The sequence below is a fragment of the Ambystoma mexicanum genome, chromosome 8 (assembly GCF_040938575.1).
Source record: "Ambystoma mexicanum isolate Mex_15411 chromosome 8, UKY_AmexF1_1, whole genome shotgun sequence".
NCBI lineage: Eukaryota > Metazoa > Chordata > Amphibia > Caudata > Ambystomatidae > Ambystoma > Ambystoma mexicanum.
Window position 1 is genome coordinate 766,883,091 of NC_090929.1, and position 72,089 is coordinate 766,955,179.

Genomic DNA, 72,089 nt, shown 5'->3' on the forward strand with positions numbered 1-72,089 from the left:
ATTTGACTGGGGAAGACAGACCTTTGTATGTAGGCGAACCTGTCTACTTTGTTTGCGGTAATGTAGCCTTTCCATGGTTACCCAGGGACTAGCAGGGAACTTGTTATTTAGGGATCCTGTTACTCGGGGTATTCATAGCCAGTACTCTAGAGGTGTCAAAGGCTCGTCCACGGCGGGACGAGGATGGTGACACCTCAGCACAAGTTCTGGGAGATGTAGCGAAATCCTTTGTGCCATTTTTTGGACAAATAATGAACTCTGAAGATATCAGGAAACTAGCGAGAGTACTGGAGAGAACCATCAATCGGACCACGGATATACTCAATAATATAACATTAGAACAGAAAGCAATAAGATTAGTAGCACTTCAGAACCGGATGGCATTAGATGTCATTCTGGCTGAACGTGGTGGAGTGTGTAAATTAGTGGGGTCCGCTTGCTGTGTTTTCGTGCCAGATTCCTCCCCAACTATCTTCAAGACAATACAAAATCTGCACATTCTAAGTTCAGAAGTGCACGTTCCCGAGGGAAAGTGGGATTTTAGCGCTTGGTTCTGGGACTTCTTGCGATCTTGGGGTTGGAAGGTACTTTCGGTCTTGCTGATCATTTTGGGAATTTTGTTGTTTCTTTGTTGCTGTATACAGTGTCTTCCTAGTATATGTTCGATGTTAGGGGATGTTGCGCACAGGCGATGGGTACATTAGGACGCAAGGTATACGCCCCAGACAAGAACTCCAATGATTATGTGCTGAAAGAAATTTTTATAACTGATCTAATGGCAATAGATATTTCCGATAGTGATTCAGGGTGTATGGACGTTGGGATGTAGAGTTGTTCGTAAAGTGATCAGAAGTAGTTTTAGAGCTTGGCATAGGCCAAAAGGAGGGTTTGTCGAACGGAAAATCATATTGTGCCTCCTATACAGTATGAATATATGTATATTGGCCTAAGCCAAGCCGCTTTTCGAAGAAATCCGCGTAACAAGGTCTTGACCTTAGATCAGTGTAAGCCGCCATTTTAGGTTCACTCGCCATTTTAGATTTTCTCTCTAAAGTCACTCTGTGTTCTAAAATGGTGGACAGTGTCATTCTGAATGTAACATGGCCGTCTTGACCTCTGTGTACAAACTAATATGTAACTTGCCTGCAGGCCACATGTTGGGGTCATGAACTGAGACCTTGTCCTTCGTTGACCTGTGTATAGAGGGTTACCTGCGCCAACAAAATTAATCCGTGAGCACATGTTAAACATAATATATTCTAATACTGAAATGTGAACACTTGTTTAACTGCATTGAATAAAGATGTATGAGAAGGCTCAACGAGAAATCCGAAGACACACTGTTGCCATTGTAACTTGTTGGTGAATGTATTAATGGTAAACCCTAAATGTATAGATGTATGAACTCGGCATGAACCCGTGATGTGTTAACTTGTAGGTGGGCTGGAGATCATGTTTAAAACTGTATAAAAGGTGTGACTATTCTAATGTACAGACCCACTCACTGAGCACACCGAACAGGGCTAGAGTTTGCTGTGCTGTACTAAGGGCCCGATAGCTATCTCTTGCTTTGTCCATTGAAACTGTTCAGTATAGAATAAAGATCTCTGTATCTTTCTTTGTAACCCACGTTTGGTCTATTTCCTTTTGGGGTACTCAGACTCGATATCTTCTTTTTGATTTCACAAAAGGATGACACATTGATTCAGTACTGTCACACATTGATTAAAACTGTCAGATCTCTCCATGCACAGGTCCATGAAGCCCTGCCCAAACCAGCCGTGGGACTGTGCTACCCTCTGCAGTCAGGATTCTGGGTCCCGATGAAGATTCATCTTTGAAAATAATAGGTCCAGCTGAGGAGGCGCAGCCCCGACCAATTCTGGATCACCACTAACCTTGCTGTGTAGTGTGACAAAATCCCAGCATGGATCCATGCTTCCCATTGTTGCAATGTTCCCATGCCACCCAATGACATCACCACCAAGAGCACCGATCTTCCCTTGGCAAGCTCTGGCATTTCCAAGACCACCAACACCACAATCTGCCATGTCTCTAGCCCAGTGCCAGTGCCAGACCTGACCTGTATTTCTGGACCACAACAATCTATATGGAAGGGCGAGGGCCTGACCCTCCTTCAGCCAAGTTATTAACATGCTGAGGCAGAACCCACAACTGCTGAGCCTTTTCACCACTGTGAGGGCACTGTGGGATCTGCTACTAAGGCTCCTTCTGTAGAGGGTCACAGTCCTAGAGAGAACCACACTGATCCAAGTTCCCCTGCTGGCCCATCATCTGTGGAGTCTGACACCTTTGGATCTCACAATGCAACCAGCCAGAGATACACCCTGCAATTCCAAAGAAGAATATGAAAGGCACCAAAGCTTTGAGTAAAATGGTGACTCGTCCAGTTAGTCACCACTGGATTTTATGTACCAACCACAATGAATCCGCCTAGTGAGTTGGTCCCCGAAAAAAGAGTAACTGTCATTGCTGCTATGTCCCCGGCATCAATGAGTTGTTGCCCTTCCTGCTATCACTTGTTGGTTTTCATCTTCATAAAACTCACATAGATTCTCACACAACCACCTCTCTGCACAGCAATCTTCATTTACTTCACCACACTGCAACAACAGACTAACACATAACCAGCAAAAAAGAACATGGCAAGTGACACCGACCCGAAAACAGCACTTAAGCTCAGCGAACAGTGCAAACCGAACTGAAGATGCCAATAGGACATCACAACTCTCACTCTCGTATTCCCACTGAAGGTGTTGGACCAGTTAAGATTTGTAACATATTTTTTAAAAGAAAATCTGGGATTTTCTCCTAATCATAAAGTGAATCCACTGCCGTGACAGGGGCTCCCGCAGCGCCCGCAGTGCATGGGGCCCCGCCATCACATGTCCTGGGAGGGGGCCCTACTGGAGAAAAAAAAGATACCTTTTTTTCCAATATTTTTTCTTTTCTTTTTGAATTCACTCTGCATTCATAAAGACATTCTTTCTCTAACAGAAATAATATATTTATAAAGGCAGAGTGACTACAAAAAGACATTTTCTTTTTGAAGTCTGAGGGCTCTGCCCTCCCCATGGCATGGAAGATTCTAGGGAGGAGGCCTCCATGTCATGGGCTGGGGAGCCCTATGACTTCAAAAAGAAATAGTTTATTTTTGAAGTCATTCTGCCTTCATGAAGGAAAGATTTCCGTTATGGTTCGGCCCTTAACGGAAAAAATGTCTTTATGAAGTCAGTGTGACTTCAAAAAGAAACAATGGGCCTCATTACGGGTTTGGAGGTAACCGTGCCAGTGCTACCGGCAGGTTGCTGCCAGACCCGTAATGATTTACTGGTGCCCAACCTCCCGGTAACAAGGGGGGATTACAACCCCGGCGGTTTGGGAAGTCAGGCGCCGGCAAATGGTAAGTCCCCATTTCCATAGAGTCCTATCAGACTCTATGGGAATGGGGACCACGGAAGCACTGGCACTGTTAATAATTGTGCCAGTGCTTCCGTGAAAACTCTGCGGGTGGGTGCCGTTCTGCCCGGCAAGTCTGACCTGCCGGGCAGGATGGCAACCGCCCGCACAGCTGTAATATGCCGGTCCGGAAACAATGGTGCCAGTAAGCTTACCGGGACCGTTCTTTCCGGACCGGCATAGTTGTAATGAGGCCCAATTTATTTTTCAAGTATTAGGGCTCCCCTCAACCCTATGACATGTGCATGTGTGAGTTTATGGTGAAAGGGAGCACAATTAAATGTATAGGTGGCTGCCTGTGTGAGTGTATGGTGAAAGGGTGTACACTTAAATGTATGGATGGCTGGGTGTGTGTGTGTGTATATGGTGAATGGTGTGTGTGCTTGCGTTCAAGGGCGCAACAAAACCGATATTTTGGGGGGCTAACCCTTCAAATTTTGGGAGAGGCGCTAACTTCATGGGCGGTGGGGGAGGGGCAAACTTATTTGTTTGCGGGCATCTAATTTTTTACGCATTTTAATGAGACTATTCCAGTGCAGCTTCAATGTTACAAGCAGTTAACTCTCTCCTTTAAGGTTGAAAGCACCCACTTATGGACTGCTGTGAGAATGAGTGGTCTCCTGTTCCCTCTCTACACTTCCAATCACTTCATTGGCATGCAAGTATTAAACCCACATCACGATTTCAATTGCCCAAAATGTTTGGCATTTGAATGCAGGTACTAACAGTGAAATGTTTTATGTTAGTAATTACTGGGCTCTTATTAACAGTGAAACCCAGGTGCCACTTAACATCTGTGTCCTGTTCTGTCTGGCAACTTCTCTGAAGGTCAGCCAGGTCGAGTCAACGTAGCCCACAATTTCAGGGGGGGAGAGTGCTGAATCCCAGTCAACTCAATGGTGTTGCACCAATACTTGTGTTTAATGCCTTGATTGCCCATTACTCCCAGCCCTATTCTTCCTCGTTCCAGTGTGTATGAGACAGTACTTGTGTATAAGGCACTCTGCCTTATGCACAAGTACTGGGATGAGGTAGAGGTACATAAAGGCAATGTCTGATTTAGCTACCTGTAATCTTCATTACTCCTAGTCCTACTCTTCCTCATCCTAGTACTTACATATGAGGCAAAGAGCCTCATACGTAAGCTCTGGGACAAGGAAGAGGGACATGGAGGTAATTCTGGGCCAAGGAGCTGATTTTGGAGGTTGGGGTAGGGGTGGGAGGGAGAGGGTATGTGTGGGGGGGCAGGATTGTGCAACACATCATAATGGCTGTCCTTGTCCAGGCTAAGCAGGCATGATATGTGGTATTAGTGTCTAGAGAGGCATTTTGGTGCAGCCAGTCTAGTCATTCCTCAGTTTGGTATGACTTTTTTTTTAACTGGGCATTTTTGATAAAGCAGTCCTGCTAAGTGAATTACCTGGCTAGACTGCCATTTCGGTGCTGCCAGTCTATCCATTTCTTACTGCGGCATTGTATATTTTTCTGGGCATCTGTGATCAAATGATATGATATAAGTCATTTATAATGCGCCTGCACACAAGTGTTTCTAGGCGCGACAAGTCAAGGAAGGGAAGATAGAGGCAAGACAAGACAAACAATCTTAATAGGCCTTGTGTCATTCAGATCGTGCAAGTGTGAGAACGAGAAGTGCAAGGTGAAAGGGAGGGGGGAAGTGCAAGGGAGAGGCGAGGGAAAAACAGGGCAGCAATGCTCTGAGTAAGTGCAGCCAGGGCAGCGCGGCTCTGGGTAGTGCAAGGAGAACAAGGGATTGTAGGGTTACAGTTAAAGCCCCTAAGGACATGGTAGGTCCAGAGGCAGTGCAAGGGTAACTGATCACGAAAGAGTCTGGACTCAGTGAGACTCTGAGGGTAGCCAAGCAACCAGATGGTACAGCAGACAGGTAGGTCAGGTAGGTCAGCAGGGGAGGGAGAGAGAGAGAGTAAGCAGAGGAGATGAGAAACATTTTGAGCTGCTTCCGGAACTTCAGGTGGTCCGGCTCAAGTTTGAGAGGGGCAGTGAGGCTATTCCAGAGGGAGGCACCTGCAGAGGAGAGAGATCTACCCCCACTCTCTGCCTGGAGAAGTGTCTAACCCCTAGAGAGTTGTAGATAGCTGAGCAAACGTCTCAAGAAGCAAGATATTTTGGAAGAGAGCATTGGGTGTAGTGTGGGCCACGGGCCCAGAAAGCCTTGTGGACAATGCAAAGGGTCTTGAACTTGATCCTTGCAGCAAGTGGGAGTCAGTGGAGAGATTTCAGGGCTGGAGAGATACAATCCCTGGGCTTGAGGCTGTTGCAGTAGTCCAGTCTAGAGAGAACCAGGGCTCTGGAGACAGTGAGCTTCTGGGGTAAGGAGGGAAAGGGAAGAGTCCCTTTGAGGAGCAGCAGCTTGTAGTGGGACTTCTTGGGGACGTGCGAGATGTGAGAAGAGAAAGAGAGAGTGGAGTCAACGATGACACCAAGGTTGTTTGCCTCACAGAAAGGCGAAGGTAGAGGGCCCAAGGTGGGCGACCAACGTGAGAGAGGGAAAGCAGGGGTAGGAATCGAAATGAGAAGGATCTCCATCTTACTGACATTAAGGGAGAGATTGTTGGAGGCACACCAATCCTCAATCGTGGTAGACAGTCAGGAATGAGCGAGAGAGGAGAGGAGTCTGAGGGAGTCTGAAGGAAAGCGGAGTGTCATCCACATAACACAGAAAGTTAGAGGAGAAGGTACAGATCACGTGGGCCAAAGGGGCCAAGTAGAGGTTGAAAAACCAGGGTGAGAGGATGGAGAGCAGAGAAAGGGACCAAGTTGGACCTGGGAGGGGCTGTCCAAGAGGAAGAAGGTCAGCCACTCAAGGGCCTGATCCGTGATGCCCAGGTTCTCATGGAGTTGATTCATCAGGATTGATCAGGATTCATCAGGATGGCATGGTTGACCATGTCGAAAGCAGAGGAATGACCACGGAGGATGAGGACAGAAGGAATGCTGGAATCAAAGTTAAAGAGCAGATCTTCACAGGTGTTCAGGAGAGCAGTTTCTTTGCCTCTGGCAACTCTGAAGTCAGACTGAAGGTCATGGAGACAACCAACAGATTCTGTGGGGAGATTAAGCTGGGAGATGGCCAGATTTTCCAACAGTTTGCCCAGGAAAGGGGTGATGGAGATTGAGTGATAGTTTGCAGGGCAGGCAGGATCAGCAGACGGCTTCTTGAGGAGTAGGTGCATAAGGGAGTGCTTAAGGGGAGAGGGGAACGTTCCAGTGGTGAAAGAGTGATTACAGAAATCGGCCAAGCCTGGAGCGAGGGTGTCAATATGGTCCTTGATGGTTCTGGAGGAGCAGGGAAACACCTGTTTGGATGACACTTTCATAGATCTGAGTTGTCTAGAAACCTCGTCAGGTGTTGTCAGAGAGAAAGAGGAGAAAGTAGGAAGAGAGGTAGAGATGGCCAAAGGGGGGCCAAGAGAGGAAGATGGAGAGGAAGAGGAGATGGAGGACAGGATGTCCTGAGTTTTAGCTGAGAAAATAGATGACAGAGCCACACACAGGGCCTGGAAGGGAACAGGATAGGTATAGAACGCAACAGGATTGACCAGTTCCTTGCAGATTGTAAAGAGTTTGGTGTGTTGTTAGAGGCCACAGAGACTTAGGCTTGAATGTGTGCTCTCTTCTTGATGAGTGTTATTGCTTCGACTGGCATTTTGGTGCAACCAGTCTAGGTATGTCTAAATGTGGCCTGGCATGCTTTACTGTAACATTATTACGTGTCTGCACTGGTCTACATTGTGCAGGCAGTTGGACATGTTTTCATTGTGGCATGGCATTTTTAATAGCAAAGCATTAATGTTCCTGTGCACTGTTGGTGACTTGCATCTATTGGATTGGTTTTACCCTACAAAATATTTGCAAACTCTCTGGCTTTTTAGCCAATTTTTCTTAGAAAGTGTGCTGTATATCGTATTAAAACACATATTTATATTTTTCTCCTAGTGCAGTGTGCAGCATATCCCTTCAGCAGCACGTTTGTGCGTATTGCGCAAGCGTGATAATCTATGCTGGCCCGAGTGTGGCGCAACCCGTGATTTCTTGCCGAGTTGGGGGGCCCCCTCAGCATGGCTTGCAGGGGGGTCCCCACATTTTGTGTTACGCCACTAGGTGAATCAGTGTAAGTGTGATTGCAGCCTCCCCTGGTAAAGAAATATACTTGTGGCATTGGGGGGTGCTGTCCATTTGGAAAGGGGAGGGGTTGCAATGTAACTAAATTTGGCACATAAAGTGAACTCAGAATAACTCTTAAAACAGAATCTTGTCTGATGGGGAGAGACTGATGTCCAAATTATACATAAACTGTCCTCTTTAGCTTTATATGCAGGCGTATGTACGCATATAAAATGACATGGACAAATCTGTGAAATAGGATCCACAGAATGAAGGAGGCTGATGCTAATGGTACGTTTAAATGTACCCATACCTCAATAAATGAAGGTTTGCAGGAGGAAGCACCAAGTATGCCTTTGAAATGGGTGTCAATGAAAATGTGGTTTATTTTCTGTTCATTTATCATTGTTTCTCTGTTTTGCGTAAGCGTGAACATGCTTGGAAGCTATGTTTTATATAGTTAATTTTAATGATCAGGATTTTATATAAAGCTTGTTGAATATGTAAAATATGATACATGTTTTTAAATTTTGCAAACTTAATGGAGAAATATGATTACATTAATATTGAATAATACAGGTCATTACATTACATGGTAGTTTTTAAAGACTACTTGACTGAGGCTTTGAAGGTTATCTTCTAAAAATGTGCTTGCCATGCAATTGCAAATAGTGCATTTCAAAGCACCTGAGGCATGTTACATTGGTGGAAAAATGGTTATGACTAAAAAATATATTTTACTAAAGGATTTGGAGCCTCTTTTCTTTGTCCAAAAGGGGTTTTAAACAAAACCTAGCAGCAAACATTGGCCAAAAGGTTGTGCATTTGACGACCACTTCATAGAGGGGTGTGGTGGTGTTGACTAGGTGTATAGATCAATTAATTGGCTTTTTAATTTAAACTTATTAACAGTAACTTAATTGGATTTGAATATAGCACAGATTTGTTATGTAAAATGTGGAATGCATTTGCCTTATCTGCCAGTTATTTACATGATGACAATGTTTACATTAGGACACTGCAATAATAAATATAGGTGACACTAAAAGTAATATTTCCAATAAATGTAATGTGTGGTTGCATCAAACACAAACCTTACTTGTACAAAAACTAGGGCATGCACATTTTTTACAAAAGGAAATTTGGGTATGCATGCCACTTAGTTGTTCATTATGCTCCTACTAGCTGTACAATTATTTTGCTCATTAATACATTTGTCAGATGGACAATGTTGGCCAGTAAGGCCATGTAAGAAAGAACATTTACTTCAAAATGATTATCACAGTGGCAACACACTCAAATCGTGCATGTACACAAATAATCCAACTGGAACTAGAGCAGGCTCACTTGCAAACATTCCTGCACAGTCCAGGACTCTGTCCTGGCTTTACTGTTACTGAGGTCTCACCCCTGCAGTATCTCTTTCTAGGCCTTCACACCATGGGCCAGAGCAACCTGCAAGCAACAATTTAGTGTGCTATAAGCAACATGTTGCTCCTGAGCTGCACGTTGGGGATCACTGATTTAGATCGTCAAGATGTGAAACATTCATGTCAATGTGAAAGATGCAGTGTGTCATTTAATAGTTGGATCCTTCCTCCTCCCATATGCAATTAGGAGTGTATAATTCAGGCACAGCAGTGCAATTTCCAACAAATCCCATTCTACAATTCTGTCTTTGCTGGTGGCATTGTTTTTTTTAATGTTTTTATCAATTCATGCTTTTGTGTTCAGTTAATAATAAGCACGGTTTTGCATTTGCCTTTTTCATAATATGATTGTATACATGTTTACATATTTTATACTTTTGAGAGGTAATATATTTGAAGTTCAACATTTAATTTAGTGGAGTAGGTCCTTCACTAGAAAAATAAAATAGATATGTAGTCCAGGGGATTTACCTCTAAATGGTAAATGGCCATTGCCACCGAGTTAGGGAGGATCCCATGAACCAGCTGCAAGGACAATTCATGTTGGGCAACCTGTCAAATTAACAGACGATATTTGATTGGACTAGATGTAATGGGTCAAAGTGCTATAATTAGCATACAGAAATTGTCCTAAAATAAGTAACATTAAGAGGATCACCCCTTACCACAACCATTCAGGAACGTATGACCATTGTATTGGAGGCTGCCTGGGAAGACAGCTGTTGACATAATGCATTGCATACCCTGTAATGAACCATCCTGTCTGGGCTTAGCTCAACATGATACATATGATACTTTAAGCCTTTCCATCCCCGGAGGAGAACTCTATTGAAATTCTGAACAATAAAAACGACAGCATTACCACATTAACTCCAGAGTCATGGAACGCCACAAACCGCTTTATTCATCTACAACCAATAATATGGGCGTTTGGCCCCTGAACTGTTTATTCCATTCTCACCCATCTCACAAGTAGTGCTATAAGACAGCAGCAAAAGGAGGACTAACCGCCCACCACTTCAACTGCTGCCAATCCGCCAATTACAACATGCCAGGACAGCTGCCCATTCCCCCTATCATTTAACACAAATGAGGCCCTAACATAAATACAGCAACTATTTACTGCAGGTTGCTGTCCTGTTCTGCTCCTCTGGCCTGCTGTGTGAAACATTGCAGCATATATGCAAGCAATCCTGCTCTGCTGTGGTTGGCTGGGATGGCCAATTTCTTCATGCTTGAGTGCTCCTTCTTCCATCACAAACAACCATCCAGCTGCTTACAATAAGAGCTTGGGGTGCACTCCCTATAATTGAGAACTGTGACAATGATATGTCTGGGAGGGATGGGGGTGAAGAACCCCTGACTGAGCTCTCTGTTTCCTCAGTTATAATTCACAACACTTGACACTTGGCCCAAAGGGGGCCTCATTCCACTATGAAATGAACAGCACAGCACAGTAGATCAACAGCACATAGGGTAGCTCCATTAATGAACAAGTGCCACTATAGTCCTGCTCTCTCTCCATTACATCCCTTCCAGGCCAAAACGCCTTGCCAACATGGATGGATTTCCTCCTATGTGATCATGCAGCAACATGCCCGCCAAAGAGGCTGGTTTCTTCATATCCTTGAATCAACATGCTTTGGATCTTCCTGTCTTCCCTGGGATGAGAAAAGTGAACTATCTTTCTCCTTGAAAGGAGTGGGTGCAACTCTACAGCATTGCACTGCTCCTCACCAATCAGGGCCATAGGATGGCCTGTGTAAGAAGACCCTAAGATGAGGTATGTTCCACAACTTCAGTGGAGCAAGGGTACCAATGCCATTCCTAGTGAAGGCCTTCTATCCCCCACATTGGTTCAGGTGCGGCTACTGACCCCCGAGGGGCTTCCTTTCACCATCTCCTCTCACACACTCTTTTTTTCAACAGCCTCCTCTGTTCCAACCACCCGAGCTGCAGGGTCCATTCCTGCAGAACCCGGGGGGAGGGATATCTCATAAGTGCCATTTTAGGGTTAAAAGTAGGAAACCGACAAAGGGAGCATTTGGAATCATGCATTTTCTATAAAGCAATCATTTAGAATCATACATTCCCCCAAATTGTAACTGAGAGATTAACCAAAATGTGTGTCTGTATGTCCTCAGATATTTTTCATCACATTATTGGTTTACATAGCTGTTTGTTGTTAGTTCTTCTGAGGGTTGACTTGATCATGAAGGAGGTAAACTGTACAGCCCCGAGGAGGGTAGCAAGATCATGACCATGTGCTGCGTGTTGCCAATATTAATGCACGGTTTGCTTAAATTATAGTCCATCTTGTAATTCCTGAAATTCTCATTTACAAAGTAGCACCTCAGTGGGGGGGTCAGGCGGAATACCAGCCAATCAGAAAGATCAGCCAATCAGAAAGATCAGAATGGTGACTTTACCTCATGGTAAAATCTGCATCCCAACACTCCTCTGATACAGTAGGCCTCTAGATGCATGTAATTGATCCCTCACGCCCCTTCCGAACAACAGATTTCCACTTCCCTCCACCCCCCCACCCTCACTCCAGCCCCACTTAGCAGCAGCTTCCTCGTCCCTCCATTGAGTGTTCCTTGCGCTTCCCCTGTCACAGCAAGGGCCACCACAGAAATCAAAAGTGACTATGAGTAGTTTCCGTCTCCCTTGTCCATGGCTGCCATCTTGTATTGTATTTTATTTATTTTATTTGAGAAAGGGCATCCACACCCTTTCTAACATAAACAAATACAACTATTAGAATCCTGGAAAAGTATTGTGGGATGCTACTAGCAATAAACACCTGCCAGCTGGGGCAGTACCAGGTCTGGTAATGCCCCATGGCTAATATGAAGGCCCTTGAGACTGGGCACCAGGGCAGTACCTGATCCGGTAATGCCAGCGCCCATCAAGGTTTAATGCTTAAATAATATGCAGTTATATGCGTTCCATTCATGATGGAGCTTGCGTTATGTGAGGTGCTTTGATTCAGGTGCAAAAGATTCTATACACATCCCATATTTTACTTAACACTATTTTATGAAGCCTGCAACTATCACACAACGATTTATGTCATCGACTGCTAGCATCTTTCAACTGATTTGTTTAACATTCTAGCTGCTGAAATGTAATGCCAACTATAGTAGCTCTTTAGTAATTAAGAAAACCTCTGTCTGTCCGCCATTAACGGAGTCCAATAATGGCTCTAAATGTATTGGATTTCTGGCGCACACATATCTCGGTGGACGTGCTAAGTGACATGGTACCATTCTGATTAAATCTGAATTTGTGCTGCCTTCTTGATCCAAATGCATAAATTAAGTTTCATTGAAGCCTAATCAGCTTAATGCCTGTCATACTTTGCAAATTAGTAGCATATTTCAGTTGCTGAAGAAAGGTTACAGTGAAAGCAAGTAGCTGGTTAGGGAAATGAAACTGAATGTTAGATGCAAACTGGCAGAGGTACACAGGGGACAAGGACTGCATTCCTTTTGATTCCAGGCAAGTAACATCCCTTTGCAACTTTGCTCTGTAAATAGCCCAGCTTCTAGCATATAATAATATACAAGACATAATTGCGCCTCCCAGTTGAGGAGTATTTTCAATATGAACAGTGATGTAACTGAAAGGTGACACATCGATTGTACATATATGAAGCCTAATGTTGTCTTCGATCTTTTTATAGATGTAATGGGAAAAAAACAACATCTTGTTTCACAATTTCTGTCACTACAATATTTAGCGAGAATGAAGATGAATGCTCTGGGGTTGAACCACTGAGAAAGCTGCATGGAATCTCCTCACCATAACATATCAGTGAATTTCACAGTCACTTTGGTATTTAATGACTCACGTGACCGCAAAGCCGATGGAACAAATAACTGAGGCCGATATGCAATATTGGCTGAGAAAAAAAGTGTAAAGTCCATCAAGTCTCCATTAACGAGAGCAGGTTTGGGGATGGAGCCTGCCTTCATCTGTGCGATATTGCACTGCCACAATGGATGATCTTGCCCTTATTGGCCTAAGGTTGATATGAAATAGCCTTATGCAGGAGTTACTGAGTGTAGCGAGGTAGCACAAGCCAAACAAGGGATGTTTTTAAATATTGGTTAAAATCATGTATTTACAACACATTTTCTGAAAATAATTGGGTCCAAATCCACACAGTTTGCAATGGGAATTGTAGGGTAGCACATGAACAGGTCCACTACATGCAAGTTACCAACAGTGCACAGGTACCTTTTCCAAATAATTTTCATGATATCTTTGCCCACAACAAATGGCAGTAAAAAACATGTTCATGTTGGCTGTGCACATACATATCGATATGAAAATAAATGATATATAGGTGCACTCCTAAAATATGGATGGAAACACTGTTGTATATTTAGGACTGTAGTAAGGTGCAGCGGAGAGGTAAACAGCCCTGGCACTAGGTAGGCTGCAAGTACATAAGACAGACGAAACCGGTGTCCACAGTCTGTGGAACACTCGCATCCCATGCACACCAAATGTGTTTGTAGAGACAAACAATAGTTACAGTAAGTTTAGGTAAGTTTCAAAGTGAACAATTTCTTGGAAAAAAGTAATTCAAGCATAGACTTCTCAAATCCAAGATAGATATAGCTGCTGCTTCCCCGCTCTGAAGGAGCCCCGTCCGCTTCTCTAAACATCACGGCACCATTAAGGTGCAAAACTCTTTATATGGACTTCCACATGTTCATTATCAAACAAATAGTAGATCACTACAAACCTGTCCTTCAATTACAGAGGACCAGTACTCACTCCAAGCTACACGTGTGATACACCTGACAACCTCATCCAATAGGCTATCGAGGTAGGGATTTCTCTGCTTTCAACCTTTATCTTTTATGCAGATTTAGCAGGGCAATTTTAATCAATGTGTTCACAATCTTGCATTAGGTTGTTTTAAACAAGAAAGACTTCTATTGAATGTTAACCCATCCAGATACGTAACCTGTTCATCAACTGCCAGATCTCTGAAAGGTGAATAGCCAAGATGTACACATGAGTGTTAACATAATAAGTTCTAACATAATGTGTACAAAGGTGTATAGTTTAGCTAATGCCCCTTTTCCTTACTTTGAAATACAGATCAGATTGAAAGTTGACTTAAGAAAACCCTATGGAACATATGCTCATGATGAAGGGACCCCTGTCCCTAAATGCGTAGAGCCAATTGTTGTACACATTATACACTGTGTAATAATAGTATATGTTCTTTTGATTAAGAAACCCTCCTCCGACCCCTCCTACCCAGCTAACTATCGCCCAATCTCTACTCCCTTCCTGGGCAAGCTCCTTGAGAAACTGGCCATCTCCCGACTTAATCTCCATGCTGAATCTGTTGGTAGTCTTCATGACCACCAGTCTGGCTTCAGAGCTGCCAGAAGCACGGAAACTGCTCTCCTGAACATCCGTGAGGACCTGCTCTCTAACCTTGACTCTAACACCCCTTGTGTTCTCATTCTGCTCGACCTCTCTTCTGCCTTTGACACTGTCAACCACACCATCCTGCTCAACCGTCTCAGTGATAACCTGCGTATCACTGGTCTGGCTCTGGCGTGGCTGACCTCCTTCCTCTCCAATCGACCCTCCCAGGTCCAACTGGGTTCCTTCCTCTCTGACATCTTTTTCTCTACCTGTGGTGTCCCCCAGGGTTCTAACCTCTCCCCCTGGCTGTTCAACCAATATCTGGCACTTCTTGCTCACCGCATAGCCGCGCTATGTCCCTACTTTCAGTGCTACGCGGATGATACCCAGCTAATTTTCAGGCTACCCTCGGCCTCCTCTTCCCCTTCCCTCATCGCTGACTGTCTCTCTGCTATCCAGGAATGGTGTGCCGCCAACAACCTTTGCCTTAATGCCAGTAAGACTGAGATTCTACTCATCGGCACACCCACTCCCTCCTTCCCTGCAGCTCTCTGGCCGGCCTCCCTTGGCCCTCTTCCTGTGCCTACCTGCAAGGCAAAAAACCTTGGGGTCATCTTTGACTCCACACTCTCTTTCTCGCCACACATATCTGACGTCTCTAAGAAGTCACACTACCAGCTACACCTCCTCAGAGGGATCCTTCCTTTCTTCTCCTTCCCCCAGAAGCTCACTGTCTCCAGAGCCCTGGTTCCCTCAAAGCTGGACTACTGTAACAGCCTCTATCTAAATCTTCCTGCCTCTACTCTTCGCCCTTTGCAACTCATCCAGAACAGGACTGTGAGACTTGTCCTTGGCCTCAAGCCCAAGGACCGTATCTCTTCAGGACTGAAATCACTGCACTGGCTCCCAGTGGCTGCGAGGATTAAGTTCAAAACCCTCTGTATTGTCCACAAGGCCTTCTGGGGCCTTGGGCCAAAATACCTTCAACTCTATCTTCCTAAATATCTTCCTTCTCGAGCTCTTCGCTCATCCACCTCCAACTACCTCAACGGTCAGCCGCTTCTCGAAGCAATGAGCTGGGGGTAGATCTCTCTCCGCAGCAGGGGCCTCCCTCTGGAACAGCCTTCCTGCCTCCCTGAAAGTTGAGGAGAACCATCTCCGGTTCCGGAAGCACCTCAAAACCTTCCTCTTTGCCTCCGCTTCCTCTCCCTCTCTCCCCTGCTAAAACCACTGAACCTGCACTGAATCTGCTACTGGATCACTCACCGATCTCGGTCCTTGGCCCAGCCACTCTTCCCTTGCACTGCCTACCTGCACCACGGGACTGTCTCTGTATCCCACAGCCCTTCTCCCGGCACTTACCTTGCACTTGCCACCAGCTGGCCCTATTATTTATCTTGTATTCTACTAACCATGTACAGCACTTTCCCACTCTCCCCTTCCCCCTGCACCTTCCCAGTCCTCTCTACCCTTGCACTTGCGCGGTCTGAATGACACCTGGCCTAGTAGGATCGTTGTCTGTCTCCCCGTGTTCCCCCCCCCGCCTCGTTGCACCTTGAAACACTTGTGTATAGGCGCGTTACAAATGCCATATAATATCATATCAATTGATGAATCATTTGTTATGATTGAAAGAGTACACATAATCAATTATATGTTGTGCTGATCCAAATAATAACACTATCTTGGATTTCAAAAGTCTAAGCTTGAATTACTTTTTGCTTAATTATTTTTCTCAGAAATTGTTCGCTTTGAAACTTATCTAAACTTGCTGTAAAGTTCAGCAACATTACACAATCAACGTGCCCTTGGTGTGGCAATACAGGGGCGGACTTAATTCATATGTTTTGGGGCTGCCCTAAAGTACAGAGCTTCTGGGCTTGCATCGAGCAGGCATGCAGGAGGGCTGGGGTCAATAGATACACCTGGAACCCAAAGGAGTGCTTGTGAGGAGCATACCCTTGGAATAGCAAATCTAAACATGTCATAAAATTCATGGACATGGCGTGCATCCTAGCTAAGAGGTGCATTGTCATGGCATGGAAGTCACCTGCGGACCTGCAATACGTACGCTGGCACAAGGATTGTGAGAACTGGGCTGAGGCAGAAACCAGAGTGTGGGTAGGTGTGGTGCACAGTCTAGAGGAGTGCACCCGCGTAACCTATGAGTCTTGGAAAATGCTAGTCTGTGACATGTTTCAAGGCACTGACCCCATACACTACTACAGTGATGCTCTGAATGTACATAAAGTTGGGCCCAAATAGACACCTAAGACTATGCCTGTGAAGGCGCCTTTTTGAATGCCACACCCCAATGATTGAAAGTGCTGCCTGTAGAGTGTCCGCACACACCCGGCCTGACTATGGGAGCAAATTAAGAGGCAAACAGTTCAAATACCTGATGAAAGTTGTAACTTTGTTGTTATATTCAATTGTTCTTGTAAACCTGTGACAAGCTACCATGTAAGTGTATTATGTTTGCAACAATAGATGGGACTGAACTCTGAGATTGTAAGTTAATAAATGCTAATAAAACGATTTTAAAATAACAACAAAAAATGTTTTTCTTTACAAACACATTTGGGTTGCAGGGGACGCGAGTATTTCACAGACTGTGGACACCGGTTTTGTCTGTCTCACATACATATCGATGCAGGCTGCACCAATATATACCAATATGACCATTTTAGAGCATTCTCCTGTTGCCTTTGTCAGTAGAAAAATGCAATCTTAAAGTATGAAAATATGTCCAAGTTGGCAGCACCAATGTTGGCCATGTAAGAACATTCATCATGCTGGCTTCATTTATTTATTTTATTTTTATTTATTTGCATTTATAAAGCGCACAGAACTGCCCTGGGGCATCGTGGCGCTGTTACAGCAGACTTAGTCATGAACACAAGCATAGGAATGTGTTTACAGATGTAACCGATTTACATAGTACATTTCACATTGGTAATAAACATTGAGCTTAAAGGTTATGCTATGCTGTGGATACAATGCAAGCATGAGAGTGAATGTGGCAGACTTTAGCGGAATAGGAGGGTTTTGAGGTTTTTACGGAAGGTATGGTATGATTTTTCGTTCCTTAGTGAGGTAGGTAGGGAGTTCCAGTTTTTTGGTGCGAGGTGTTGGAAGCTGGTTCCTCCCGCCCTGGATCTTTGAAACGTGGGGACATCAATCATGTTGGTGCGGTGAGCTCTGGTGGGTCTGATGGAGGCTTTCGGTGTGATTCTTTCTGCGAGATAGGGTGGGGCATCCAGGGATAGGCATCTGTGTGTGATGGTCATGGCTTTGAACAGTATGCGTTCCTTCACAGGTAGCCAGTGGGCATCTCTCCTTGCTTGCGAGATGTGTTCTCTTTTTGGAATGGACAGTGCTGCCCGGAGCGCATTGTTTTGCGTGATTTGGAGTTTTTTTAGGTTGTGGGCGGAGGTGCCTAGGAACAGTGCATTGCAGTAGTCTAGTTTTGTACCTATAGTGGCTCTGGCGATGGACAGGCAGTTTTTGGCGGAGAGAAACGGCTTGACAGCATTTATCATCTTGGTGGTAAGTGCTGAGGAAGAGGCAATGGCGTTGACTTGGCGAGACATAGATAGTGAGGCATCTAGGTGAACGCCTAAGGTTTTAACAGACTTGGAGACTGAGATGGTGGAGTTGTCAATGTTGAAGGATTTGTATTGGGGGGGGAGTTTGTTGAGAATTTCATTGGTCCCTACTATGAGGATTTCGGTTTTGTCCCCGTTTAGGCAGAGGCCGTTGGCCGCCATCCAGGTTTGGATGGCTGTGTAGATTTTGGTTAATGCAGTAGCATCTTCTTCGTAGGTCCCAGTTAGAGGGAGTAGTACCTGCGTATCGTCTGCGTAGTTGGTGTACGCTATGTTACGACAGTCGAGGTCCTTGAAGAGAGGAAGGGTGAATATATTGTAGAGAGTGGGGGCGGTGCAGGAGCCTTGTGGGACGCCGCAGTGGATGGTGGTAGGGGTTGCCGAGGCAGTGTCTGAGAAGACTTTCATGAGTCTGCCATTTAGGAATGAGGCAACCCATGCAATGGCTTCCGGGGAGAAGTGTGCTTCATTTTTTAGGTGCATGCCTAGGATATCGTGGTTGACAAGGTCAAAGGCGGCAGATAGATCCAGTAGGAGAAGGAGTGCCGGTTTGCCTTTATCCATAGTGTCTGCAAGCTGTATTTTCAGATCAAGTAGGGCTGACTCTGTTCCGTGACCTGGTCGGAAGCCTGACTGTCTTTTTCCTAGGATATGGTTGGTTTCGAGATAATCCTGGATTTGTGTGTAGGCCATTTTATCCAGAATCTTGAGCAGGAAAGGCACAGTGGTGATGGGCCTGTAGTTGGTAGCTACTTCAGGGTCGAGGGTGGTTTTTTTTAGAAGCGGGCGCACCCAGGCTTCTTTTAGACTGTCAGGGACAGTGTTGGCTTTGAAAGAGGCATTGATGAATGATTTAAGGAAAGGGGCGAGTGTTTCAGTGCAGTCTTTGATCAGGCTGGCGGGGCAGGGGTCTCCTTTACAATTGGATGGTTTGATCTTGTTCATTATCTCAATAACTTCGTGTTCTGTGACTTCCCTGAATTTGAACGGGGTAGTGGGGGCTTTGGTGGATGTGGTTCCCGAGCTAGGGGTGGGCATGTGGCTCGTGGTGGTGTGAGATTTGAGGTGCAGTGATAGGTTTTTGTGGTGCTCCTTAATTTTTGTTTGTAGGAGTTCAATTTTATTTAACAAGGCAGATTGTATGGAATTGCACCAGATTTGGTCTTTAACAATGTCTTGTGATTTGGTGGCCGGTGTGGTGAGTTCGTTGAAAATGGCGAAGAGTTCTTTGGATTCGGAGCTTGCATTAGCAATTCTATCATTATAAGAGACTGATTTAGCTGTGATTATGGCTTTTTTGTATTGGGCAGTGATTTTTTTGTAGGAGGATAGGGTGGCTGGGGAAGGCGATTTCTGCCAGGAGTTTAGAGCTTTTCTTTTCTGTGAGCGGAGTTCTTTGAGTTCAGTGGAGAACCAGGTGTTTGAGTGTTTGATAGCTTTGGCTTTTTTGGTCTGCAAGGGGGCAATGGCGTCAATGGCGGTGCTTATGGTGCTCTTGTAGATATCTGCTAATTCTGACGGGTCAGATGACTTGAGGTCTGTGGAGAGGATGTGAAGGTGGGGAGTAATTTTATCTTTAGTGAGATTTTTTACACATCTTGCCAGTGCTGGGGGAATGGGGTTAGGTTTGTTTGTGTTAGATACAGCGGGAATAAAGAAGTGAATGAGGTGGTGATCTGACCAAGGAGTCGGGGTGATGGAGCTAATGTCGACGTGACAGTTGTGGTCAGCTATCCAGTCCAGGATACGGCCTTTGTTGTGTGTGGGTGAGGTTATTTTTTGGTCGAAGCCTAGTTCTTTTAGGGCTAGTGCAAGAGATTTAGCAGGCTTGTCCTTTTTGTCGTTATACCCCAGGTTAAGGTCACCTAGAAAGATGCTTTTGGAGGTGGGTTTTAGGTTTTCTGTTAGGCGGTGTACAAGGTTCTCATGGAACTCTGTTAGTGGGCCGGGCGGGCGGTAGACTAGGTTGAAAGTGATGGTGGAGTTAGGGGAGAGGGCAATTTTTATAGCTAGAGAGTCTATGTTGTCACCTAGATTGGAGGTGATTTGTCTGGCCTCGAGGTGATCTTTCAGGATGAATGCTACCCCACCACCTACTGAGGAGAGGCGGTCTTGCCGGATAATGGCGTACCCCTGTGGGATAGTAAGGTTGAGGGCTGGCCCTGCAGCGCTGTGCAGCCATGTCTCGGTGATGGCTAGGATGTCGAGGTCCAAGCTAGTTAGGAGTTCGTGAATTTCAATGGCATGGGCAGGGATGGATCTGGCGTTTATGAGGGCACACTGTAGGTTGTGTGTGCGTTGGGCCGAGGTAGGGGTGGTGTTGAGTGGTGTTGCCGGGATGGGGTGCGGCATGGTGGGTTTAGGTAAGGGTGTTTTGACTGTAGGGGGTGGCGTGTTAGTCGTGTTGAGAGTGGTGGGAGGTGCTTGGTGGGTGAGTCTAGGGTATCTAGAACGGAGACCTAGGAGTTGGTTCCTGGTGTGGATGGGTCTAGTGTAGGAAGTTATGCTGGGTGGAGGATGACGTGCTGTGGGGATGCTTTCAGTGAAGAATGATGGTAGGAAGTAGGTGGGAGGAATGTTGGAGAGGAATGCCAGTGGGGCAGCTGGTGAGCTGGTGGATTGTTGAGGCATGGCGATGGTATCGTTCAACATGGCACAACTAGAATCAGAATGCAATGTGGGCAGCAAAATTAGGGCACAGTATGCGACCATAGGGCACAACACAATAGTGTGGTCTAGATACGACCATAAGGCACAACACAATAGCGTGGTCACTATGCGACCATAAGGCACAACACAATAGCGTGGTCTAGATACGACCATAAGGCACAACACAATAGCGTGGTCACTATGCGACCATAAGGCACAACACAATAGCGTGGTCACTATGCGACCATAAGGCACAACACAGTAGTGTGGTCACTATGCGACCATAAGGCACAACACAGTAGTGTGGTCACTATGCGACCATAAGGCACAACACAATAGCGTGGTCACTATGCGACCATAAGGCACAACACAGTAGTGTGGTCACTATGCGACCATAAGGCACAACACAATAGCGTGGTCACTATGCGACCATAAGGCACAACACAGTAGTGTGGTCTAGATACGACCATAAGGCACAACACAGTATCACAGTGGCCGCTGGGCGACCGTGGTAACGGTACTATTGTCATATGGCAGCATATTACAGAGTAAGGCAAGAGCATGGTTGGTTGGCTATGGATTGTGCATTAAATATTTTGTTGCATTATTGATGACAGTAAAAAATACCATCAGAAAGCAGAACTAGAATGAAATCTAGTTCAAGATATGCTCACGTGTTGCTCTCCTATGGAGCTGCAAAAGTATTCAAATGATGTTTATATTTTAATTCTTTACATAATTCTTATTCATTCCCGGATCAACAAAAAAGAATGATGTACCTACAGTCCAGCGTAGGGCGAGCAGACGTGCATCTGTAACACGTGACCCAACGTTGCTTGGCAATAGCTAGATTGACTTGCTGGATTACTGGTTTACAGCCTTAATGTTAGAATGAAATTCTCATATACCGGTATTTATAAGCATTGCATACATCAAGACTCCAATCCCCACTGTGCCTGCTCTCAGGAACAGTGGGGTATGAGAAGATTCCAAAACCGTTGTGTTTTCGGACGCACGTTGACGTGTGGCTAGGCAAGAGCTTGAGGAAACACTTTTCAGTATTACTGTCAGAACATGCCGGCTTGCTGAACTAGTGGCTGCGTGGTTCTGTTGGAAGAATCCATATGGTAAGCACGTGGTAGATGGTGTTCGAGCAATTTCAGAATTGGCTCCATTGGATACTGATGGTTCCTATTGTTCTATCATCTACATTTAGCAACAGCATCTTTCAAAATTCAACAACATCACCAGGTAGGCTTCATTTATAGCGTTCAGTTTCAAATAAACGCATGATTCATGTAGCGTACAGTGACATGAACCCCTGTGACATGAACCCCTTTAATATTGGCATTTAGTTTTCAGATTCACTTTAGCTTCATAGCTATGACAAGCAGGTAAACATGTTTTAACCATAATGGAGCTGTTATAACATGCAGAATGCAAATATATACCAGAGCATTTATAAAACTAAATGTCATTCTTTTTTCTAACACTTGAACCTGCTGATAACACTACAATCTTGTGGCATGATTTAAAATGATTGTTTCAACCATGTGACTACTCTGTTATTCTTATGTTTGTGTTCTTACAATAATGTTGTGCTTTACGTACATATGGAATGTTTGTTTTACTATGAACTCTTGTTCTGTGTATCCAATGTTGGTTCTACCAACAAATCTGAATCATGGTATGGTGATGAACTGTATCGGTGTGTACCTCTAATTTGGACTCTATTATTGCTTTGCTTTGGATATGACTACACTTTGGATATTATACTGCTAATGTGACATGTGATATTTGAACATTACTATAAGCAGTGCCCCAGCCCAGAAGACAGACTAGTTCCGAAATGCATAGGCAAATCACACACAGTGGCACTGTCTTTGTTGGATTCAATGTTAGCCTCCAAGCAAAATAAATAATTGATAAACATGATACAGGAGAGGTCTGGCCTTTTTTGTGGATACTGGAAACAATAAGAATGATGTAAACAATTAAAATATAACCATCAATTGAATACTTTTGCAGCTCCATAGGAGAGCAAGGTGTGAGCATACCTTGAATTAGATTTCATTCTATTTCTGCTTTCTGTTGGTTTTGGTAACCTTGTGCCAAGGTCTTAAGAAATGCTCCAATGTTCGCAATAACAATAGTTAAATATCACGCAATTGCAAGTGGTGCCCACCCTCCATCTTCTTGAGTAGCAAAATATCATGCCATTGTTAAAAAATATATCGAGACTGTCAGCACCAATTCCGGACAGTCCAGCCACATAATAACACTGATCATTTGCTTTACCTGTGATGCTTGGTAATTAATGTCAGGCCACATTAAGAAAATATATCCAGACTGGTGCCACCAATGAAGGTAATTCTAGCCATATAAAAGATCTCATCATGTTGGATTAACCCTTGACACCCATTAAAAAAATGCCATGCAACAGTAAGAAAAGATGTGTCGATGCTTGTACCAATGTAGGCTGGTACTACCACTAAAGAACACTCATCTTTCACCCTTCATGGCCAATAAAAATATCCTGCCACAGTAAATAATTGATCAAGACTGGCGCCGCCAATTTAGGTTAGTACCATGTAAGAAGACTCATTATGCTGCCTTCACCCTGGATGCCATGTAAAATATCCAAGCCAAAGCAAATAAACATGTGCAGACTGGTCCTACAAATGCAGGTGAGTACCACGGAAGACCACTTATGCCGCCTTCCTCCTTGATACCCTTTAACATAATGACATGCCACAGCATAAAATATGTCTAGATTTGCTGCACCAATCTATGCCACTACCACCTAAGAATACTTGTCACATAGACTTGATCCTTGTTGCACAGGAAACCACGAAAAATGACATGTTACCATAACAATTTTAAAAACATGCCCTCATGGCTGTCCTCTCACCCGAATTCATAGTCCTGCTCCCCGCCCAGCCCACATGCATTCATATGGAATTCATACTTCATTCACCCTCACATTCACACGCCTCAGAAGCCATACAACATTCATTCTTCATCCACTCCCACATTCACCTTTGCTTGTCATATTGTAGTGTGCTCAAAGTGCTTTGGCACTTAATTATTTTACATGATCCTTTGGCTGTATGTAATTACCTTAGGACCTCAGCTGTACCGTCACAAATGTAGAAAAATAAAAAGAGAAAGGAAATATGTTTACGCTTTAAAGATCTATAATTATTCTGAATGTATTTACAGATTTCTCATTAATTCAGAAAGATCCACTCAATTGCTTTTCCAGATTGGAAAATCTTTCAATCCACATTTTATGAGAATGTATAAAGTACTGTGTAATATTTTAGTCTAGTTAGTGTATCCTTTCCTCCATAGTATATTTTTCATCCACTCACTATTAAATATTCTTATAAGTTATCTCTTACGTATGTTTTGCCTTTTTTAATTTCATCAGGAGGATCCTTAATGTATGTTTCATCAAAATGTCCTGAAAATCGGACTTACATAGTAAATAAATAAAATATATATTCCCACTCATAATAACAACCAGGCTCGCTAATTTAGTCAGGCGGGTTTGTAGTATAGATCCTCAAGTAATGATGTGCTTCTTAATTTCCTTCTTACAGAATACGTAGTTAAAAGTTTGAATCATTCAGTTTAATGGGATGCTAGATTGAATCATGATTTCAATTTAGAAACATGTATCTAATCTGGAGAAGCTATTGAGTGGATCATGCATATGCTCTCTCAGTCACACACACCCACAACATATACTCTCTCATTCACACACACTTGCAAATTAAAAACTTTGAATGCACACATGTACACATAAAAAACATTTTTTTTAAATCTTCTCACCTGCAGCCCTCTCTGGATTCCAGTCAATTTACCCTCATGCTATCTGTAGCAATCTGTGGCGCTAGCACACCTCCATTATGTCACCCCTCAGGCTCTAAATGTGATGGTAGAAACAAGAGCACCCACTGTGAACATTGAGCTCTGTAGAACCCCACTCTGCATCCCCCATGGACCATGCAAGCTGGAGTTGCTATCTCATTGATCATGAGCCATGGGGTTCCGGAAACTGTCAAAAGGATGCCAGGTTTCCCTTTGACAGTTAAAGCAAACATATTACTATTCCCCCAGCTGATTGCTGCAGCTTGGGGCGTGCACAGTGTTTTGCCTGGTTTGGTTCATCCATAACAAGTGGCATATTAACACTCCATTGTCCAATATGCATGAGCCGACAGTGGTGAAAAAACCATGCCGCTAATCATCCTTTTCCTTAATCTCATCCATTAGGAGAGGCTAGCAAAAGGGAGGCTAACGAGTGTTCCGGAATTACACATTGTGCTCTGGGGTTATACCGGAACTATGCCTCAGAAACAGTACATTTTCTGAAACTTAGTAAATACTTTGCTTGTGCCTCGGTTAGACCAGTTTTGTTTGCCTTCTGCTAAAATAAGAGGTGGGGAAGTTAAGAGGTATTTTTATATGACTGGGTAGATGTATTGGGTAGGATGTGCCATGCACGTTGAGACAGAAAGGGATGGGATTTGTGCAAACATTCAGATGTCAATTCCATTAATCTGATCCAGTCAAATATAATTAAATATGACTGGATGGTTGGACAGACAGAGGAAGCATGGATGAATTTATGAATGAATGGATAGATAAAAGGATGGATGTACTGATTGATGGATGGATACAAGTATAAGAGATGGATGAACGAACAGAAGGACAGATAGACAACTAGGCAGACAGATATATACAGATTTACAGACATTCAACTATCGCTTGATAGACTGATAGAAAAATAAATAAATATATTGTTAGCTAACTCCTTGAATAAGAGGGTATCCCAAACAAAATGTCTCCTCCTCAAAAACACTTTCAAAAAAGTGATTAATTTTTCAACTTTGTCACACTCACTTTGCATACATATCAAGTCTAGTTTATAAGAATATTAGTTCAATATACTCCTAATGTGTGCCAGACAATTTGTGGATTAGTATATTCCTTAATTTATTCTCATCATGTTAACCCCTTCGAGGTTGACACACATTTCGGTGCCATGGCCTTTATCAAAACCAATCCTTAATTCATTTTATGATATCTTAATCTGCTTCTGATCTCAATATTCTTGTTATTTATGGGATAATAACATTATGGGAATTAATTAAATAATATGTTTAGTTAACTGTGCTAAGGGTATACACGATTTCACCCCCCTCCCACTAATTGAGAGCACCCACCAATGCAAAGGTAAGCGTTAAACAGACAGATTCCAACACGATTCAAGGTAACTGTATAGGGTGTTCCGCTATGGAGGATTCATTGAGTTAACTTTTTAGTTCAATATGGACAGGGTCTACCCAGTTTTGCCCCCCTCTTCATCCACTCAGGGAAAGGTATTAAGGCAGGTAGCTTCCCACACAATTGATAGCTTTGGGATATATCTACTTACATGGGTGGTCTCTGTTCTTAGCTCAGGAGGCCCGCCAGATCTTAGGACCCTCTTTCAGGCAGGCAGCTCACACCTCAATCCTCTATCCACCAGTCAGGTCTCTCCAGCCACAGGCCACCCTAAAATATGGCTCCCAGGATTCGAAGCAAAGCCCATGGTCTCCTTTTCTCCCGCCTTCTAGGTAGGCCTTGGTTTAGCTTTGTTCCCCTGGCAAGGCGTTGCCCCGATGGATTAGGCAGCTCACCTGGTCTCTCTCCCCAGTTGTTGTCTTGCAAGTCCCTTCATAGATTGGAAATTGCCAAGATATAGTGTTGATGACACCTACATAGTGTCATACATCCCATGATACAGATTGGATATCTCTCTTCCTTCACTTCCCACCAAGACACCCACTGGCTGCTTATAGGACCAGAAGTGGGGAGGCATTGGTTATGGAAGCTGAGGGAGAAGGAAAAATACATCATTCCAAGTTGACTGGTAGTTTTACACTTTTGGGTTCTGAAAATCTGCCAACATGGCAACCACCTTAATATTTTGGATAACTACATGAACCTATATCATTTTGAATTCTACATTTTATGGCAAATCCGAAAATTACTAATCATATCTCGACACGCCTTTCCTGAGAGGAGCAATCATTTTAATTGATTTACTCCTGAGACGGGATAGTCACAACTCTGACCGTTCATGTTTCAAATCTTACTTCCATAACCTATAACCACACCGAATTTCCATTCCCTCAGAATTATTTGAAGGCTAGAATCATAATTGTCTCCATAACCTCAACTTCTATCCATCACCCAAATTTCACTTTTACATGATCCCGATGGGCCTCTGATCCCCTTTAATATGAACTGAGGACACCCGCTGTCTGCACTTACCTGTGCACTTGCCACCTGCTGGCCGCATTTCTTGCCACTGTTGTGATCCCATGTACAACACTTGGTACCCACTAGCTGCACTTCTTGTTATTCACCCCATCCCTGGTCCCCCGTTATGTTTGTATGCCCCCCACCACCTCCCTGGCTCCCCTTGGTGTTTGTATGCCCACCCCTGTTCTCTCTTACCCCTCCATTTCCCCCTTCCTGGCTTATCACGATGGCCCTCCCCTCTCCCTGCTTCCCGCTCTCTTCTTCCTCTCCCCTCCATTTTTACTCCTCATCACTGTAGCAGGTGTTGTCTTGATTCACCTTTGGTTTTCACCATCAACGAACTTGATGCGAAGCTTGGATTTGTCTCTTGACACCTTCTTTATGCTCACCTTCTAACGCGTATGCATGGTGAACTGACCTGTCTTCATCGACGTCTAGACACTTGACTTAAGTTCTTAGCATTCTCAACTAAGTACGCACGGTGGGACCAAGTTCATGTTTGTTCCATCTGTGCCATCCGGATCCCTTGCTTACTTTTGCTCTCTGTAACATTGTGATTACTTTCCTCTGTGACTATTTTTCTCTCTGCCCTCCGCTTCACCCCTTCATTGCCTACTCTCTGCTCCCCCTCCTCCCTTACCCTCCTTTTTCTTTTTTTCTTTTTGCACTTATGCTATCAGAATTGTCCCTGGTCTCCGTACGATAGCATAAACTGGCTGTCTCCCCTTCCTCCCTTGTTCCACCCCCACCACTCCCTCCAGCACTATCTTAAATGTCATCAGGCCTAGTACGTTAGTTGATTGTTTTGTTCTTCTCCCCTCTCCCCTCCACTTTTGTACTCTCCGCTCTACTGGAAATGTCATCAGGCCTAATACATTATTTGTCTATCTGTTCCCTTTTTCCCCTCCAACCCTATTTACTAACTTCATTATTTGTTTTATCACTTGCACTATCGGAAATGTTTCCAAACTCAGTACAATAGTTAATTTTTCATTCTTATTGTCCACTGACACTTAAGAATGTATCTTTATTTTTTGTCTTGTACCCTCTCTTGCTGTGAAGAGCTTTGAAACACATTGGGCCTCATTACGACCTTTGCGCTGACGGAATGAAGGGAGCCGGTCCTGTACCGGCCCCCTTCATTTCGTCAGGGGTGATTACAAGGTTCCCTTTGTGGACCCGGATCAGACGTCTGGTAAAACCAGACGTCTTTTCCAGGTCCCGCGAGGGGAAGCGGGAGGTAACAACGCGACACTTGTAATGTGCCCGTTGTTACCTCCCTCCCCATTCCCATTGAGCCCTATGGGGGCTCAAATGGGAATGGGAATGGATCCTGCAAGGAGGACATACTGGGTCCTCCTATGTCGGAATGACCCGGTGAGTCCCCATTGCAGGATCCCGGTAATGGAGCCCAGTTTGGAGGCAGCCATGGAGCTATTAGCTCCATGGCTGCCTCCAAAATCATAATGAGGCTCAATATCATAACTCTCATATCCCATGTACAGCACTGCCCCCCTCTCCAGGCACTTTTCCCCTCCCCTTTCCCATGCACTTGTGCGATCTCAATGTCACTTGTCCTAGTAAGATCGCTGTCTCTGTCCTCCCTCTGTTCCCCCTCCCTTGCCTTGTCGCACCTTAAAACACTTGTGTATAGGCGCGTTATAAATCCCATATCATATACATAGGAAACCAGTGTTCACTTTTACAAAAATGAAATAGGCCTTTCTCTTTACATTCTGTGATTTTATATGATGAAAATGAAGTCTCACTATTCCTGATAATGCAATCGGTCACTTAACTCTATTTTTTAAATGTCAGGCATCATTCCTTCTTTTTATCTTCCAAATGCGCTGTATTTCAAATGTTTATTTTCTTTCCACGTACACTGCTGTGGTTTTAAATCTGTCAGTGGTGCCTGTTCCCAATTTACACAAAGTCAAAATTTGCAGGGCCACATGATATGTCTCTTTCATTGGGCATATTCATCATTTTTAAGCTCTCTGTTAGATTCTCCTTCACTTCCGCACCTGTCCAATTTAGTGGAGTTGAAATATCTCGCACAGAAATGGATATTTACCCATTTCTGTGCGAGATATTTTATTCATTGTTACACATGTTCAGTTGGAAGGTTGTAATGTGGTCTCTGATGTTACCCAGATGGATGGGCGAACAGTGGCCACACTCCAAAAAACCTCTGAACATGGAGAAATGAATAAAATATCTCGCACAGAAATGGGTAAAAAGGAGGGAAAAATGTCTTTTCATTTACCAATGTGCTTAGCCAAAAGTGAAAAAGACCTGAGAAAGGTGAGCCCTGAAATCAGTAAGAATTCACATTTCTTATGTGTATTAGAGGAAGTTGAGGACAGATATTATGCACCCATCACTGTAGAAGAAAAATGCCACACCTTCGCTATGATTGACACTGGCGCACAGGCCACAATTATGTCCAAGGAGCTGGTAAAGAGTATCAATGAAGGGAGGCCTCCACAGAGTCAGATCACAGTGAAGGCAAATCAAGGCCCAGTGCATAACTTTAATGGGGAGGAGGTGCCCATCATAGGTGTAACTGAGGTTGACATAAAAATAGGAAAGCACAGAATGAAACAAGAGGTATTGATCACATCTATTTGTGAAATTCCATTTCTGATGGGGACAGATTGCCTGAAAAGATTGTCTCCTCTCATAGATGGGGTGAATGGAGTGCTGTGGTCCTTAACCAAAAAACCATTGAGGCCTAAGAAACTAAAATCACAAAACAGCAATATAAATGAATGTCACACCGTTGCCAAAACAAATGATGCTGTGGAGGTATATCTCCAGAATAGCTGCATACCTAGTGTCACTGTTATATTAATGTGTCAAGACAAAATGCAGAGCGACAATGAAAAACTACCTGTACAAATATACTTGGACCCAAGGAAAGATTGGCAGACTGCCATAGATGAGCACACATTACGTTTCTATTTAAAAGAGAAAACATGCAAACAGAATATTGCTCCTAAAACAGATTCAGAAAAACACATTACCACTCTGGCAGAAATACACATGGAAGATGAGCAACCATGGGTTCATGTTGGTATAAATGATTATCTTAAAACAATAGAAGCCACTTTAGCACTTGAACATGAAAGGAGTTTCATTAATGAGAAATTGTTGCAAAAAATTATGGAGAGGGAAGAAATCCCGAAATTTAGGATTAAAAACCAATATGTTTCTGGGTTGGACAGTCCAGACTTTGAAAACCGAATTGCAGGCAGATGCATGCTTAAAATTAGCATTGGGCAGAAAATAATTTACCATAATGTATGGATAGTGAGTGGAGCACAAAATGAATTTTACATGGGCAATGACATCATGCACAGAATGTGTATGGTGTTAGATTTCCTTAATCAAAAAATATGGTCACGCCTAGGTGGTCCGGAATTACAAATGAGGAAAAATACTATTATTCCTGCATTTACAAAACAGTTTGCAATAACACTGAAATGCAAAAATGGACAGCAGATGAAAGGCTCTGATGCATTTGTATGCCTGAATGAATCCATAAAACAGCAAGGCCTGGATTATGAATACATTCCATTGGTAGACATTGGTGAGGGATCTGTAAAAATCATGGTAAATAATAAAGGTTGTCAGGATATTCATTTAGAGGAAAACTCCCCATTAGGAATGGCCATACAAAAATCACATTATACGGCAGATTTAAATAACATGGTGATTGGGAATATTCCTGAAAAATATGTAGATGCCAAGGGCGAGTTGCCAGAACACCTGGACTCTCAGCCCAAAGGAATACTTAAAATTCATTCTGTGTATCCTTATGATTCAAATGAGACAGTGTGTTGCCATCAAGAGGATTGCATAATATTTAATTTAAATGAAAATGAAACAGGAAATCAGCCCATTGAAGTGGAAGCTGATATGCCAAAATATTTAAAAGTGGCAGCTCTACAAAAAGATACAGCCACACAGTTAGAGGAAAGTGCTGAGATTCCTTTACCAGAAGAGTTTCCAGAATTTTCCAGAATGGTAGAAGAGCAGATCTCTTTAGCGGATGCATGTGACAGCGATGAGGATCGAAACAATCTGAGGGAAATATTTATGGAGTTTAAGGATGTATTTGCAAAAAATGCTTATGATTGTGGTTTAACTGATTTACATGTGGCCACACTACCAGAAGGTTGTAGCAGAAATCCAGTGTTTGTACGCCAGTATAGACTACCGCTGGCATGTTTAGAATCATTGGCAGAGATTATTAAAAATTTGGAATCACGGGGAATAATCAGGTCCATTCATAGCACATCCAATACGCCTATTTTAGGTGTGTTAAAGCCAAATGGTCAATGGCGGCTGTGTGCAGACTTAAGAGAGTTAAATAAAAGAGTACCAGTATCTAGATGGCCACTACCATTCATTGATCAGGGCCTAGCTCAGATACATGGTTCAAAGGTATTTACCACATTAGATCTCACCTCTGGATATTGGTGTGTGCCATTGGCAGAGGAGATACAACACTTATTTTCCTTTACATTTGACAGGACTCAATATGCCTGGCTTAGAGCTCCGTTCGGGTACATCAATAGTGGGAGTGAATTTGGCATATTTTTGAGAAAGGCCATGCCGGATGCAGCGGAAAGAGGGACAATAGTTTATGTGGATGATGTCCTGATAAAAAATGAAAGCCTGAAAAGCCATTTTGATGAAATAAGACATGTACTTGGCCAATTGCAGAAAGCAGGCGCCAAAGTATCTTTGCAAAAAGCACAATGGTGCAAGAAAAAAGTGAACTTTCTAGGGCATGAAGTGACTGAACGTGGGCTAAATCCACAAAGCAAGAAAATAGAGGCCATACAAAGATTAAAAGATCCTAAAAATGTGAAAGGATTAAAAAGTTTATTAGGGATGACAGGCTATAACAGAAAGTTCATTGAGAATTATGCAGAGATCACCCAACCATTGACTAAACTGCTTAAACTAAATACTCCCTGGAGATGGGAAAGAGAGCAGTCTGATGCAGTGGCTAGATTGAAGGAATGTCTTGTAAAGGCACCATGTTTAGCCTACCCCATAAAGGACAGGGATTTCTTTATAGAAATAGGTTTTTCTGAACATTGTATGTCAGCAGTATTATCACAAAAACACGATTTGAATCACAATACCATTGCATATGCAAGTAAGGCATTTTCCCAAGTTGAAATGAAATTTAATGAATGTGAAAAGGCCCTATTAACCACTGTGTGGGCGCTACAACATTTCCGCCCCATTGTTCAGGGAGAAAAGGTGATTATTGAAACAAATCATCAACCTTTGCAATTTTTAGAGAGTAAAAGGATTAGATCAGGCAATCTAGCGCAATCCAGAATCACTTCATGGACGCTGGCATTACAAGGTTTTCCCGTAGAAGTGAGATATGGACAAAATAAAAAGAGCCCAATTGCTCAAGGGTTAGCTGACTTACATGACTGTGCAGCTGAACAAATACCAAATGAAATGGAAGTGGAAACTAGTTTGCAGGAATTTGAACAATCATCACACAAAGCTTTTGATGAAAAAACATGCAAGGATTTGCCAACTGTATATGTGGATGGTTGTGCTTTTCACATTGAAAATGACAGTAATAAACAATTAGTGGCAGGAATAGGAAATGTCTGGTTGAAATGTGAAGGCGTCCCCAGTATAGGGATGAGGATTGGGAATAGGAGCAGTCAGGTGGCGGAATTGGCAGCCATCTATAAAGCAATTGCTACTGCAGTTGATAAAAAGTTCAGTGAAATTGTCCTGGTGACTGATTCTGACTATGCACGGAATAGCTTTGTGGAGTATTTGCCTGGTTGGAAAGCAAGAGGCATGGTTACATACAACAAAAAGCCACTTAAACATGGAAAAATGATACAAGCCATAGACAAATTGGTGTCAGAAAATAATTTAACAATATACTGGAGAAAAATTTGTGGGCATTTAAAAACACCAGGAGAGGATAAGGAGGGAAATGATAAGGCAGACCATCTGGCTAAGATTGGGGCTGTGATGGGAGAATTGCTACATATTGATTATTTAATGGGTGAAATACAAATTGATGCAGTGACACGTTCTAAAGCACCAAAGGAGGTAGATCAACCGGTGGTGCAGTGGAGTCATGACACGCCAGACCAAGATTTGATTGAGGCACAAAAGAATGATCAAATTTTGGGAATCTATTATAATCATTTGATGGATCCTGAACAAAATCCTTTAACAGAAAAAGATTGTATGGGAAAAGAAGAGTTGAGGGTGTTATTAAAGAACAAAACACGAATTAGATTACAGGATGGACTCATGATTAGAGAGTCCATAACAGGGCAAATACAGTGGGTAGTACCCCTTTCATTCAGAGGACTAATGCTACACCATGCACATGATGCCATAACTGCAGGCCATAGAGGTTCACAAAAAACATTAGAAATACTAAAAGATTATGCTTACTGGCCACATATGTCCAAAGATGTGGAATTATATACTAGAGGATGTCTAGTATGCGCCCAATTTAAACCTGCTTCACCAATGCATAGAGCACCATTGATGAAAAGAGGCCTAACTCTCCCATGGTCAGATTTGCAAATAGACTATGTAGGTCCTTTAAAAAGGTCGAGCAGGGGACACCGTTATATTTTGAGTGTGGTATGTTTGATGTCAAAGTGGATTGAATGCATTCCTGCACCAGATTGTAGTGCGCACACAGCAGCCACATTGCTGGTGAACCATGTGTTCTCAAGGTTTGGGTTGCCACAAAGAATTGAGTCAGACAGAGGAAGTCATTTCACAAGTACTCTAATGAGTAAGGTATGGCAAATACTAGGTGTAAAAAGGAAACTACATATCGCATATCGGGCGGCGTCTTCAGGTACAGTTGAAAGAAGCAATAGGTCTGTTGTGGATATTTTAAAGAAGTTTGTGGCAGAAGCAGGTTCCAGCTGGGATTTACGTTTACCGTTGGTTCTGATGGCAATCAGTTCGACTCCTGCCAAAGCAACAGGTGTTAGCCCCCATGAGGTCTTGACAGGTAGGAAAATGGTGTTACCACAACACCTACTATACAGAACACATGAGCAAACTCTAGTGAGTGCATCCACAGTTCATGAATATATTGATGAACTGAGGAGGCATTTGCAACATGCATTTGCTTTTGTGCAGAGAAATCTGGAAAGAGCTGCTGACAGTGCAAAGTCATATTATGATAAAAAGACATCAGCAAAGGAATACAGTGTAGGGGATCAGGTGTACAAGTTTCATTTTGGAAAAAGTAAACAGAAAAATTCTAAATTTCTAGCAGCCTGGCAGGGGCCATTTCGGATTATAGATAAGATCTCTCCTGTAGTGTATAAAATTTTGAAAAATGAAGGTGAAACAGCAATAGAGCAGTTTGTCCATGTAAATCAAATCAAACCATGCCATCCCAGACATGAGATCAGGCAGCTTGAGCATGTAGAGACAGATAAAGTTCCTTGAACAAAAAAGGAGAAAATAAGTGGGTGTAGTCAGGAGGCAGTGACAAAGAAGTTAAAAAAAAGTTGATTGTTATGATGGCACATAAACACCGTAATATATGTAAAAATATATAATATAAATAAATAAATAAATAAATAAATGCACATATAATGGAAGCTCATGGTTGGTGTGCAGAGAGAAAGTGTGTTAAATATTGAATATCTGCTTGTTTTCTTTTAACTTGTGTTTAATTTCAGAAAAAAAAAATGAAATATTTTTACCAAGCATGTTTTATTTTTGGCAAAAGGATGAAGTTAGTATTATGCTATGTACTTAATTTGTTTATTTTCTATTTTGATTTAGACAATTAACATTATTTGATCGGAGGTTCCGAGATCAGAGCCCACGGGAGAGACGATGGAGTCCTGGAGTCCCCTGGATGAAGACCAAAAGATGCCTGCCTCCAGGTGGAGGTGAAGACAAAATAACCGGAATGCCAAAAGAGATGACTGCTGTGGATTCAAGATTGCCAAGATGAAAGAATACTCGAATGAACCGAATAACATCGCTGGTCGGGACATACCAAAAGAGACAAAACAGAAGTTCCGGCATATGAAGTTCCACATATTTATTATTTTAATTATTTGTTTTAATTTGTTATATTAATTATTTGTTTTAGTTGTTTTATTTCGTTGTTTTTAATTGACTTGGAAAATTTAAACTTAAAGTAATGCCACTTCCACTGAGAAGGCAAATGTGGAACATTTTATGAACTGATGGACTCAGATGAAATGTTGATTGCAAATTTTCATTGAAGCACATGAATATTCCTTTTGTTGGATTGCTATATTGTAAAAAAAAAAAAAAGAACAAGTTGTTTTTAGGAATTGGCTTGGATTATAGCCAAGTTCTAAAAACAAAAGGAGGGTATATGTAAGGATATTTGGCGTGTTACAGTACAGAGTACAGCACTACTGCACAGGTAGCAAATAGCCCAGAGTACAGCACTACTGCACAGGTAGCAATTTTTTTCGCAGCACCACCACAAGGGTGCAGTGCATTGCTATATGGGTTACCAGATTAACAAGGAAAGACAGGCTATTCAGTCAAAAATGATTTTAACATATAAGATGCAAATCTATTTTTACAGTTAAAAGCACACGTGCTCATTTAAAAATGCACACTATTTTTCACCTGAAATGCCTATGGTGCGAGAGACACATTTGAAAATTAACAGCTAACCTATTAACCATTAACCTGACTAATAAAACCTTATTTAACATAACCCACTAATAAAATGTGTTCTCCACTGCAGAATTAGGCATACTCTGAAAGCCATTTAAATGTGTGTGCAGATTTTTTTTTTCTTCTCTGCCTGCTTCTCCGTGTTTTTGTGCACAGTAACTGCAGGAAGAAGGAAGTCAGATTTGCAACAATTGCAAATGTATAAGCGAAGCTATTGTTGAGAGTAGGAGGATGAGAGATGATGGATTTCATTGGGACACGTCATACAGAGGGCTGAGATGAAAGTTTTAGTGGGCAGTATCGGGGAAAAAGACAGGCAGACATTTTTCTGCACTACTGGGGAGAAGACCTGGCTGTGGGACTCCTGACTGAATGCAGATCCCTGCGTCCTGCTACAGTCAAGATTTGGCAGTCGAGATTGGGGAGAGCTGAAAGAAGGACCTTTCCACTGGCTGAGGCGTTCCTATCTGAAAAAGCTGAGAATTCCAGGCAATGAACCCGGTTTGAGAAGGCAAGCGTTCCTTTTTGCTGGAGTTAATCCAAGGGAGCCACATTCACAAAGAGAACAGCCAAAGAGAACAACTAAAAAGATAAGGTAATGAGAAGTGTGGGAGCTGAGTGTGTACGGTAATATGCAGTCAGTGTAGGATTCCTGTGCATGCCTTAATCAAATGCTAATGTTGCAATTTGAGTTCTGTTCTCCGCCACGCTCTTTGCAGTGTGTCATAGACAATGCTTTTACTGTACCATTTTATTTATTTCTGTAAAGAGTGAGATCGTGTTTAAATGCAACTTTTATAATACAGAAAAATATTTGAAAACAGACGGGTGGTGTATTTAATATTTACCATTACAATGCCGATGAAGTGGGGAGATTTTTAAACAGTGCAATGGTCATTTTAAGACAGAGGTGTGCATGTCAGATTCAGTATGAACAGTTGTGAGTGATTGTAGCATAGCTTGTTGGAGGTACATGAGCCAACGGGAAGAGAGACTCTCTGAACATAGCTCCCTACCATATATAAGGTAGTGGAAATTACCACAAGATTACCATATATAGCTCTCTGTCGTAAATAAGTCAGTGAGATCGCCCATGGTGGCATACTATCACTGAAAAATGTGGTTTTCCTAAAATGTAGGTCTGGGGTCTCTCTAGTGATTACACGAAAAATCTAAGCAAAGATAAGGGATTTTGGACATTGGGGCCACAAATAAAACAAGGGAATTATGCTCACCAAAATACCACCAACCGCGCCTATCACCCACGCATACCAAATATGCATGCCTGGGTGCTGAAATAATGCATGTTCACTGTATTATTGTTGTACGTGGCCCAATCTGAATACAAGGAGTGATTGTTGCTAAGTTATATTTCGGCGGTAAGAAAATACCGTCAGGCCCCAAATCTCCACAAAATACCCTACAGCTGAAATCACTGTTTTGTACTGGCTTTTATATTTCAATGGAACTCCACATTAGCCAGCTTCACTCAAACAACTGGGCCTAGCATGGACTCTCCAACTCTGTCACTCAGTGGCTGTATTTTCACACCATAAATTCTAGTTTCTTGGGAATCTTTATTTGTTTTGTTTTTTTTAGATTATACAACAAACCTAGCTCGAGAGTAGTGGGTGCTGGGGCCACACAAATAAACAAATTGAATTAGATGATTAGCCTGTTATTCTTGCAATGGAAATTCATTGACTATTCCATGGTGTTAAGAGCACATAAGAGAATGCCTGAATTAACATACAGACAAGCCATCACCTTGTGGAAGAATGCAAATCTTAGTAGACTCTGTGAAATAAAGCCCAGGATGTGAAAAGGTTGATTCATAGGAAAGGTGTTAAATGAATGCCCATAACTAAAGGCCTTCATTTTACACCAACATGCCATCTTTGCTCCTGAGGGTTTGAACAATGTCATACTAATAACTTTGACTAACAAGTCTAATGGCCTCATTAGGACCCTGGCTGTCCAGTAATGAATGGTGCCGGTACGGGACCTGCACCGTTCTTTACGGGCTGCCCTATTACGAGGACTGTTGCGGGACCCACTAAGGAACGCCTGGTCAGACCAGGCGTCCTTAGCGGGTCCTGCTAGCAGTCCAGGATGATAACAACGGGTCATTAAGGGGCCCATTGTTAGCATACTCCCCATTCCCATTGAGCCCTATGGCCCCTATGGGGCTCAAATGGGAATGGGGATACATTTTTACCAGTTCCCAGAAAAGCGCAATTACCGGATCCGCCAAGGTCAGCATGACCCGGTTGTTGCCCTTTTCTGGGACCCGGTAAAACATCATTACCTGCGGCAGCCGGCTACCACCAGGGTCATAAGGAGGCCCTAAGTCTTTGTAAACCTGAAGCATATGCGCACATCAAATCTTGGAACACCCCCAACCTCAAAACCATGTGCAGTACCAAAAGATCCCCTGAGACCAACTGGAAGAATTCTCCCACTGACCTGAACAAAGACATGTTCACTTCTGCATCAAAACATTACAAAAAGGCTATCCTATTAACCAAATGTTCTAGCTACAATGACAGAATTACCAAAGCTAACTCTGGTATCAAAGAACTATTTAGTATTTTACCCGAGCTTGAGTCACCAGTGCATCCACAAGACTCATGAACCAAAGACACTGCCTGGTGTACAAATATTCAGAAAGCTCTGCCAGACAAAATTGCCCTGCTTCAATCGAAAATCAAACAAAAAGTCTAAACTTCACTCTGAATCAACCTATGCAGATCCCTATATCCTCCACCCAGATCCCTATCACCACTTTGATTTTGCTGCTGTCTCAACAGTTGAAGTTTGGAAAATCATTACTAGCCTTAACCTTCTTGTTGCCAAGGAGACGTATGCCCTCTCTCCCTCATCAAAGACTGTGCGGCTGAATTCACCCTCTTCATCACAACTCTACGGCCTCAACCAACTTAAAAGATGCCTGGGTCCTCCCACTTCTTAAGAAGCCCACCTTAGATGCCAACATACCCACAACCTACCGCTCTATAACAATAGTGCCTTTCCGCCTTAAAATACTCAACTGTCCAGCCTACCAGCAAATTCAAAATCATATTGAAACTCACAACCTCTTAGGCCTCCATCAATCAGGCTTCCGACCAGCACACAATACTGAAACAGCCTTACTTGACCTCAAAATACAAATGGACGAGATACAAGACAATTACAAACTAGCACTCCTCCTCTTGCTTGACCTCTCAGCTGCCTTCGATTTAGTGAACCACAGCATCCTATGCAACCACCTTGCCTCGGCAGCCAAATTCTCTTCTAATGCCATTCACTGGAGATAGTCCTTCCTCTGTAATAGAACTATGAGAGTCTTCTCAGCTAAAGCAGCAGCACTGCCAGCCCCTGTCACCTGTGGCATACAGCAAGGATCTTGTGTATCACTGACCCTATTCATTATTTTTACAAAACGTTTATTCAATCCTCTTGATGACCTGGGTGTCACCTACACTAACTATGCGGATGACACCCAAATACTCATACCTATAACAGGTACTCATGACCAAGACACCAAATCTCTAAATGAAATGTACCAAACAAACCAGGAGTGCATGGCTCAACACAGCCTGTACCTCAATGATGAAAAGAACAAACTGCTCATCATAGGATCTCAACATCAACTAAAAAAACTAGATGACCCATTTAACTCTTTCACAATTTACAGCATTTCCATCAAAGTCTCTAAGGAAGTAAAAACCTTGGTTGTTTACCTCGACTCTGCCCTTTCACTAAATCGACAAGTAAATGCCACAGCCTCAGCGGCAGCTTAGATATCTAAGCTGATCGATGCCTGCAGACCGTTTTTTCCATCAGACAGTTGCATCACATTAGCAGAGCGCTTATCTTATCCAGATTGGACTACTGCAATGCACCAACAAACACAACCTAAAAAAACTTCATGTGATCCAAACAGCGCTCTTAGAGCAGCACTAAATGTACCCAACAACACAGATATTTCTGTGGAGAGACGCAAAGCCCAATGGCTGCCTGTACACGATCGAATTGTCTTCAAAACTCTCTCACTGACACAAATGCATCTCACTGTCAGCTCCCAAATACCTATTCAATAAATTCTCAAAGCACAAATCCAACAGACCCACCCGCACAGCCTACACAAACCTTCTCACCGTTCACAAATACAAACGTCAGAAAGCAGGGGGCAACAGCTTCCCAGTGGTAGCTGCTAAACATTGGAATACAGTACCACCAGCCCTGAGATCTGAATCCTCCTTCTGGGTCTTCAGCAGAAGTCTGAAAACATGGCTCTGTTCACAAGAGTAATCTCACCCGCTCTAAGCCTCACATATCACTGACCCACTCATGCTTACACCTGCTTGACCCTCCTGGCCTACCTGCACAGATAATGTACCCATACACTTGTATGGTAACTACCAATGAAAAATGCCTCGACTATTCAGTGATTTAATAGGTGTTGTACCTTCAAATGTATGATACATTGCCTCGTGTTGACTACCATTTCACCACCTATTGCTTGGTGATTTGTACTAAGGTATGCAATGTTCACAAGAAATGTAGTGCCCTGATGCCCCAGTGTTGAGTGCGCTCTACAAATGACAAAATAAATAAATAAATAAACATGAAAAAAGTATTATCACACTTCAATTACCAATATAGCCAGTCCATTTATCTAGATGTTAATCGTTCAAAATTACTGTGAATTACTGTAGATCCTAAATCCCCTTCACCCAGGAAGACCCCTGTTCCTCACTATTAGCTAAGCAAGCCACCTCTTACATTTATTTGCAATATATTCTGTGGAGAAAAAGGGCAGTTGAGCTTGTGGCACAGTTCATGTGGGTTGATCTTTTTATCCTAAACTACTTGCTTCACATGAGGAATTGCATGATACCTTGGTTGAACTACACCTAACCTCAACCAGATGACTTCAGATAGAGTAGGATTAACATTCAATGTATGGTTAAACAAGGAGAGATTTAAATGGGAAATTAAAGGCCTCATTATGAGTTTGGTGCCAAAATCATTTAACATTACTGCCACTCGGTCCTTGTGGTATGGCAGTATGGTGCTGTTAGTCATGTGTAAATGACTCCTAGAACAAGTATAAGTGTTGTTTTTCTGTTGCAAATTGGCTTCACTAAGATCCTAGGTAAATCATGTCATTGTCCCACGCTTCAAATTGAAAATGCATGTGAACAGCACCTCTAGGTGTGACTTAGGCTTTCCCAGCCAAAGTAATGATCCCTCCTGACACAAAGGGCATCATTAAGACCCTGGCGTTACGGGGTTAACAGCGCCGTAAAAGGTGCCGGCACCGTTTACCTCATACCTCCTCATTACGAGGTCCCCTCACAGGACCCAGGAAGTAACCAGGCATGCTTACCGGGTCCCGCGAAGGGAAGAGGGAGCAAACAACGGGCCAACTCGTAATGGCCCGTTGTTTGCTCCCTCTCCCATTCCCATTCAGCCCTATGGGGGCTTAAATGGGAATGGGGAAGGACCGGGTCCAGGTCCTTGGAGGGAGTAATTACTGGGCCTTCCAAACTCTAAATGGCCTGGTAATTCCTCATTCTGTGGACCCGGACGCGATTTCGGTAGTAGCCATGCCGCCAATAGCGGCATGGCTACCGCCGAAGTCGTAATGAGGGCCAAAGTGTTTTCTTAGGGAAGCTTAGAGGTAATTGGAAATAGACTTTGGGAATGATGAATGTGGGGATTTCAGAGTTTTCTTGTCACAGAAAGTGCCTGATGTTGACACCCCTGTCCTGTGTTCTCTCTGGCTCAATGTAAGCCACACAACTGAAGTCACAGAATTATGACTATAGATACCAATCCCTCTCATTTAAAAGTCTGATTAATAGAGTACATTGTAAACCCAAGTTCTGTCACTTGAGGTCTATCAGCCATCGAATCACATGTCTAGAAATCGCCACAGACTATGATACATCTCGTTCTGACTGTTTCCCATGTTTGATCAGGAACTTGTTCACACTTTAACATTAAAGAACTCATTTTATTGGCATTTAATATGTATATGATCCACTAAACGGGTGGACTCGAAAGGACATCCCTGGCAATCCCACTTTATAATTAGGGACCAAAAGAGCAATATTGGATTATAATTGTGGGAATGGTACATTGCTGGAACTAGTGTGTAACTTGGATATAACATTTAATAAATTCAGTGTCCATATTTAGGGCCTCATTACGACCCAGGCGGTAAGTTACCGCCTGGGCCGTGACTTTACCACCATGGCGTAAACTACGTTTACGCCATGGTGGTTGGCGGACTTACCGCCCCATTCCGACCTTGGCGGGGCGGTAAGTCCCCAATCCCCATTTACCCTTCCCCATTCCCATTTTTGCCCCATAGGGCATAATGGGAGTGGGGAAGGCGTTAATTACGCCACCGTAAATTACGGTGGCGTAATTAACTCCATGGTCCCTTAGCGCCATGGATTTTAACACCTGCTAAAAGCAGGTGTTAAAAGCGCCATGGCGCTAAGGGACCTCGTAATTGGCGGTAAGGGGTCGGCGCAGCTAACGCTGGCGTAAACCCCTTACCGCCAGGGTCGTAATGAGGCCCTTAGTCTACAATTAAATTGGACTGAGGGAATAGTAAGAGAATGGGCGTGGGTGCACTGGAGATAAATCATGAAGGGAATTGCATATGTTGCACTTTGCTGAATATTCATAAAGCATGTAGGGTGCTTGAGGGAACACTTGTTGATGCCCCTGGGCACCTATTTGTGCTCACTGCCAAAAGAATTGAAAGATGGATATATGATGTTACACACAGAGTAGGATTAGTAAAATGCGGGGGGGGGGGTTCTTTTCTGGAAAAGAAGAGCACTATCCTGTTTCACCCAGAGGTGCAGGCAGTTAAACGTAAACTCTGTAGTGAGCAACAAAGAATCAGGAGTCAAACTTGAGCTAAACATAATGGTTTAGTAAAGATCAAGGAAAGCCAAGAACAACTATCATAACTGGTGCAAAATATGTAAATATGATGGTCTAACCATGAAATGGTATCAACTCATTAATGTATTGCAGAGTCGAAATTCAAAAACACTGTGGCAAACACTTTCTGTGGCTAGGGACTCTAGTAGCACTAAAAAACGTTGAACCCTATTGCTGAGAAAAGTTGGCAAATGTTCATTGAGTCTAAAATGTTCACTCTGAAGATTATAAAGACCATTGGGACAGAGTGTGAGCATCCTTGGCCATTGAGATTTAATGAAGAAAGTGACCATGAAATGATAGGTAAAGCTAAGAACTCTAGGTCCCCTGACCCGAATGGACTAGCCAGGGCAGACATAAAGGCTGAAATTGTTAGATGGGCTAACCTACTGTGTGTCCTTTTGACAAAGGTGCGCTCCTTAAGAACAATTTCATTGACCTGGACAAAGTCCATCTTGGTCCCCATATTTAAGGTGGGGGACCGTTTGTCTCGAGAGAACTATAGGCTGTAGTCACTATTGGATTCTTCCGTTAAGGTGTTCGCCTTTTGTGTTCTAAAGCATCTCCAAGTTTAATACGATGAGCAAAATATCTTGCACCCTTTACAGACGGACATTCGGGCAGGATCAGGCACTATTTATAATATCACACTATTAGATATTTTGATAGCCCGAGCTTGTAACAAACAGGGCTCAGCCTTATATATCGCTTATGTGGACTTTAGTACCGCATTTGATTTGGTAATATGTGAAACTTTATGGGGTAAATTGAGGCGATTGGGCTGCCCACCCTGGTTGTTACAAATTATCATAGCGCTGCATTCTAACAACACTGCAAAAATACGACTTGGGAATGGTTGATTACTATCTGACCCTATCAACATCAACAAGGGTGTCAAGCAAGGTTTTATAGTGGCCCCTTTCCTTTTCAATATATACCTAGCAGATTTAATAGGGCGCCTTGAATCGCATGCTAAATGTCCAACTAATGTTGAGTCAACTTTGATGACAGCAATGTTATATGCGGATGACCGTGTCCTATTTGGTATCAAAGTGTTATTGAATGAATTGGAGAGATATGCTGGGGAAAATTAATTGGTAGTAAATTTGAGCAAGACAAAAGCCATACTAGAAGCTCCAGTTAATAAGCTTTTATTGAATACTGTATTGGGAACGATTAGTTACTCCGAGTCATATAAATATTTAGGCCTGGAAATATCAACCTTTGCCAATTATGGAAACCTTGTTAAAATTAAAATTGGGAAAGTTAGGAAATTAACATATATGGTGCGCAAATTTGCCAGCGATTACTCTGGATACTGTATGGGAGGGATTTTATCAATTTATAAACAGTGGTACAGCCCTGTGATATTGTACAGTCTGGAAGCCTTGGCAATGGGAGACCTAAATTGGTTAAATAGAGGTGAATTTTTTTGGCATAGTATACTAGGCCTCCCTTAGTATACTCCTACGTTGAATCTGCGCCTGAAGCTAGGGCTACTTTCTTTAAAATTCCTGGTCTTGACGTGTAGAGGAGAGCTGTATCGTAAGTCAAACTTCATCTTGAAATGTAACATGTTAACATTAATGGCTGCCTCCCACAGCAATTAGGTTTTAAAGTAGGGCCATTTCTTTTTGAGGTTGAATAATGACCTGTTTGAGGTTCTGAAATGCACACAAGAGGATCAACCTTAAAATCCATGAAAGGTGCACTGCCAGAAGGATCATGACCACATAGACACACTTCATAGTTTTACCTTGGGGTCTTCGGTAGTGCACCATTATTTGAGACCCCAACCCTATATTATGCAGTGTGCTCACCATGAAATGCCAGGGTTACGTCTTTTGATACTGACAAATCAATTGCCTGTGCGAGCTACCCATTGTTTTAGATGGAATTTGGCTGAAGAGGCTAGATTTTGTAAAATGTGTAAACTTTACGATCAGAAGGAAACTGTTAAACATATTTTTACTGAGTGTCCTAAATTGGGCTCCCTGCATATGACACATTTGGGTTATTTGCTTCATAATTATGCTGATATTTTAAACCATTAACGTTGGTGTTATTGTCTTAATACAGACTTGATGTCTACACATATTGCACTATATCAAGTATGGATTTACATCAAGAAAAACGACCTCCCGAAAACCACAGACAAAAGAAGAAACACGTGTAATGGAAGCACACGTGTAATGGATTCATCTTTCGTACAATTTATGGAAATCACCTTTTAGTTGTTTTATTTTTTCACAGGTGTTGTGTTTCGTATTGTTGACTTGTATGTCTTAATAGTAGTCGGAATTATTTGAATGTATGAATTATTTGTTGCGATGAGTTTTGTGTAATGTATTTGTTGTGATTAGTATAATATACGTGTAAAGTTCATTTGGACTAAACCACGTAAATCAATACATATAAATAAATAAAATAATATGTATATGTCCTGTTTTCATTACCTTTTATGTAGGTCGGTTATTGCCCGGATGACTTCATATGAAAGTAATCTTCATTATTGTAAATCGTAAGGATAGTGTCCTATTTCTATTTACCTATCCAGTGACCCCCTACCTGGTTTGACTTGGATACTACTGAGTGGGGGTCTAGGCAACTTCTTCCTCATACCAAAAGGGAAACTATTCTGCAACAAGTAAGGAAAGGCTGCATCGTTGTAAAGAAATGTAGTCCTTTCATTTTTGATTAATGGGTTTCAATAGGTGCTATGTGCCCATGTTGGGAGCACGCACTCTCGTTTTGTAAATATAGGGGTGAGACAGATGGATGAGGTGGTATTGCAGGTATTTTACTGTTGGTTCTGGTGTACAAGCAGCTCGAAGTGTGAAAATGTAGTTAAACCTAAACTTCAAATGTCAAAGTTATATATTACGACCCACTCCCAATCACATCTCAGTTTCTGTTAAAAATAAAAGAAAAAAACTGCACCACGGGGGTAACGCAGCACCTGCTCATGCATTGATGCAGATCGCGTGAATGTTGGCTAAAACCCTTTTTGTAGCACCAATCATTTTGTGGAATAGAGCGGACCTGTCAATTTTGGGTAGAGATTTGTTGAATTATGCTTTTAACGTTTTGTTTCAATGCTGGGTGTACAATGATTGTGTATGTTCGCGATTAAGCTTCATTGTAATGTGGTTTTTCTTTAAAGCAGCCAGAATGCCAATTCATAGTATTCAATTTAAGCAGTATTTTCCATCTGTTCCAACTTGAAATGGTAGCACAGTCTTTAACAATGTTATTAGCTGACTTATGCAACGAAGACAACTGAAACACGAGGCTTAATTAGACGTTGAACACTGCAGGTAATCAAACAGCTATTAGAGGCCCTCAAAATATAGAGCGTTGAGCTGATTGAGCTAGTTAAATGTTTATGTGGGAGGCATTTCATCAATCATCAAACCGATTTCCGTTCAATTGATCAAATTGAGCCACGTGATATAGGTAAACTGTGACATAGGCTGCAGTATGTTCACTTTTATTATGAATTATAGCTGCTTATTAAAATAGCTAGGCTACCAATCCATCACATTGAATAAAACACGTTTAATGGGTGCCATTTTATTATGGTAGCACATCCACTAGAGCCCTTATATCTGGGAACTGAAACCTGCAGACAAGTTAAAGGTGCTCACAAGCATTACACATATCTGAAGGATACAATTTGAAAAGACTGCTGATAGATTTCCTCAAAATAAATGACATTAAAACAAGTGATCCAGTTAAATAGTGAGGTAAGCTGCAGTTCATCAAGCAGCCTATATATGTCCTCCCAATGGAAAACATTGAGCAGAAGTGAACGAGTCAAATGTACTTCACTATTTCTTTTGTGCATGTATTGCCAGGAAAGTACATTGCTAAAAATGCCATGTGACTGGAGATTGTTAGTATACAGATCAATCATCTCAAATGTGCAAAGATTAGAATATGAATACAGTGTTGCAGAATAAGGCACAATGAGCTCCAAATTATGATGTGTGTTTTGAAGACAAAAAGGAGGTCAAAGAACTCAAAAAACATAACTGAATTTGAATAAAGTTGCATTTATTACAAGTTCAAGGCTATCAGCGTGCAGAGACAGAAACATGCACCTAGGATTCGTTTGTCAGTCTGTTGTCAGTCTGTAACTTTATTTCGGCCATAGGGCCGTAAGAGTACATACAAACACATACAATTACATTTACACATCCTTCCATGTGATGATTTAACAGTTACAAACTCAAAGCCTCGCAGCCCAGCTTTCAGCCAACAAGTGTGTAACACATTTAAGACCTCCTCTAGTCTTCTGTGGACCCACAACCCCTGGCCAACAGAGCCTGCCCCCCAGCCTTTTTCCCAGCAGCACTGTATTGACACTGGAAGCTTGTGCCTATTTACAGAAGCGTGATCATTGTTGCACTGGGTAAAGGCACTCATTTCAATCACACTGTTTGGTCCTAGGTGACATCTCTTATCAGCACCTAAAATGCCGTTGACCACTCGCTAGTTCAAACATTTTATGTGCAGAAAATCAAAAACACTCCCCCTCTGGTAGAGCAGACTGGTGCAATTTTGAATGTCTTCAAGAATGACAAATTGCAAACACATACTACACGGAACCAGTGCGTACATTTATTAGTACATGCTTCCCTGCTTTCACTGTGATTTGGGGCCAGTTTGGGTACCTTGTGGAGAAATAAAGTGCTCCCTTATAACCTCCTCTCACCTTGTTGGTTACAAAACATAGCGCAGGGTGTGATTTACATCCCCTGGGACATGCGTTATTCAGGGGAGGGTTTCAAGCTACATGGCCAGTCCTTGGAGCTGGATTCCCAGCCATTGAATTGGTACTGGTTACTTGATCAGGGCACCATTTTTACCTGCGCTTAACTACAGCTTCCTGGACTCAACCATTAGGCCAACGTACAATGTACCTAAATTAAGTTTGCTCCAGAACACTCAAAATGTAGGCCTGCTGAGTGGTGAGATTCATGCTTTATCCATACCTACTCTGCACCCTAATGGATCATTTATCAAGCCCATTCCCACAAGTCAGCCTTGCCTGACTGTAGACAGAAATCTCAGACTAGGCTCCAGGCTTCAGTCACTACCCAAAACGTACCATGATAATGTAGTACATATCAAATCTGCGCTCTCAGATCTCCCTGGCCTAACCATAGACAGAAATCTCAGACTTGGCACTAGACTTCAGACATTGCTGGACACCCATCATGTTCATCTATTGCCAAATATCCCCACAAACCTCTCAGGACCTAGGAAAGTCGCAAATAAAACTTAACCAACCAGAATAAGTTACCAAAACAGAATAAACAAAGTACCTTCCCTAATAAAGGCTCTACACAGACTGTCAAGGGGGTGCTAATTAACGCTAGATCGCTGGAAGTGCACACGACGGACATTGCTGATCTAATAATTGCCGGCAATCTAGACTTCCTGGCCATTACAGAATCCTGGCTGCATGTGGCAGCAGGACCTTCACTCCTACTGGCTGTACCAGATAATTACACTATTGTAAGAGCTGATAGAGTTGATGCCACAGGAGGCAGAATCGCCATCATATTGAAATCAACCTAGACGTCAGATTAGCCAAAACTCCCAAACTCTCATCTTGCGAACTGCTGACAGCCAAAATACCAATTGACAACTCCCATACCATAACTATCCAACTAGTATACAGACCCCTTGGGCCCATCAGCACCTTTGAGGAAGATCTGATGATACTAATGACGGAGAATATCAAAACATTCTCACAAATGTTATTATTAGGTGACTTTAATCTAGGACTGAATGACCCGAATGATCAGCAAGCACTAGCAATCACCAATTCTATTACAGAACAAGGCTTCATCCTAAAGGTCATCCAACCTACCCACAGCAAAGGTAGAACCCTTGACAGGGTGCCTGACCTCAACTGTGACACTAAAGTTACTGCCATCACTCCCCAATCTTTGACAGATCATTATCTATTGCCACTTAGCCTCCCAATGATTACTAAAGAAAAACTAAACAAAACCCTCTAGCACCTCCATGTCTAAGGAACAAACGTAACATCACAGTGGATGTTATCTTGCCACTTGTGATCCCTATGCTGAACTCCTTAGAGGAAATTAAGGACATGACCAAAGCCCTCAACATAATTGCTCCCCTGAAATTGCGTAAAGGCAAACAAAAAGCTCACTTGGACTTCTGGTTCACTCCAGAATTGAAAACCCTAGGTGCTGAAAAAAGAAAATTTGAATCTATATAGAAACTCCTCCCTTCCATGGAGAACAAAACCAATCTAATTAATTCATCTGCAAAATACAAAGAAGAAATACTTCGCACTAAACGAGACTCATTTAAAAATAGAAGAAATCAAGCTGGTTCTAGCACCAAAGAGTTATTCGTCGTCCTCAAAGAGATGGAGATGCCTATTATCCCTATAGATCCTTGTGTTAAGGACAAACTCTGGTGCACAAACATTCAGAGTGCTCTACAAACAAAATAGCCACTGTACAAACTAAAATTGATGAACAATGTCTAAACCTTCAAAACTCAGGAAACCACCACAACATCTCAAGGCCCACCACTAAACCACCCCAAGACTTAAAATGTTCCAAAGTCTCTGTCCCAGAGGTACGAAAAATCATTGCGTCCCTTACACCATCAAGGTGCCAAGGTGATAGCTGTCCCGTGCAAAAAATCAAAGATGCTGCTAGAGACCTGGCTCCTTTCATTTCTAAATTAATCAACATGTCTTTCACAGCTGGTTTAGTACCTAGTAACCTAAAGGAATCATGGGTTCTACCCGTCCTTAAAAAACAAACACTGGATCCTACCATCCCTACAAACCATAGGCCAATCACTACAGTCCCTTTTTTACTGAAGATACTGAAAGGGGTAGCTTATCTACAGATTTAGGAATATCTTGAAACTAACCACCTCTTCGGTATTCGTGGGATCTTCAGCCAATTTGCACAAACTAAGTACGGACTATGCCTCCTTCAACAACAATGGAAATAAGATCCCAGTGGTCAAAGAGGTAAAAACTGTAGGTTTCTATCTCAACGCCACATTGAACCTACATAAACAAGTGAATGCCACAGCCTCGGCTACTGCCTACACAGGGAAACTGATCAGAGCATGTAAACCATTGCTTTCCAAGGAAAGTGGCATTACTCTTGCCAGAGCACTAAAACTGTCAAAGTTGGACTATTGCAACAAACTTTACTTGGGAGCAAGTAAATATGTTCTCAATAAATTACAAACTTTGCAAAATAACGCGTTGAGATCTTGTCTAAGCATATCAAGGAGAGCTCACATATCTGAAACAAGAAGACAGTATAAATGGCTGTTGATTAACTTAAAACTAAGTCCCTCATGTATAAATCTCTGAACCATGCAGCTCCACTGTACTTAACAGAAAAGTTCAACCAGGTTGACCAATAAACTCAGCCTGCTAGTCCCTAGATATAAATTACAAAAGTTAGGGGGGAGTAGTTACCCAGTCATGGCTGCACAGCTGTGGAATTCACTCCCTCTTTCCTTGAAAACGACCAACTCATTAGCAAACTTCAGAAGTAAGACCATCAAATGGCTAGCTGAGAAGCAATAACATTAAGCCATACCTTATGAACACGGAACCCCAATTTGACTCCTGGTCTGAATAATGTATGTAATTTAATATGCTGCCACCAAGGTCTGATTTTATATCTTCGTATCTCTGTATTCCATGACCTTGTATACATGTAACACTTGCAACTGTCAAATGTGCCCAGATAACTCTGGGTTAAGGTACGCTATAGAAATACATGAAATAAACTAAACTAAACTAAACTCATTTTGGGCTGATCAGACGGTTGGACTACTTGGGGCTGTACTGCTGTGGTAAAAACATAAGTGCCGGGATGGTTTGAGACCTCATGCACCTTATTGGAGAGGGCACTATTGGAGTCATTACCATGTTTGATTGTGCAAGTAGGCCCAGCCCCATTCATGCCGGTACACCTCTTGTTTATGAGGGTAACGTGGTTTTAGTGAACAATCTCCTCTGGTGGTTTAAGAGCCCACATAACTTTCCCCTGTCCAATTGGTGCCCCTCGTGTCTCCCCCTCGCACATGGATTTCCACACGGGCAATAATCCGCCTCTTTAAGTCCTCTAGCTCAGACAAAAGAAGGCTGCATTGGCACACAGTTGCCAAATTTGCCTTGTTCTATTGCAGAATTAGTAGTTTGCCACATTAGAATATTGTGTGGACTAGGTGCACAGATGGAACTAAAGATCGACAGGGGGATCAAGAGGGGGCCACTCCCAACACACACACAAGTCTGAATCTGTCTTATTTGGGGCTCGGCTCACACAGGAAGGGCTAATATGAGTGAAGAATACATACATTTGCTTCAATAACCTCAGCTTCTGTTATTTCCATGAGGATGGGGGGGGGCGCTTTTGGGTCCTGTGAGAGGTGCCAGTTTTATAGGGACAGGTTGAAGATCCTGTAGATTTGGAGTCTTATTGACCTTTTTGTCTCTTGTCATACTTAGATTGGGACTGGGACTGGTTGTGGGCGACAACCCCCGCAGTGGCCAGTTTAATGATTTGTTGGTTACAATGCTTTCACCTGTGAGCACCGGCATTGGAGCAAGTGTTAGATTGTCCTTGCTCAGGTCACTTCCCTTTGGGCCACTATACAGGTTGGTAAAACCTGTTGCTGGATGCTTATTGACAGCCAATTCCTTGATGGTTGGAAGGGCTGGTGTGACTCCCTTAACGCCCTGTGATATACTCACACATGGGTTATGTCCACCTGGGACACTGATCTGGCCATGTAGCACTCCCTCAGTTTTTCCGGTGTCCGCTATGGCAATAGCAGTGGCAGTAATGTTGTACACAAAATTGTCTCCGTCCTGGAACTTGAAGATATGGGGAGCTGGACTGCTACTTATGCCAGTATGTGGGTGCTATCCCTGTCTACCAGGACTTTAGACCCCCAGACAACCTGACTGGCTCCAAGGAACTGATTAATTTTCCATAACCAGTGTGAAGCCTCTCCTGAGATTCTTGTGTGGCTGTGAGGCTATTTTTCCCCATTGTCCGTGCCTGCACCTATTGAAAAGGGCCCTGCTACTAATTGCCTCTTGAAAGTTAATTTCTTGCACTTTTCTTGCTCTTGGTCTTGCATTGTGATGTGGGAGCAAAGCAATTGAGGAAGATGAACGTTTTACCTTGCCCCTGCAATCACAGACACGAATATAATGGTCCTATTCCTTGCAGTTTCTCACCTGATAGGGAAGTTCCTCGCTGCTTCTAGCTTCTGGTATGCTTTCTTGTGATACTGCGCCTTCCTCCTGAGGTTCCCAAAACACCCTGGTGGCAGATAGATAACTGCGACTTTCCGTACAGGCTTCACCCGGCGGTGTAGGCCGGGAGAATTTGAGCAGGTGAGACCCTAGTGAGTCCGAAGCAGCACTCCCCCTAGCGCTGCTGAGTCAGAATTAATGAAATGCAGAACAAACCCCCACACCCTTTCCCCACATGCTTCCCATAGACCACCTTTTGTAAAATATTCCTGCTAGTAACATGTAAGCATAATGTTTGTGTCTTAAATGAGCAAGTGGTCAGGTATTTGAATGTGGTAGTTTATGTATCCTCACATCTTAATTTTGAGAACCATACCCATCGCCATTTCACTGTCCATCTGTTAAATTATCAAATAAAACTGCCACTTTTTAGTAGTTTACTGTCCCATATCTTGGTTGCGTTAGGATTTTGTTTATTAATAATACTATCCCATGATCATAAAGCAAATCCTTACACTTTGAAGTGCTGTAATTGCTGGTGTTATTAATACTAAATATACAAGTGCTCAATGTGAGAATTCCTTTGTTACTAAGTCCACTAGCCCCTTCACTCCTCATAAAATTTAGGGGCCTGATTACGACCCTGGCGGAATGGGTTAACGGATGCCGCTAATGGTGGCGGACCCGATAAACCCATTCACCTCATTACGAGGTTCCCTCGCGGGACCCGATGTGGACGTCACGTAACCGGCCCATTGTTAGCTCCCTGCATCCATTCCCATTGAGCCCTATGGGGAGGGGGGTCTGGGTCCGGGTTCCCTGTAGGGGGAATTACCGGGCTCTCCAAACTCGGAATAGCCCGGTAATTCCCCATTCAGGGAACCCGGTCATGGTTTTGGTGGCAGCCATGCCCTTATTAAGGGCATGGCTACCGGCAAAGCCGTAATGAGGCCCTAGGTCCTTCAACATTATTTGCTATACCATTCAGGGAAAGTATTTAGAGTCTATGCTCCATCAGTCCCATACTGGCCCTAAAACATACAAAAAATGTCAAGAAGAGCAAACAACAAAATCCATAAATTAGGTGGTGATTAGAAATATATATTGCAAATTATGGGTACTGAGTTTCAAAGAAATTCCAATCATGTTTTTCCCACTTTCTCTGATAAGATAATGGTGCTTGCGGTAGAATCCCAATGATGCCTCATTTAAAACATCATAATTTAGCTTTTGTCTTGTAAGCAATGACTCAGATCTTTTAAATATTATATTTCTTTGATTATTTTGAATGTACAGTGCGGTCTGGGGCAGGGTGGCCCTCCATGTCCACTTATATTTTTATGCAGGCAATCTTTCTGCCTATTTTACATACATATTGCACGGAAATTAGATGAACTTACCTCATACTGACCCTTCAATTTCTTGATCGCATCCATATCGTGCAGACACGAAATACACATTTTTAATGATGCTTCTGTGATATCCCAGCCTCCTGTAGTCTGCCCACCTGCTCACCATCAAATCTCGATCAATGACTGCCCCTCCATGATCAATGCTTCCTCCTCGTTCTTCTCCTTCTCCCCTGTCACACCCAATGAGATCATCAGAGTTGTCGCTCTATGAATGTCTCCGCCAAACAGGATTCCCCTTCCCCCTCCAGAAACATCAAGGACAACATTGGCTCTCTTGACCCTGCTCTTGCTGATTTTTGCAACCATTGTTTTGCTACTGGATCTTTCCCCTCCTCCCTCCATCACTACCTTCTGCACCCCCTGCACTTGCCTCGGCTCACACCGGCCTACCCCACTGTAGGCCTGATCTTGCCCACTTATTGCAGCTCAGCGCTCCGTAGAACTTACTGGCTCTCTTGAACCCGCTCTTGCTGATTTTTGCAACCAGTGTCTTGCTACTGGATCTTTCCCTTGATCACTCCCTTCTGCGCCCCCTGCTGAAAAAACCATCAGCAGACCCTGCTTGTCCAGCAAACTACTGCCCTAGTTCTATCACCCCCTTTCTTGGGAAACTCCTGGAAAAGTTGGCCTTCCCCCAATTTAGCTCACACACTGGATTCCAAGCATCGAGAGGCATGGAAACTGTTCTTCTGAACACTTGTGAAGAACTGCTCGCATCTCTGGATTCTAACTCTACAGCCATCCTCATTCTACTTTATCTTTCCTCTGCCTTTGACACGGTCAACCACTCCATCCTCATAAAAGGGCTTCATGATACCCTTGGGATCGCAGAGCGTACACTGGACTGGCTTCCTGAACATCCATACTGGATTATTCTTGGCACCTTCTCCTTGCCTACTTCCGTCTCCACCTGTGGTGTCCCCCAGGGCTCATATCTCTCCCCCTGGCTCTTTAACACTTATCTTGGTCTACTGGCATGCAACATTTCTTCCTTCTCCCATAACCTCCAGTTCTACGCAGATGACACGCAACTTTTCTTCAAACATCCTGCTAACCCTATTGATTCTTCCATCATCCCGGACTTCCTATCTGCTATACAGTATTGGTGCACTTACAATGATCTCTGCCTCAATGCTAACAAGACTGAGATAATTCCTATTGGGACCCTTGCTCCCTCTTTCTTCCACTCACTCTGCCATCCTCTACGGGCTCTCCCCCTGCTCCTTCATCCAATACCAAAACTCTTGGGGTCATCTTCGACTCCTCTCTCTCCTTCCTCCCGCATATCTAGGACATTGCCAAGAAGTCCAACATTCAACACTTCCTTCTGAAATAATTCTCCCTTATCTCACTTTCCCCCAGAAGCTCAATGTTACCAGAGCTCTGGTCTCTCCAGGCTTGACTACTGCAACAGTCTACTCTTGAATCTACCATCTTCCTCTTTAGGCTCCCTCCAGCTAATCCAGAATAGGGCAGCAAGACTTATCCTTGGCCTCAAGCCCAGGGACTTCATCGCTCCTGCCCTAGAAACACTTCACTGGCCACTGGTTGCTGCTCTGATTAAATTCAAATCCCTCTGAATCATCCACAAGGCTGACTGGGGCCGGGACCATGCTATCTGCAGCTTGCTATCAGCAAATATTCTCCCTCTAGACCTCTATGTTCCTCTGTTACCAACTCTCTATGTATGAAGCGGTGCACTAAACAGAGGTCCGTAAGCCGATCTCTTGCTTCAGCAGACTCCCTCTTGTGGAACAGCCTTCCCTTTCCTCTTTGTCTTGAGCCAGACCTTCTCAAACCCAGGAAGCTCCTCAAGACATTCCTTTTCACTTTCTCCTTTCCTTCTTCCCTCCTCTGCTAACATCACAGTCACTACGATTGGTAACCAGGGCCCTTATGTTTCCTCGTGGCCCTCGCCTCACACACCCAATCACCTCAGCTTCTGCCTACAAACTGCACTTTCCTCGGCTCACACCAGCCTACCCCACTGTAGGCCTGATCTTGCCCACTTATTGCAGATCAGCGCTCCGTAGCACTTACTGTACTTGTCACTTACATCTGCTGCTCACCCACAATCACGGTCATTCCAGCACTTACCTTCACTCCCTCCTCCCCTCTTCTCTCTCTGCATTCACATGTTCCAAATATTCAGAAGGCCTAGTAGTTTATCTTTATCCTTCAGTGTATATATATTGTTTCAATGCCATGTTCCCTCCCTGTTGCCATATTGGCACTTTGAAACACAATTTACTTGTTGTATAAGCACCTAACAAATGCGCAATAAAAAATAAAAAATAAATCATGCTTCAGCTCACAGTCATGGTCTGCTCAACCCCTCCATAACCAAGCTCACGATGACACCTCATTGCTAAGCAGCTTCTCACATGCTTGCTCAGTTACATTACTTTGCAGATCGGGATTTTCACTTCCTTTTAAAAAATAGCGACCACAACTATGGATGGAATTAATCCGCAGCAAAATCTGCAAATGAAAACCAGGGCCAGACTACAGAAACTTTGCACTGGTGCAAGGGCAAAGTTGCACGGTATTAGCACTAGGGCAAAGTTTGCCCTATTTTTAAAAACACTAGGACATATTAGAAAACTATTGCACCATGACAACTGCACCGTGGCATTGTATAAGCACCTGGGAAAAAATTGCCCTAGTGCAAGAAAGATACATTTTATATGTGTTTTTTCACCAAGGCAAAGTTTGCCCTAGTGCTAATACCATTCCGTATTAGCACTAGGGCAAACTTTGCCCTGTTGCAATAATGCAGTGAAAATCTATCTTTTTTCCCCAAGAGCATTTTTTGTCCTGATGCCTATACCATGCCAAACTGCACTTGTCATGGTGCAATAGTTTTCTAATATGTCCCAGTGTTTTAAAAAATAGGGCAAACTGTGCCCTAGTGCTAATACCGTGCAACTTTGCACTTGCACCAGTGCAAAGTTTCTGTAATCTGGCCCCAACAAGTGCATTAATTATTGATATAAAAAGTGGAATTTGTTTTATGAGCCCTTTTGCCAATTGTGCAGGCAGTACATTGATTTGTCATAGGGAGGAGAATGAGCAGAGTGGAGTGGGATCCCTCCCTGCTAAACAAGTATTTGGTAAAAAATGTAATGACCTAAATACATATGTAAACTCAATCTCATTGTGACAGCAATAGAAACATATTCTTGGGGATTAAATGGGGGGGGGGGGGTAAAAGGGAAGACTGCTAGAAGGCACCAAAGAAACCTATTGGTGCAACATGTACAGTGGCCATGTCCAAGTACCATAGTTAGTGGGATCCAAAGAAACCTATTGGTGAAGCATGTACAGTGTCCATCACATTCAGTCGTGGCTATTGAGCCCCAAATTAACCTATTGGCACAACATGTAAAGGCAAAGGCAAAGGCCATTGTTAGTGGGCCTCAAAGAAACGTATTGGTGCAACATGTACAATGGCATGGTCGAAGGCCAGGGCTGAAGAGCATGGCAATCAGCCCCAAAGAAACCCATGTGTAGTTCATTACCATAATCGGGGGAATCGCATGGGAATGCGGAGAGAGTTAAAAAAAAGTAATTTTGCATTTCCATGGATCACATGTCCAAGGCATGGCATAATGGATCTCTCTGCCCAAGGTCATGGCTACTGGGCCCTAAGGAAACCAATTCATGCAACATGTACAGTGGCCACAGCTGAAGACCATGGCCAAAACTCACGGCTAGTGGGCCACAAAGAAACTATATTTTAGCAAACCCCTTGAACTTCAGTGAAAAACATTAGTGAGGAGAGATTTAAGGTGATCAGATTTAACGTGAAAATTACATTATTTGCTGACTACAAGAGGGCTTGTGAGTAGGGGAGTGGAATCTAGATGATATGGCGATATTGCCATTGGTGAAAAATAGGGTTGGCAGTCTATTTTGATGTCTGCAAATGGTGTTTGAATTGGGAAGTTAAGGGCAAGTTGTGGTATGGTGGTTGTGGCCAGTGGCCAGAGTCTTGGATGCCTTTCCATATTTTCGTGGTGGTTGTGGCCAGTGCCTAGACTCTTGGGTGCATGGCTGTGGATCTTCTTGTGTGTTTATGGTGAAACTTAACATTCCTGCACAGTAGTCCAATTCTTACTGAGACACTGTAAGTATTGTGAGGATTATTTGTTGCATTTCTATGAAGGACAAGCATTTGCAAACACAACTGGTCTGAGCCGTTCAAGTAAATGTTTGGAAAAATTGGTGGCAATTGGAGTTTTAAATGATAACTTTATATTATTAAATAGGCTGGGTTTGATAAGTTTGACGAGGCTGCCTTCACAAGTTTTGACTATGTATTTCCTTTTTTTTTTTCATCTGGTTTAACATTACTGTTGTAGGAGACATGTTGGGCTGTAGGGTATAGGTGCATGTTTTCCAAAGCAGTACTTCTGTTTGGGAAGTATGTGTCTAATACATTTTTTCCAAAATGTTCTGGGTGTCGGGATCACTTTTGGCTATTGTTTCTATGTCTTGGTATGATTTCATTACTCTTTTTTCTGGATGCAGCAGGACCAAGACTTTGTCAAGCTATGTGTTCGGAGTTGCCATATAAGGCTGTCCTTGTTAAACAGCCCGCAGCTTCATAGCATCCACATTCTCTATGGGAGAGCATTTTTATGCCAAAGCTGTACACTTTTTGTGACAGTGTTTTGTCAGATGGTATGTTTTCTCAGCTTTGGTTAGGTAGGCTATGACATATCTTGCAACAGCAGTGGAATTGTCTGAAATGTATTGTATATCTATGTTGGCATTCCACAAGAGGGCAATGATTGCAAAGTAATTATGGATGTACTTTGAAGCTTTGTTTCTTTTAATGCAGTTTGTGTTTTTAGGCAATTTGCCTTTCACACTGTGTCTAACAGAAGACATGAAGCTGTTTACTTGACCTTTTGCTGAAACTGGTCTAGGAAAACCAAAGCAGCATTTGGTATAGTATTTACCTTTCTTTTTATGTCTACATCAGCAATTTTTGCTACCCATATGTTTTTGGAAGTGTAACATTTGTGTATGTAGCTCACTATGTGTCCTTTCTGAAGGGATGTCGCATGTTACATATTTGTGAATAAACTGCAAATTAGTGGCATCACTGTCATGACCAAATTTAGGAGCATCTTTTATCCACAAAAGCATGCAAATGTGTGGTGCTCCTCTGGTTTGAAATTATTTTCTCCAAAAGAAGTGTTCTACTTCTCCGAGTGGAGGAATTGTTTTATCACAGATGAAGTGCAACATGTCAATAAAGCGGTGGCAAAAGTATCTTGATTCATTTACAGGGTCAAGAGAGCAGAGTTCTCCTGGAGATTTTATGTATATCGCTCCTTTGTTTTGGTTTGCTATGCGTAGGAAGTCATTCAAGTCCTCCCATGCATATTCTGCACAACTCAAAGTGACAAACCTTGTGGGTAAGCAAAGGTTCCGTAGCATACATCATATCAGCATGACATTGGAACCAGTATTCTTTTGTATCACGCATGTTTGACAAGAGGTTTGTGACACTTGACTGCAAAAATGCATCTTTGTCTTTTATCTTTTGAAGTAGTTGGGTAGCAGACATGTTTAAAAATTGGAACCAGTTTTCTAATTTTCTATAGTTGAATTTCAAAAATATCTTGGATTTATGCCTTTCAATCTCCATGTTAAAAGACCTTGAAATTAAGACTTTGAGTAAGTACTGGAAAGACAGGATACCTAGTAACCAAAAATAGCATAAGGTATGATCACGGTCTCCAAAAATGTCTATGGAAAAATTGACTACATATTGTGTTTTGCTTTGCTGTTAGTGCATAGGTCAGAGAATTGTTTTATTGTTACGAATTGCTTTATTGTTATTATTTGAATTCTTATGTTTCAATTTCTTGTGTTCATTTTGTAAATGTTTTGTAAAACCAACACAAATACAGTAAAAATAAGAAAAAAAACATGTATACAAATTGGAATCTGTTTTCAAACAGGAGGTGGAATATGCATTCAATGTTTTTTCTGAATCTCGGGTCTTCAGAATGCATTTGTAAAGAGTGCTATTCTGATGTTGTTATTTGTTTGCATCTTTCATCATATTTTGCCCCGTTTCCTGTACGAAAGAGTAACAGAAAGGCTTTTGCTTATTCACTTTTTCCTATATGTTGACTGGAGATCTTTTGGCTTGATGCATTTGATATGTTTCTAGTGCATCGTCTATGGTGTCTTTGGAGTGTAGTTGGCGATTGTATACTGGTCTAAAATATTGGATGCTGTAATAGGATCTACAAGTTCAAATTGGCCAGTTGGTGAGGAATCATGAACTGTTTCGGAGATTTCCCTTAAGTTTTATTCAATGTTTATTTCTTTGTAGTGCTCATTGTTCTCTTTAAGATATTGTAGGGCTTTTCTAACTTTTTTTAAGTCTACTAGTTGTTGCCAAATTATGTTTTCTTTTGTTGGTACACCATTCACTAGGATAATCAAAGATTGATCGATTGGCTGTTGCACTCCTATAGTGTCCACAATTTCTTTAAGATCTAATGGCAAATAAACTACTTTGCCACAAATGCCTTTTAGTAATTCAGAAGTTGGAAATGTGGCTGTTTTGGGTTGAAGGTGTATTATAGTTTGAAATGGGTGTATTGTTTGCATTATAATGCTTTCATATAAAATAAGCTGTTGGAGATGTTTTGGAAGTGGGAATATTTCCAGGTTACTAGTGATAGCCAAGACGGCATTTGGTTATTAACAAGCTTTGTATTGCAGTATGTGCAAAGTGTTGCGGGGTTAGTATTTTTGTATTTGTTTTCTGCTATAAGATAGAGAGCTAATTAGAACCACTGCGATTCCTCATTTTATACGTTATATCTACAGTTTTGGTACTCTTTCTACAAAATGTTCTGCGACATCTCACACATACTTTGTTTGGTACTTCGGCAGATGTGCTTTTAAATTTTGCTATTTCTTTTTTGTACATGTTTATTAGAAGATTGGCATGTGTAAGGTTTTCGCTATTCTTCTCTAAAGGTACTGGATTTTCTAACTGATCTTGACTTCCAAAATATTTACTTTGGATATGGTCTATTTGTTGAAGGAGTTCTCTGACTGTGCCATCTAGGAGAATGTTATAAAAATGTTAAATTTCTAAAGCAGGACTTTTTGCACAGCACAGTCTTTGGGCAAGATTCTGTATAGTGGAATGGTGTGTTGCTAACATTTGATGTGGTAGAAGGTTCTTTTGCAAGCTGGTACTGAATGTCCTCTCAGTCCAGTGTAATTGTGCACTGGACAGGAGTCCGTGGTTTTCAAAGTTTTTATTCTAATTTTCTCTTTTACTTTCACATAGTGATTGAGGAATTGGCATAAACATTTGAAGGATTGTTTCTGTATGTTACCCATTGAGTCGTCCGGCCATTTGTAGCCTGGATGGATTGGTTCGGTAGAATGATGAGTTGATTGTATGTTTGTTTGGGACATTTTTTGAATGAGGGTTTCTTAAGCCATAATGGCATTGTCTACCATTTCATTCCCTAGGCCACTACTATTTATGGCAATTGAGTTTTTCTGCTCTTGTTTATATGCCTCTTCATTGAAATATGGTTCTGTGTTGCTTTTGTGAATCCATTCCTCCGCACAGAAGATTGCAAAGTTATCTATGTTGACATGTTTAGAACTACTTTTTGTAGTTCTCCATGATCAATCCATGATCAATGCTTCCTCCTCGTTCTTCTCCTTCTCCCCTGTCACACCCAATGAGATCATCAGAGTTGTCGCTCTATGAATGTCTCCGCCAAACAGGATTCCCCTTCCCCCTCCAGAAACATCAAGGACAACATTGGCTCTCTTGACCCTGCTCTTGCTGATTTTTGCAACCATTGTTTTGCTACTGGATCTTTCCCCTCCTCCCTCCATCACTACCTTCTGCACCCCCTGCACTTGCCTCGGCTCACACCGGCCTACCCCACTGTAGGCCTGATCTTGCCCACTTATTGCAGCTCAGCGCTCCGTAGAACTTACTGGCTCTCTTGAACCCGCTCTTGCTGATTTTTGCAACCAGTGTCTTGCTACTGGATCTTTCCCTTGATCACTCCCTTCTGCGCCCCCTGCTGAAAAAACCATCAGCAGACCCTGCTTGTCCAGCAAACTACTGCCCTAGTTCTATCACCCCCTTTCTTGGGAAACTCCTGGAAAAGTTGGCCTTCCCCCAATTTAGCTCACACACTGGATTCCAAGCATCGAGAGGCATGGAAACTGTTCTTCTGAACACTTGTGAAGAACTGCTCGCATCTCTGGATTCTAACTCTACAGCCATCCTCATTCTACTTTATCTTTCCTCTGCCTTTGACACGGTCAACCACTCCATCCTCATAAAAGGGCTTCATGATACCCTTGGGATCGCAGAGCGTACACTGGACTGGCTTCCTGAACATCCATACTGGATTATTCTTGGCACCTTCTCCTTGCCTACTTCCGTCTCCACCTGTGGTGTCCCCCAGGGCTCATATCTCTCCCCCTGGCTCTTTAACACTTATCTTGGTCTACTGGCATGCAACATTTCTTCCTTCTCCCATAACCTCCAGTTCTACGCAGATGACACGCAACTTTTCTTCAAACATCCTGCTAACCCTATTGATTCTTCCATCATCCCGGACTTCCTATCTGCTATACAGTATTGGTGCACTTACAATGATCTCTGCCTCAATGCTAACAAGACTGAGATAATTCCTATTGGGACCCTTGCTCCCTCTTTCTTCCACTCACTCTGCCATCCTCTACGGGCTCTCCCCCTGCTCCTTCATCCAATACCAAAACTCTTGGGGTCATCTTCGACTCCTCTCTCTCCTTCCTCCCGCATATCTAGGACATTGCCAAGAAGTCCAACATTCAACACTTCCTTCTGAAATAATTCTCCCTTATCTCACTTTCCCCCAGAAGCTCAATGTTACCAGAGCTCTGGTCTCTCCAGGCTTGACTACTGCAACAGTCTACTCTTGAATCTACCATCTTCCTCTTTAGGCTCCCTCCAGCTAATCCAGAATAGGGCAGCAAGACTTATCCTTGGCCTCAAGCCCAGGGACTTCATCGCTCCTGCCCTAGAAACACTTCACTGGCCACTGGTTGCTGCTCTGATTAAATTCAAATCCCTCTGAATCATCCACAAGGCTGACTGGGGCCGGGACCATGCTATCTGCAGCTTGCTATCAGCAAATATTCTCCCTCTAGACCTCTATGTTCCTCTGTTACCAACTCTCTATGTATGAAGCGGTGCACTAAACAGAGGTCCGTAAGCCGATCTCTTGCTTCAGCAGACTCCCTCTTGTGGAACAGCCTTCCCTTTCCTCTTTGTCTTGAGCCAGACCTTCTCAAACCCAGGAAGCTCCTCAAGACATTCCTTTTCACTTTCTCCTTTCCTTCTTCCCTCCTCTGCTAACATCACAGTCACTACGATTGGTAACCAGGGCCCTTATGTTTCCTCGTGGCCCTCGCCTCACACACCCAATCACCTCAGCTTCTGCCTACAAACTGCACTTTCCTCGGCTCACACCAGCCTACCCCACTGTAGGCCTGATCTTGCCCACTTATTGCAGATCAGCGCTCCGTAGCACTTACTGTACTTGTCACTTACATCTGCTGCTCACCCACAATCACGGTCATTCCAGCACTTACCTTCACTCCCTCCTCCCCTCTTCTCTCTCTGCATTCACATGTTCCAAATATTCAGAAGGCCTAGTAGTTTATCTTTATCCTTCAGTGTATATATATTGTTTCAATGCCATGTTCCCTCCCTGTTGCCATATTGGCACTTTGAAACACAATTTACTTGTTGTATAAGCACCTAACAAATGCGCAATAAAAAATAAAAAATAAATCATGCTTCAGCTCACAGTCATGGTCTGCTCAACCCCTCCATAACCAAGCTCACGATGACACCTCATTGCTAAGCAGCTTCTCACATGCTTGCTCAGTTACATTACTTTGCAGATCGGGATTTTCACTTCCTTTTAAAAAATAGCGACCACAACTATGGATGGAATTAATCAGCAGCAAAATCTGCAAATGAAAACCAGGGCCAGACTACAGAAACTTTGCACTGGTGCAAGGGCAAAGTTGCACGGTATTAGCACTAGGGCAAAGTTTGCCCTATTTTTAAAAACACTAGGACATATTAGAAAACTATTGCACCATGACAACTGCACCGTGGCATTGTATAAGCACCTGGGAAAAAATTGCCCTAGTGCAAGAAAGATACATTTTATATGTGTTTTTTCACCAAGGCAAAGTTTGCCCTAGTGCTAATACCATTCCGTATTAGCACTAGGGCAAACTTTGCCCTGTTGCAATAATGCAGTGAAAATCTATCTTTTTTCCCCAAGAGCATTTTTTGTCCTGATGCCTATACCATGCCAAACTGCACTTGTCATGGTGCAATAGTTTTCTAATATGTCCCAGTGTTTTAAAAAATAGGGCAAACTGTGCCCTAGTGCTAATACCGTGCAACTTTGCACTTGCACCAGTGCAAAGTTTCTGTAATCTGGCCCCAACAAGTGCATTAATTATTGATATAAAAAGTGGAATTTGTTTTATGAGCCCTTTTGCCAATTGTGCAGGCAGTACATTGATTTGTCATAGGGAGGAGAATGAGCAGAGTGGAGTGGGATCCCTCCCTGCTAAACAAGTATTTGGTAAAAAATGTAATGACCTAAATACATATGTAAACTCAATCTCATTGTGACAGCAATAGAAACATATTCTTGGGGATTAAATGGGGGGGGGGGGTAAAAGGGAAGACTGCTAGAAGGCACCAAAGAAACCTATTGGTGCAACATGTACAGTGGCCATGTCCAAGTACCATAGTTAGTGGGATCCAAAGAAACCTATTGGTGAAGCATGTACAGTGTCCATCACCTTCAGTCGTGGCTATTGAGCCCCAAATTAACCTATTGGCACAACATGTAAAGGCAAAGGCAAAGGCCATTGTTAGTGGGCCTCAAAGAAACGTATTGGTGCAACATGTACAATGGCATGGTCGAAGGCCAGGGCTGAAGAGCATGGCAATCAGCCCCAAAGAAACCCATGTGTAGTTCATTACCATAATCGGGGGAATCGCATGGGAATGCGGAGAGAGTTAAAAAAAAGTAATTTTGCATTTCCATGGATCACATGTCCAAGGCATGGCATAATGGATCTCTCTGCCCAAGGTCATGGCTACTGGGCCCTAAGGAAACCAATTCATGCAACATGTACAGTGGCCACAGCTGAAGACCATGGCCAAAACTCACGGCTAGTGGGCCACAAAGAAACTATATTTTAGCAAACCCCTTGAACTTCAGTGAAAAACATTAGTGAGGAGAGATTTAAGGTGATCAGATTTAACGTGAAAATTACATTATTTGCTGACTACAAGAGGGCTTGTGAGTAGGGGAGTGGAATCTAGATGATATGGCGATATTGCCATTGGTGAAAAATAGGGTTGGCAGTCTATTTTGATGTCTGCAAATGGTGTTTGAATTGGGAAGTTAAGGGCAAGTTGTGGTATGGTGGTTGTGGCCAGTGGCCAGAGTCTTGGATGCCTTTCCATATTTTCGTGGTGGTTGTGGCCAGTGCCTAGACTCTTGGGTGCATGGCTGTGGATCTTCTTGTGTGTTTATGGTGAAACTTAACATTCCTGCACAGTAGTCCAATTCTTACTGAGACACTGTAAGTATTGTGAGGATTATTTGTTGCATTTCTATGAAGGACAAGCATTTGCAAACACAACTGGTCTGAGCCGTTCAAGTAAATGTTTGGAAAAATTGGTGGCAATTGGAGTTTTAAATGATAACTTTATATTATTAAATAGGCTGGGTTTGATAAGTTTGACGAGGCTGCCTTCACAAGTTTTGACTATGTATTTTCATTTTTTTTTTCATCTGGTTTAACATTACTGTTGTAGGAGACATGTTGGGCTGTAGGGTATAGGTGCATGTTTTCCAAAGCAGTACTTCTGTTTGGGAAGTATGTGTCTAATACATTTTTTCCAAAATGTTCTGGGTGTCGGGATCACTTTTGGCTATTGTTTCTATGTCTTGGTATGATTTCATTACTCTTTTTTCTGGATGCAGCAGGACCAAGACTTTGTCAAGCTATGTGTTCGGAGTTGCCATATAAGGCTGTCCTTGTTAAACAGCCCGCAGCTTCATAGCATCCACATTCTCTATGGGAGAGCATTTTTATGCCAAAGCTGTACACTTTTTGTGACAGTGTTTTGTCAGATGGTATGTTTTCTCAGCTTTGGTTAGGTAGGCTATGACATATCTTGCAACAGCAGTGGAATTGTCTGAAATGTATTGTATATCTATGTTGGCATTCCACAAGAGGGCAATGATTGCAAAGTAATTATGGATGTACTTTGAAGCTTTGTTTCTTTTAATGCAGTTTGTGTTTTTAGGCAATTTGCCTTTCACACTGTGTCTAACAGAAGACATGAAGCTGTTTACTTGACCTTTTGCTGAAACTGGTCTAGGAAAACCAAAGCAGCATTTGGTATAGTATTTACCTTTCTTTTTATGTCTACATCAGCAATTTTTGCTACCCATATGTTTTTGGAAGTGTAACATTTGTGTATGTAGCTCACTATGTGTCCTTTCTGAAGGGATGTCGCATGTTACATATTTGTGAATAAACTGCAAATTAGTGGCATCACTGTCATGACCAAATTTAGGAGCATCTTTTATCCACAAAAGCATGCAAATGTGTGGTGCTCCTCTGGTTTGAAATTATTTTCTCCAAAAGAAGTGTTCTACTTCTCCGAGTGGAGGAATTGTTTTATCACAGATGAAGTGCAACATGTCAATAAAGCGGTGGCAAAAGTATCTTGATTCATTTACAGGGTCAAGAGAGCAGAGTTCTCCTGGAGATTTTATGTATATCGCTCCTTTGTTTTGGTTTGCTATGCGTAGGAAGTCATTCAAGTCCTCCCATGCATATTCTGCACAACTCAAAGTGACAAACCTTGTGGGTAAGCAAAGGTTCCGTAGCATACATCATATCAGCATGACATTGGAACCAGTATTCTTTTGTATCACGCATGTTTGACAAGAGGTTTGTGACACTTGACTGCAAAAATGCATCTTTGTCTTTTATCTTTTGAAGTAGTTGGGTAGCAGACATGTTTAAAAATTGGAACCAGTTTTCTAATTTTCTATAGTTGAATTTCAAAAATATCTTGGATTTATGCCTTTCAATCTCCATGTTAAAAGACCTTGAAATTAAGACTTTGAGTAAGTACTGGAAAGACAGGATACCTAGTAACCAAAAATAGCATAAGGTATGATCACGGTCTCCAAAAATGTCTATGGAAAAATTGACTACATATTGTGTTTTGCTTTGCTGTTAGTGCATAGGTCAGAGAATTGTTTTATTGTTACGAATTGCTTTATTGTTATTATTTGAATTCTTATGTTTCAATTTCTTGTGTTCATTTTGTAAATGTTTTGTAAAACCAACACAAATACAGTAAAAATAAGAAAAAAAACATGTATACAAATTGGAATCTGTTTTCAAACAGGAGGTGGAATATGCATTCAATGTTTTTTCTGAATCTCGGGTCTTCAGAATGCATTTGTAAAGAGTGCTATTCTGATGTTGTTATTTGTTTGCATCTTTCATCATATTTTGCCCCGTTTCCTGTACGAAAGAGTAACAGAAAGGCTTTTGCTTATTCACTTTTTCCTATATGTTGACTGGAGATCTTTTGGCTTGATGCATTTGATATGTTTCTAGTGCATCGTCTATGGTGTCTTTGGAGTGTAGTTGGCGATTGTATACTGGTCTAAAATATTGGATGCTGTAATAGGATCTACAAGTTCAAATTGGCCAGTTGGTGAGGAATCATGAACTGTTTCGGAGATTTCCCTTAAGTTTTATTCAATGTTTATTTCTTTGTAGTGCTCATTGTTCTCTTTAAGATATTGTAGGGCTTTTCTAACTTTTTTTAAGTCTACTAGTTGTTGCCAAATTATGTTTTCTTTTGTTGGTACACCATTCACTAGGATAATCAAAGATTGATCGATTGGCTGTTGCACTCCTATAGTGTCCACAATTTCTTTAAGATCTAATGGCAAATAAACTACTTTGCCACAAATGCCTTTTAGTAATTCAGAAGTTGGAAATGTGGCTGTTTTGGGTTGAAGGTGTATTATAGTTTGAAATGGGTGTATTGTTTGCATTATAATGCTTTCATATAAAATAAGCTGTTGGAGATGTTTTGGAAGTGGGAATATTTCCAGGTTACTAGTGATAGCCAAGACGGCATTTGGTTATTAACAAGCTTTGTATTGCAGTATGTGCAAAGTGTTGCGGGGTTAGTATTTTTGTATTTGTTTTCTGCTATAAGATAGAGAGCTAATTAGAACCACTGCGATTCCTCATTTTATACGTTATATCTACAGTTTTGGTACTCTTTCTACAAAATGTTCTGCGACATCTCACACATACTTTGTTTGGTACTTCGGCAGATGTGCTTTTAAATTTTGCTATTTCTTTTTTGTACATGTTTATTAGAAGATTGGCATGTGTAAGGTTTTCGCTATTCTTCTCTAAAGGTACTGGATTTTCTAACTGATCTTGACTTCCAAAATATTTACTTTGGATATGGTCTATTTGTTGAAGGAGTTCTCTGACTGTGCCATCTAGGAGAATGTTATAAAAATGTTAAATTTCTAAAGCAGGACTTTTTGCACAGCACAGTCTTTGGGCAAGATTCTGTATAGTGGAATGGTGTGTTGCTAACATTTGATGTGGTAGAAGGTTCTTTTGCAAGCTGGTACTGAATGTCCTCTCAGTCCAGTGTAATTGTGCACTGGACAGGAGTCCGTGGTTTTCAAAGTTTTTATTCTAATTTTCTCTTTTACTTTCACATAGTGATTGAGGAATTGGCATAAACATTTGAAGGATTGTTTCTGTATGTTACCCATTGAGTCGTCCGGCCATTTGTAGCCTGGATGGATTGGTTCGGTAGAATGATGAGTTGATTGTATGTTTGTTTGGGACATTTTTTGAATGAGGGTTTCTTAAGCCATAATGGCATTGTCTACCATTTCATTCCCTAGGCCACTACTATTTATGGCAATTGAGTTTTTCTGCTCTTGTTTATATGCCTCTTCATTGAAATATGGTTCTGTGTTGCTTTTGTGAATCCATTCCTCCGCACAGAAGATTGCAAAGTTATCTATGTTGACATGTTTAGAACTACTTTTTGTAGTTCTCCATGATCAATCCATGATCAATGCTTCCTCCTCGTTCTTCTCCTTCTCCCCTGTCACACCCAATGAGATCATCAGAGTTGTCGCTCTATGAATGTCTCCGCCAAACAGGATTCCCCTTCCCCCTCCAGAAACATCAAGGACAACATTGGCTCTCTTGACCCTGCTCTTGCTGATTTTTGCAACCATTGTTTTGCTACTGGATCTTTCCCCTCCTCCCTCCATCACTACCTTCTGCACCCCCTGCACTTGCCTCGGCTCACACCGGCCTACCCCACTGTAGGCCTGATCTTGCCCACTTATTGCAGCTCAGCGCTCCGTAGAACTTACTGGCTCTCTTGAACCCGCTCTTGCTGATTTTTGCAACCAGTGTCTTGCTACTGGATCTTTCCCTTGATCACTCCCTTCTGCGCCCCCTGCTGAAAAAACCATCAGCAGACCCTGCTTGTCCAGCAAACTACTGCCCTAGTTCTATCACCCCCTTTCTTGGGAAACTCCTGGAAAAGTTGGCCTTCCCCCAATTTAGCTCACACACTGGATTCCAAGCATCGAGAGGCATGGAAACTGTTCTTCTGAACACTTGTGAAGAACTGCTCGCATCTCTGGATTCTAACTCTACAGCCATCCTCATTCTACTTTATCTTTCCTCTGCCTTTGACACGGTCAACCACTCCATCCTCATAAAAGGGCTTCATGATACCCTTGGGATCGCAGAGCGTACACTGGACTGGCTTCCTGAACATCCATACTGGATTATTCTTGGCACCTTCTCCTTGCCTACTTCCGTCTCCACCTGTGGTGTCCCCCAGGGCTCATATCTCTCCCCCTGGCTCTTTAACACTTATCTTGGTCTACTGGCATGCAACATTTCTTCCTTCTCCCATAACCTCCAGTTCTACGCAGATGACACGCAACTTTTCTTCAAACATCCTGCTAACCCTATTGATTCTTCCATCATCCCGGACTTCCTATCTGCTATACAGTATTGGTGCACTTACAATGATCTCTGCCTCAATGCTAACAAGACTGAGATAATTCCTATTGGGACCCTTGCTCCCTCTTTCTTCCACTCACTCTGCCATCCTCTACGGGCTCTCCCCCTGCTCCTTCATCCAATACCAAAACTCTTGGGGTCATCTTCGACTCCTCTCTCTCCTTCCTCCCGCATATCTAGGACATTGCCAAGAAGTCCAACATTCAACACTTCCTTCTGAAATAATTCTCCCTTATCTCACTTTCCCCCAGAAGCTCAATGTTACCAGAGCTCTGGTCTCTCCAGGCTTGACTACTGCAACAGTCTACTCTTGAATCTACCATCTTCCTCTTTAGGCTCCCTCCAGCTAATCCAGAATAGGGCAGCAAGACTTATCCTTGGCCTCAAGCCCAGGGACTTCATCGCTCCTGCCCTAGAAACACTTCACTGGCCACTGGTTGCTGCTCTGATTAAATTCAAATCCCTCTGAATCATCCACAAGGCTGACTGGGGCCGGGACCATGCTATCTGCAGCTTGCTATCAGCAAATATTCTCCCTCTAGACCTCTATGTTCCTCTGTTACCAACTCTCTATGTATGAAGCGGTGCACTAAACAGAGGTCCGTAAGCCGATCTCTTGCTTCAGCAGACTCCCTCTTGTGGAACAGCCTTCCCTTTCCTCTTTGTCTTGAGCCAGACCTTCTCAAACCCAGGAAGCTCCTCAAGACATTCCTTTTCACTTTCTCCTTTCCTTCTTCCCTCCTCTGCTAACATCACAGTCACTACGATTGGTAACCAGGGCCCTTATGTTTCCTCGTGGCCCTCGCCTCACACACCCAATCACCTCAGCTTCTGCCTACAAACTGCACTTTCCTCGGCTCACACCAGCCTACCCCACTGTAGGCCTGATCTTGCCCACTTATTGCAGATCAGCGCTCCGTAGCACTTACTGTACTTGTCACTTACATCTGCTGCTCACCCACAATCACGGTCATTCCAGCACTTACCTTCACTCCCTCCTCCCCTCTTCTCTCTCTGCATTCACATGTTCCAAATATTCAGAAGGCCTAGTAGTTTATCTTTATCCTTCAGTGTATATATATTGTTTCAATGCCATGTTCCCTCCCTGTTGCCATATTGGCACTTTGAAACACAATTTACTTGTTGTATAAGCACCTAACAAATGCGCAATAAAAAATAAAAAATAAATCATGCTTCAGCTCACAGTCATGGTCTGCTCAACCCCTCCATAACCAAGCTCACGATGACACCTCATTGCTAAGCAGCTTCTCACATGCTTGCTCAGTTACATTACTTTGCAGATCGGGATTTTCACTTCCTTTTAAAAAATAGCGACCACAACTATGGATGGAATTAATCAGCAGCAAAATCTGCAAATGAAAACCAGGGCCAGACTACAGAAACTTTGCACTGGTGCAAGGGCAAAGTTGCACGGTATTAGCACTAGGGCAAAGTTTGCCCTATTTTTAAAAACACTAGGACATATTAGAAAACTATTGCACCATGACAACTGCACCGTGGCATTGTATAAGCACCTGGGAAAAAATTGCCCTAGTGCAAGAAAGATACATTTTATATGTGTTTTTTCACCAAGGCAAAGTTTGCCCTAGTGCTAATACCATTCCGTATTAGCACTAGGGCAAACTTTGCCCTGTTGCAATAATGCAGTGAAAATCTATCTTTTTTCCCCAAGAGCATTTTTTGTCCTGATGCCTATACCATGCCAAACTGCACTTGTCATGGTGCAATAGTTTTCTAATATGTCCCAGTGTTTTAAAAAATAGGGCAAACTGTGCCCTAGTGCTAATACCGTGCAACTTTGCACTTGCACCAGTGCAAAGTTTCTGTAATCTGGCCCCAACAAGTGCATTAATTATTGATATAAAAAGTGGAATTTGTTTTATGAGCCCTTTTGCCAATTGTGCAGGCAGTACATTGATTTGTCATAGGGAGGAGAATGAGCAGAGTGGAGTGGGATCCCTCCCTGCTAAACAAGTATTTGGTAAAAAATGTAATGACCTAAATACATATGTAAACTCAATCTCATTGTGACAGCAATAGAAACATATTCTTGGGGATTAAATGGGGGGGGGGGGTAAAAGGGAAGACTGCTAGAAGGCACCAAAGAAACCTATTGGTGCAACATGTACAGTGGCCATGTCCAAGTACCATAGTTAGTGGGATCCAAAGAAACCTATTGGTGAAGCATGTACAGTGTCCATCACCTTCAGTCGTGGCTATTGAGCCCCAAATTAACCTATTGGCACAACATGTAAAGGCAAAGGCAAAGGCCATTGTTAGTGGGCCTCAAAGAAACGTATTGGTGCAACATGTACAATGGCATGGTCGAAGGCCAGGGCTGAAGAGCATGGCAATCAGCCCCAAAGAAACCCATGTGTAGTTCATTACCATAATCGGGGGAATCGCATGGGAATGCGGAGAGAGTTAA